The 72089-nt window shown below is 37.9% G+C and overlaps 1 pseudogene; it reads right to left on the reverse strand.

Annotated features, from left to right (window-relative positions):
- Positions 1-23938: 23938 nt before the first annotated feature.
- On the reverse strand, positions 23939-57933 carry LOC120303736 (annotated as a pseudogene).
- Positions 57934-72089: the final 14156 nt, after the last annotated feature.

Below are 72089 nucleotides of genomic sequence, written 5' to 3' on the forward strand. Positions count from 1 at the left end.
AAATGATGATGAAATTATTGGAAAGGGATGCTTTTGGATTAAACTCATTTCCCTTCTTTTTCATCATGAACATGACAATTTTCATGGAAATCTCACTCAAGTCCCATAAACTGGCCAGGTAGGATGCGATAATAGAGCAACCTCTATTTTTCCATCAGCTATTGTCTTTTCTCAGGTAGGCTCACTTCCATGGATATCATCCAATAAATTTATACTTATTTACAATGCACATCACTGGCATGGTTAAACACATGGACATGAGACTGAGGTGGAGAGAAGTGGCTTGCTTCATGCGCAAGCAAGGAGGGGCTGCTGCCAATGATGACAAAGAGGAGGCTATATAGAAGAAGGAGGTATGAAATCAGGTCAGTGCTAACAGCATGCTAACCACCTATTATGGCTAGTATGGTGCAGATACAGCAATGGAGATGGAGATAGATCCAGTGGTGATTCAGAGGCCACATGGCATAATTTGGGAGGGCTAGGGAAGGATAGACAGCAGTCATTGGAGATCATTGGATGGCAGTAATTTTGGTCCTTTGATTGGAGGTATTGGTGCTTTGGAAAGTGTTGAGTCCTTGGCGAAAAGCAGACGCGAGAAGCAGTTGTAGTTCTCAGGTTTTCTTTTATTCTGTGTTCAGCTTACAGGTGAAGGCTTCAGCAATGCCCAAAACCTCCCAGCCTCTTATATAGGCAATTCCCGGGTCAATGTGTTACTTTTCCCGCGCCATCACCCGCGCATGCGCACAGGCGCTGGCGACAGCCTGTCTGGTCCCGGGCAGCTTGCACCTGCCCGGGACTGCCTGCAAACGCCCCGAGCCTGTTTGCAAGGCTCGGGACATAACAGAAAGGATGAATTAGCAGACAAGTAGGAGGAAGGTTGGCAATGGTGTGGTTAGGCTAGCCTGGATCCTGTGCTTGGTTGATAACTATTTTGCCTCCTACATGCTTTCAGTCTTGGAAGAGACACAGTGATGGCTATTTCTGCTACATATATAGGAGTTCCCTGACACACAGACTCAGCTTCATATGTAGAGTTCATCATAATCTGGAGATGTTCATGTTCAATTCAGGTGCATTTTGGGTCTCTTATCACTGTAATATTTTGTTATGCAGGAACTTAGAGGAACTTTGTAGTATTGTTGCAACTAGTTCACAATTATAAATTTTGTAAAGAATTGCGAAGGACATGTACCAATATGAACTGACATTGACCTAGCAGAGCTCAACAACAGCAAAAGGCAATGTCTGGATATATTGTGAAATATTGACAGCCCCACTAAGTGGACCAAACTAGGAAATCAACTTGAGAATGGCTACAATAAATGCAAGTCTAATTGAGCAGGGTCTCCTACTTCTTATAGTTTAATGAACTAGAGGTAGTGTCTACTCAGGCCACTTCCTGTCAAGCTCCAGAGAAATCGGTAGATTCAGGCAGTTCAAATGAATATAAAGATTTATTGCAAGCCTAAGCCCTCTACAAGAATCTGACCAATTGGCAGTTAAGGGAAATAAATGGGAGATAAGAGAAGCATTCAAGGTGGGTTGGACTTGGATCTCTTGCAGGTGCACAGGGACTCATGACTTATGAAGCATTTGACCCCTCAAGCTTAGCTTGGTTATCTCCTACAGAAGTATCTCCTTAATGATACATAAATTTATGAAACCTTTTCAACCCTGAAAATATTTGAAAGGCACAAGAATTGATCCCAAGTAGCGTAGAAATGGACAGTATTGTAATTTCTGGAATGTATTAAGCAATAGCAATAACACTTATTGCTATTATATACTGCCATATAGTACTTTACAGCACTCTCTGATGTGTTTGCAAAGTCAGTTTATTGCCTCCAACAATCTGGGTCCTCATTTTGGAAGGATGGAAGATTGAGTCTCCCTCCAGCCTGTCAGGATCAAACTTCAGGCTGTGAGCAAAGTTATCCTGCAATACTGCATTCTAACCACTGTGCCACCAGAATTGTGATTTTGATGAATATCTGCCAAACTTATCCTTATATTTAAGAAACTTTCTGACTATTTATATGTGTGTTCCTAATGTGAAACAAACTTTTCAAAATTCAGATTCAAATTTAAAAACGTATTTTGATCAACTATGAACAAGGATAGATTAACACATCTGGCTATAAATTTTAATGAAGTCACTGACAAATATGCAGATGTTAAGTTTTAAACAGTAACTATGATATTTAATATTGCACCTTACCAAAATATAATTTTATGTCTTCCTTTTTGAAAATATATATATACATCAATGTAATTAAAAAGTGCTAATTACTTTTTACTTACTTTTCCCCCTTTTAATACTTTAATATTTATTTTATTAGTTATTTACTGCAATGATTATATAGTTCAACACAAAAGTTTCACTGTCTGCATTTATATTTCAGTTATTATTGTTATCTGTTTCATTTCATGGCTATTACTAAAATATTATTCAATATTTCAGTATACATTAAGTGTTACATGAATGGCATAGTGTAGAGATTGTTCCTCATATTGACAGGGCTAATAATTGTCATTTGTAGACTACTGTGCAGATACTATATGCTGAAAGTCTTTCAAAAAGGACATACGTGTATATGTCTGGGTAAATTATTATATTTTTTGATAATGTCACTAGAATAAAGTGACAACCAATACAGAGACAAAAGTGAAAGTAAGAGGAGAGAAAATAAAAAAAAAAAATATGTCTAACATTGCTGCAAGGGGAAGCACCTAGCTGCCTTGGAAATTAAATATGATCAGCCCTAGTTAGGATTAGGATGGGTGATCAACTGAAATTATTGTCTATGGAGATTCTCAGTCATCCAAATCATGTCCCAGAGGTGCTTTTTCAAAAGGCAACTGGACTTCTGAAGAACCTTCTTGGATGAGAAGTGAAATATCTTCAAGGAAAAAGAAAGAAAGTTATGTCACCTTTCGAAAAAGCACCTTTGGGACAATGGAGATTATTGAGATTGATGACTAAACTCAATAAACTCAGGGCTTTATTTTATTTTTTTTTTTGTCATAGAATGCCCAGAATGGAGTCCCTGCACCTTTTTTGGATGGAACCTTGTAGGATAGGCAAAGTGGGTTGTATGACATGTGTGAGTCTGGCAACTTTTTTTTTTTTTTACAAAAAAAGCACTGGCTAAACTGATTTTTTTTTTTAAAAAAAAAAACTTCAGAAGGCAGTGGCAAGCCATTCCTAATACCATTGAACAAATGCATGGATGTGTAAATCATAGCCAATCTTGACTCCCTGGGTTGGCTTTACCCTTAACTGTTACTGATACCAGTAATGATGATCTCTGCTTCTAAGGCAAAGTTGATTCTTTTCTTCCCTCTAGGGAATACCTGATAAATTAGTCCCCCATCCCCCGTCATTTCTCTATTCATCATAATGCAAAATGGAATGGGAGTGGGGTATCTCGGCTTTTTAGACTGAATTTCTATTCTGTGTAGAAGTGAAATTACCATGTACTGTAGATGTTGAAGTGAAAAATAGAATATAACCCTTGCTCAGTATTTATAATGCAAATGTGGAGAGAAATATTTTGCCATGTGTTCACTTCAGTAACAATTGAAGGAAACAGATTTGTGTTGCATAAGACCTGTAGTTGCATTTGTTTTGGATTATGTTACTTAGCTGCCAGATGATATTAGTTCAATGCATCAAGGGCCATTCATTAATAGAATATCTTGTTATTGGAGATAATGCCCTATTCATTCATCCTTTGATATGCTGTGTATTAAGTTTTATCATAGCATTATTTTCTGACTTGCCAGAAAGAAAACAACATCAGAAACAGTGGAGATCTTCCTCAGTCAAAAAGGAAATGTTGCTGGGCAGAAATCATTAACCGAAAAGCAGCCTCTACGATAGCCCTGACCCTTTAAAGAGTTTGCTAGATGGATTCCCAAGCAGCAGCAGCAGCAGAGGCGAAAAAGAAAATGCCTTTGCAGTTTAAAATCCATTCTGCTTCATTAATCCAGTTCAGGCTCTATAGATACCCAATCAGTTTTCTGTCTTAGAAAATGGAAGTAGTGAATAATGAAATAGGTGAGAGGGAGGAAGGAAAATCATTCAAGCCAAACCTCCTCAAGGTCTTGAATTAACATATCAAAATGGTATTCACAATTACCAGTAGAGGAAAAATAGTTATCATGCGTCTAATTTTTTGACATGTTCATGAAGAACAGAGACAAAATACACGGATGCAAGCAACTTATAATGAGCCAGAACAAACCTTTCTGAATGTAAGGGCCATTTGAATCCCTATTCTGTGTAGTTGCATTTGCCAGCACTATTCCCCTGAAGTAAGATTTTTTTTTAAACCTCAAAGGACGTGACTTTGATTATTTTGTCACATCACATTTATTAATTGAGCAAAGTAATCAAACACAGGCAATTTCTTGGTAACTTTCTTTACACTAAGTGACAACCGTACTAATTATGCTACATCCCAGCCTACAGTGCTTTTGCCTCAGAATTTGTTCAACGTAACATTTTTCTTGTGTCTTTGGTGTAGGTGGAATTATTGTTAATGCATGAAATAATCCACAAAAACATGCTTCTTGGATTATATCCATTCTGAGCTTTTTAAAGTGCTATTCAGACTCAGCTTTTTAAAGATGTATGTTTTACATGCTTATGATGTATTAAGTCTGCCTTCAGAAATCATGGGCACTCCATCCCTGGAGGTTTTTAAGAAGAGACTGGACAGTCACTTGTCTGAAATGGTATAGGTTCTCCTGCTTGAGCAGGGGGCTGGACTAGAAAACCTCCAAGGTCCCTTCCTAGTCTATTCTACTCTACTATCAGTCAACTGGGAATTCATGTTTAACACCTTTTAGTAAAGGCAAAGATGTAGCTACAACTTCTTTTTAATACATTTCTATGGGCTAGGTAACTCTACAAACCTTTGAATGAGTATTGAGGACTATAGGGGATTGCACATGTAATTAGCTGAAGATCCTCTTTGTAAGCAAAAATCCCAGTATTCAACCTTAATTGTTTGGCTACTGTCTTCCTTCATTGCTACAGAAGCAAATCATCACCATCATCAAAGAAATATTTCTTTTCATATGAAATGAATGAATCATGAAATGACAGATGATTATTTTTCTTTCACTATTGTAGATAACACTGAGCTGAATTCAATGAACACCACTTCAAAGTAATAAGCTGAAAACTATAGTTTTAGCTAATTTAATCATTGTGTGTCTTTTTTTTAGCTGAATCTAGTGCAAAAATGTTTTACACAATTATACAAGGAATACCTTTTTCATTCTAAATAGACCTTTAATATATATTCCATGTAGTAAGAATCTTTTATTTATTTGACTTAGCTCTCTTCCCCCCCTTAAAAATGTCTATATTTGTCTTGTCTCAATAGGCAATCTGAGTAGTTGGCCAAGAAAACTAGGTGACTTTGGCCTACCTTATAAAGTTTTTGTGGGAATACGATGGGAGGAGAGAGCACTACATATGCAGCTTTCTGCTCCAAGATGAAAAGTGTGATAGAATCAAACAAAAACTTTGTCTGGATTTGGATGGAAAATGAGCTGGGAATTACAGAGCAATATTACTGCCCAACAACACTGGCCAGTGGCATCTGAAGGGGTGATAGTAAAATGGCATTCTTTTCCATTGTATTTGAACACCAATACATGTATTGAACAAAAACGGATTTCATGTTACCATAGCTACCATTTTACCTATTTTGACATCTACCAACCATGCCAAAGATGTTTATTCTGGTGCTGCTGTCATGAATCCATAAAATCAACAGGATTGACCTCAGCTTGAAGGAAACTTTAGTTTTGGATAGTCGTACTGTAGGAATCCCCTGAGCAGATAAATATTTTTTATTTGTAAGATACATAGACCTCCCACAAAAAAGATATTTTTAGATATTGGCAGATGTCACAACAATAAAATTGTCCTATTTTTCTCTCCACTATTTCTCTCTCCACCTTCATATCCTACTCCTCTTTGCAAGGTTTTAATATGTTCTGACCTTGCAATCCAGGAGGAATGGATGTCACATATCTGTAGATGAGACTCAGAAAGAGCAGGACCTTTGGGAGGATAAGTGTGCAGATCTTGAACAGTCAGTAATCAGCCACCTGTTGCAGAAAGGCAGCAGCAAACTAAGTCACCTGACTAAAGACGGAGCAGGTAAAGATTCTCAGCCCTCTCACTGTATAAGGTGAAAGAATGAGCAGGACAGAGATATTTGATGAGGCTCCTCGAAAGAAAGAGGCATGTCCCAGGAAAGTAAGCATGCTTGAGTGGATGTTATGAAAGAACATATTGGGGATCAGATTTTATTGGTAAACAACTTTCCATAGACTTCACTTCTTGAAGGTATGCTACTTCTAATTCCCTCTAGACTGGTACAAGATTTTATTTATTTAATTTTAAATTAATTTACATTCATTTTTAATGCCACCCATCTCCCTTATATAGGGCTTATATGTGGCTGTGATTCTGAGTCTTGGTTTGTCTGTATGGAATCTTTGAGGCAAGCTTTGTTTGTTCTCCTGAGCTCTTGCATTTCTCTGTCTGGAGAGATTTATAGGTGCCATAAAGAATCCTGATCTAATTGCTGGCATAGAGAGGAAGTGTCTCAGATGACCTACTTTAAATCTTATTGGGATGAATCAGCTTATCATAAAGTGTGTTGTCTTTGTATCTTATCAAAGCCACAGGAAAAGCAATATAAACTTGGATCAAAAACTTATGTATAAGATGTGAAAAATAGGATTCACTACAGGAATGTTGATAATCCTTTAATGAATGCAGAATAATGATTCTAAGACAGGGATGTCAAACTGGCGCCCATGGATTGGATGTGTCACATGCAGGCCACACCCACTCTGGCTCCACAAAGGCAAAAAACATTGTGATGTCATGATACGCGATCGAGTTTGACACCTGTGTTCTAAGACAATTGAACTCTTAGGGAGAAGAAGAATAAAAATGATTGCTTTTGGTCCTTGTATTTCCTTTAAAATAAAGTTTTGAAATTAATACCTTTTATTTCATATCCACATTGTGTTCATTATTTCTTCAGATGCCTTCCTCATACTGATCCATTTGGATAGGAATGTTTCTCTGATTCTATGCCTGAAATGTTAGTAAAGATTTAGATGAGAAACAAAATGAAACACAAACTTAGAACAGAAACAAAATGTTTAATTTCCAAACTCTGTTGGTGAATTGCATGAAATAAGAAAGAATGCAAAGTATTCAAAAAGAAAATTAGTTGTCTCAGTTCAGGGGGCTGAATGAATGGAAGGCAGAAACTAAACATAAATCCTGACACAAACACAAGCCTCTAGAATGGCTTCCAGGTCTGAGAATTGCCTGTCTTGGGTATGATTAGATTTGCTCTGAAGGAATCTGTTCAAACTCTGGGGAATCCTAACTGTTATGGAGTCCCATTAATATTACCATTTAAATGATGCCTAGAGAGTAAGCACCATTTAAATTAGACTTCATAGTTCCAAATGTTAGATTATCCGATTAACTTTGATATATAACTTAAACACAGTTTACTGTATTAGTTTCACTCCCATCAGTCGATTGAGTGAAACCTTTGGCTTAGCCCATTTATTCCTATGTCCTACTGCAATTATTATGGTAGTCAATCTCAATTATGTAGGGCTACCATATGTGGTTGGACCATGAGATGGCAGGATGAACTATTTTCTGAATCATCTAGATTTTTGCAGATGTGATGGAATGTGTACCTGGAGAAGAAATGGGAGAAATCCCAGTATTAGTGTTACGGTTTCCCAGGGAGAGAGCAGTTAATTCCAGAGAGAAGCCCAATTTAAGAGACTGCACAGTCCTGAGCTGGATGGAGTATGGAGGAAGAGGTTCAGGATAGCCCCACCCTAGAATCTCTCAGAAGAAATCTTTTAGTTTCAGTCTAGCAAATTTATATTAGATTTAAGCAAATAAAGAATTAGACTTGATTGGATTTCATTGTGTTGTCTTGGGGCTTGGTCCTGACAGTGGGGCCAGATCATTTGTCCCAGATCAAATCATGCCTTGATTTTCTAACTTGAGTTAGAACTTGAGTTAGAAAATCAAGGAGTATACAAAATCCCATGCACCACTTGTCCCACCACATACATCAGACAAACCAACAGAAGAATAAGTGCACACATTGAAGAACATAAGAACTCAGTCAAAAAAGAGGAACCTACTTCCTCCCTGGTCCAGCACCTTAAAATCACAGGACATGAAATTGACTTTAAAAAGACCAGAACTATTGCTAAAACTGAACACTTTAATAACAGAATGAACAAACGAGATGATACCTCCTGCCTACCAGCCATTTGGAAACCCACCCTTATTGACAAACGAGTCCCTAACACAAAGAATGACACCAGACCCACACTCAGAAAAGCCACACAGGATGTCATCACTACACGTCCACTCAAAAAGCAAACCCAAACCCACACTGATGATGAGACACGACCACAAACCAGAAGCCAGACCACAGCTGCATCATTAGCCACTTTAAACCCCTCCAATCATACATGAAGCAAACTGACACCCACCATGAAGATGAGACGTGACCATGAACGCGAAGCCAAACAATAGCAATGCAGCTCACCATCTCACTTCCCCATGCAACTCAGACTAACCTGAGCACAACAAAGCCCCCACCCAAACAGAACACTCCCCATCCAATCAGAGCACAGCTAAGCTCCTAACCAATCAGAACACACCTCCATCCAATCAGAACACAGCCAATCTCTCATCCAATCAGTTCATACCCCCACTGGCAGTTAAAAGGAAGACACAGCTACAATCACACATTGCTCCTACATTGCTCCTAGAAGCACGAAGCCAAAAACACCAGCCTGAAGATGACGAATGAGACTTCGTCGAAACATTGCCAAGACACTTCCAATTTTACGCGGGAGAAAACCCGAACAACCAAAGACCTACATACAAACACCCGCGAAAACCTCAGAATATATATATATATATATATATATATATATATATATATATATATATATATATATATATATATATATGGCAAGAAATAAAATGATCACCAGGATAATAAAAACTATAAAATTTATTAAAAAGTGCCTAGCTTTTGCCGTCACCTGCCGGCATCCTCAGGGCTAATGCGCCAGGGAGTGAGAGAATCAATTTTAAAGGCATGTCAAAGTCTGCGCACGACTCCTCAGCCTTGTCATCGGGCCCGGTTGGTATGACTGCGCACAAATGGTCTGTTCTTTCCTGTTCATTTCAATTGCGTGTTCATCATCATCCATCCTTCTTTCCCTTGGTCTTAGGGTGGATGGGTAAATATCTCTCTTATTATGGTGGTCCCTATGTTTTAACCCTTCCCCCCTGGGTTCGGGTAGTAATACACATTTCATGTTTGTTTTGTAATCCTCCTTCGTCCCATTGTTCTTCCTACGGCGAGTTTTTCCTTTGATTTCAATACTTTCACTTCTTATGCAAACGTCATCTGGATGATCTTGCAAGTCCTTCCGAAGTGAATGCAAACCACCGGTGGTCTAGGGCTGGAGGGTAGGTTGTTCAGTCACGGGAGGAGGGGGTGGTTCCCTAGCTACCATTGCGTCCAGCTGCTTTGCGCATACTATACTGTGCTTAGTCAGTCCGGGGGGAGTGGCGGTGGAATTGTGTTTTTGCTCCCCCCCCCTGGGTTCAGATGGCAATACACATCCCGTCCCTGTCTTGCACTCCCCCTTCATCCCATGGTTCCTCCTACGGTGGGCCCCTCCCTTGGCTTCAACACTTCTGCAAACCCCGTCTGAGCAATCTTGTGAATCCCTCCGGGGTGGATGTAATTTGCTGACGATCTGAAGTTGGGGGCTAGATTGTTCAACCGTGGGCGGGGGGGTGGTGGTTCCTTAGCCACCACTGCGCACAGCTGTCTTATACGCCCCCTGCTACGGGTAATCGGCCCGGGGAGGGTAACGGTGGGATCATGTTCTATTTGATCGTCGCAGCGTCTCTCTTCGATTCGCCTCCTCCCTCTTACATCGTTGTTATCTATACGGGTCCTCCGGAGTTCTCCGGGATGCGCAAACGGGGGGCGTGATGGTCCGGTCTCCTGTATTTTCTCTCCCTCTCCAATGCCGTTCGTGGGTCCACCTCTGATCGCGCTCTGTAGTTCTCTCTCTCTCAATCTGGCCATCCTGGTCCGACAGGGGGGCCTTTCCTTTCTTTCCGAATCGGCCATCATATTTTTCTCCATGTGTGGGTGAGCTGTCACATCCAGAGCTCCCTCTCCTCTTCCATTGGTCATGTCCTCCTTTATACAGGTCGCACCACCTCGCGTATTCATGCTGTCCGAATTCTGGATTTTGGTTTCCACCACCTCCTTAACCCTTTGGGGCTGTAATAATGTTACAGATGTAGTAGAGGTGTTCTCCGATTGTCTTTCCTCATTCGGGCTGCCCCGGATCAATTGGGGGGTTGGTTGCTCCTCCTTGATGCCGTTGGGGTTATTACTGGGACGTCGGGGGTGTTGTCGCTGGTTGTTCGTACTCCACAACCTTAAAGCCATATATGCCGGGCACAGGTCCACATGCCGGTTGATAGAATTACTGTCCGAGAGCCATGCCTCCCTAAGCAGGCGGCCCCCCTTGGTGTTGTCACTAGCCAATACGCTAACCTCTCTGAAATTGAATTTGTGATCTAGCTCCGCCATGTGTGCCCATATTTGGGAATGTTGATCTCCCCTTTTCACTGCTAATCTATGTTCATGGACCCTTGTCTTAACCCGTTTGGCTGTCTCCCCAACATAATTAGATTGGCAGTCCATACAATTGATCTTATAGATGGCTGCCGATTTTTCAATGTTGGGGAGTGGGTCCTTAGGGCGCATTATAGCTGCCCGCAGTGTTTGATTCGGTCTATGGGCCACTTGTATCTTATGCGGTGCCAAAATTCTTGCTGTAGCCTCTGAGACGTTATGAATATAGGGGAGGGTAACACGTGTGGTTGTCTGAGGTGCAAGTTCTTGAGGTGTGGGGTCACTCTGGGGTCCAGGTGGTTTATTGACCCGATTAATGAACTTAGCCAGGTACCCATTACGTTTACACACCTGAAAGAGGTAATTTCTCTCCTCTCTCTTAGCTTTGGTAGTGCTGCAGTGTGACTCCACACGTTTAAACAGAGTCCTGACACAGCTGACTTTATGGGCAGTGGGATGATTACTCTCGAAATGGAGAATCCTGTCTGTGCATGTAGGTTTTCGGTATACCTTGGTAGTTAGACATCTGTCCACTTGGCGCTGCACCAATACGTCTAAAAACGCTAAACTGCCCTGATTTTCCTCTTCCATAGTGAACCAGATGTCTGGGTATACCGAATTCAGAATGCCCATGAAGTCAGTCTTGTGCCACTCCTTGATGACAACAAACGTGTCGTCCACATAGCGGGCCCAAAATTTTGGTTGATACTGGGCCATCGCTATGTGTTCCAACCGTTGGAGTACCACCTCCGCAATCACACTGGAGATCGGCGACCCCATTGGGGTTCCCTTAATCTGTTCGTATATCGTACCCTGAAAGGTGAAATAAGTATTAAGACAGACTCCCATTAATTTTATAAGGTCTTCTGTCTGAAGGGAGTCTTGATGTAACCCCTGGTCTCCCTGGCATATATGGCTTTAAGGTTGTGGAGTATGAACAACCAGCGACAACACCCCCAACATCCCAGTAATAACCCCAACGGCATCAAGGAGGAGCAACCAACCCCCCAATTGATCCGGGGCAGCCCGAATGAGGAAAGACAATCGGAGAACACCTCTACTACATCTGTAACATTATTACAGCCCCAAAGGGTTAAGGAGGTGGTGGAAACCAAAATCCAGAATTCGGACACCATGAATACCCGAGGTGGTGCGACCTGTATAAAGGAGGACATGACCAATGGAAGAGGAGAGGGAGCTCTGGATGTGACAGCTCACCCACACACGGAGAAAAATATGATGGCCGATTCGGAAAGAAAGGAAAGGCCCCCCTGTCAGATCAGGATGGCCAGATTGAGAGAGAGAGAACTACAGAGCGCGATCGGAGGTGGACCCATGAACGGCATTGGAGAGGGAGAGAAAATACAGGAGACCGGACCATCACGCCCCCCGTTTGCGCATCCCGGAGAACTCCGGAGGACCCGTATAGATAACAACGATGTAAGAGGGAGGAGGCGAATCGAAGAGAGACGCTGCGCCGATCAAATAGAACATGATCCCACCGTTACCCTCCCCGGACCGATTACCCGTAGCAGGGGGCGTATAAAACAGCTGTGCGCAGTGGTGGCTAAGGAACCACCCCCCCGCCCACGGTTGAACAATCTAGCCCCCAACTTCAGATCGTCAGCAAATTACATCCACCCCGGAGGGATTCACAAGATTGCTCAGACGGGGTTTGCAGAAGTGTTGAAGCCAAGGGAGGCGCCCACCGTAGGAGGAACCATGGGATGAAGGGGGAGTGCAAGACAGGGACGGGATGTGTATTGCCATCTGAACCCATGGGGGGGAGCAAAAACACAATTCCACCGCCACTCCCCCCGGACTGACTAAGCACAGTATAGTACGCGCAAAGCAGCTGGACGCAATGGTAGCTAGGGAACCACCCCCTCCTCCCGTGACTGAACAACCTACCCTCCAGCCCCAGACCACCGGTGGTTTGCATCCACTTCGGAAGGACTTGCAAGATCATCCAGATGACGTTTGCATAAGAAGTGAAAGTATTGAAATCAAAGGAAAAACTCGCCGTAGGAAGAACAATGGGACGAAGGAGGATTACAAAACAAACATGAAATGTGTATTACTACCCGAACCCGGGGGGAAGGGTTAAAACATAGGGACCACCATAATAAGAGAGATATTTACCCATCCACCCTAAGACCAAGGGAAAGAAGGATGGATGATGATGAACACGCAATTGAAATGAACAGGAAAGAACAGACCATTTGTGCGCATTCATACCAACCGGGCCCGATGACGAGGCTGAGGAGTCGTGCGCAGACTTTGACATGCCTTTAAAAGTGATTCTCTCACTCCCTGGCGCATTAGCCCTGAGGATGCCGGCAGGTGACGGCGAAAGCTAGGCGCTTTTTAATAAATTTTATAGTTTTTATTATCCTGGTGATCATTTTATTTCTTGCCATGAATATTCCCAGGATTCATGTTTTTAATCTTCTTAAACGTATGTATATATATATATATATATATATATATATATATATATATATATATATATATGTACACACACACACACTACTGATAAAAACGTGAACACCAGGAATATAATAAACTAAAAAAGTTTAATACCAGATTTAGTTTATTATATTCCTGGTGTTCACGTTTTTATTGGTTGTGGATTCATCCAGGAATCACATTTTTATTTTCACTACTATTATTAATATATATACATATATATACAGTAGAAATAACAAATGTAAAAATAACAAATAAATTCAAACACCAGGATAAGGTTATAAACACGACTGTTTAATATGCAAGAGTACTTAGCTTTCATCGACCAAACTGCCGACATCGTCAAGAGTATAAAAAACAGGATTTAAGAGTTCACTTATATCGCTGGCTGCCTCTGCGCCCTGCTCCTCGACCGGGTCATTGGTCTGCTCATTATCACTGATCGTGTTGTTCATATATATATATGAAGGATAAACTTCCTAACTTTTGCAACAAACCTGAAATCTGGGTTATATTTCTGAGAGCTGTTCTCACTTCTCATTCCACATTTATTTTGGATTTTTATAGCACCAACTGAAGACAATTCTGACTTTGCTCCTGGCAGAATGGAAAGGAGTTCTGACAGTTATCCAGCTTTGGGGTGTATGCCATATGAGATTTGCACACTGCAGAGAACCATTGAGACGACCTTGGAGGAATAAAGTGACAGTTAGCAAAACATGATTTAAGTCCAGGAAAAGAAGAGAATGTTAGAAAGAAACTTAATCTGATTTTGTCTTAACCCTCTTTGGTCTGAGAGGGAGGGAGGGAAAATACTGCCAAGCTTCCCTGGTTCTGTTACTGTATCTTATATCACTAGGATTCTAGTATTTTTGACTGAGTCCATTTCCTGATCTGACAGACCTGAAAGGTTGATGCACACCAAAGCTAATTCCCTGTCTGAATATACTCACTTTCCTCTTAATTTTACATATAGAAATCAGGAAAATAGAAAAAAATGGCCTCAAAAATCTCTATTGGAAAATTATATGATCCAAATAATTTAGATTAGGGAAAAAAATAATTGACAGAAATGATAACTCTAAGGAAAATATATAGAAAAATATGCACAAATTTTGATATACAGTCTTCTATCTGCAGTGTAGAAACTGGTGTAAAAATGAAAATCTAAGTAAAAATTAAATTAAGAAATTGAGGGCATTTGGCAACCTATCAAGAAACATCCATGACTGGGATTATATGTAACCGTCATTTCTTTTCAAAAAGCTAGATGCTGAACCAGGTTGTTTTTTTTTTTTTTTTTTTTTACTTCTCTGTTCTTTTATGATGGAAGGGAGTTATTTACTAGATGGTTAGTATTGTCAAGGTGCTCTTTATTGCTCATAAGAAATTTTTGAAGAGGGATCAATAAGAATCAAAATAAACTTAAATATAGTTTTATTATGCTGCATAATATACAAAGATCTATATGTAATATATACTATAGTATACAGTATGTAATATAATATATTAAAATATTCAAAAACTTATAGTGTCCAAATATCAAATTATATAATATCCAGAGAGCCAGTTTGGTGTAGTAGTTAAGACATCAGGCTAGAAACTGGGACAGTGTGAGTTCTAGTCTCACTTTAGGCATGGCCAGTTGGGTGACCTTGGTTTAGTGATTTTCTCTTAGCCCTAGGAAGGATGCAATGGCAAACTTTGCCAAGAAAGCTACAGGGACTGCAGGACTATCCAGGCAGTCTCTGAGAATTAGTCATGATTGAACAACAACAACAACAATAGAAACTTCCAAAACCCATAACTCGGTTTTGTAGAAAAGTGCATCTTTGGTTTAAGTGTCTTAGATTAGCGAGTAATTTTTTAAAAATCTCAGCATTACTTTTCTCACAATTGGCTGTATATTGGCAATTTTCCAGTGTATAATTTGGTAAAACTTTTAAAAAAGCTTTTTTTTCATACTAGGCTCCATCTTGAACTAGTATGTTAAAGAATGCCAATGGATAGATAGTAACTAATTCAGAGAAAATGGGAAAAATATACTGAAATCTTATGCAGCAGACTTATCAATATATACTCTAGTATTTGGAAATGAATTTAGATCAGGATTCCGATCATTGCAAATCAAAAGGTCTAGGAACTGATGGAATACTGATAAAAATATGACAAGCAATAGAAGAAGAATCATTCAAGATTCTATACAAACAAATATGGAGAACAATACAGTGGCCAATATACTGGAAAAAGTTAATCTACATTCAAACGCCAAAAAAAGACAGACTTAGAAAAGTGTGTAGACCGCTGTACAAGAACCTCAATTTTACATGCTAGTAAAATAACATTTAGAATCATCCAATACAAATTAGAGCCCTATATGGAAAAAAAAATACCAAATATTTAAGCTGACTTGAAAAAAGACTGAGGAACATGAGCTATTATTGTTGATGCATGCTGGATAAATGTCCTCATGTGAAACATATACAGGTCAGGAACCCAAAATACAGACAGAAAATGGTGAAATAGCTTGTTTCAGATTGGCAAAGGAGTGAATCAAAGCTGCATACTTTCCACTTATTTATTCCACCAATATATGGATTATTTATTATGGGAAGTTGAATTGGAAAAAGATGAGGATGGCTTTAAAAGCTGAAATGATCAAGCTCAGATTATCCTACTTTTGACACATTATGAGAAGACCTAAATCTGATGGTATGAAAGCTATTATTTCTTTGAAAATATATATACAGATGTACCACATATGTGTTTGCTATTGTAGGAAAGTAAAATATAATCTCCCTTTTGGCTCCTTTTTGCCAAGATATGGAAGGTAACAAGTCCCTGGATAGGAGGGAATTAATAAGAACCTGTATCCTCACCTTCTTTTCAAACTTGCTTTCTACAATGGAGGAATTTCCTAAGCTATATCTTTCTCACCTAAAGAATGTAGACTCATACAAACAACAGAGAGAGGCAAAACATATTTGACTTCTCATAATGTTCCCTGAATTTACTCTTTCCTTAAGTGTCATATAGCTGTTTCCAAACCTCTGAGGTTTCACCAGCTAAGACGGTAAGTAAATGGATTTCAGTGGATGGCAAGGTCATAATCTTTGGACAATATGTCTATGGAGATTTGAACAGTATGTTTGAGTGTGAATTTGTTTGTGTGTATCTTTCTAAGTGCAAGAAACTAGAATCACTGCTCTTGTTTCTGCCAATAAAAGATCCTCTTTTAAGAATAATACTTTTTGGATTCCTGCTATTACAGTGAATTTAGTGCATCTCATCAGCCAGGCCATTATTAGCATTAAGTTACCTTCCTGGTGTTTATTATCTTCAAATATTTATAGAGACATTTCTTAGCACTAATTGCCCAATGTTAGTTATGCTTCATGCTGTTCACTAACTATTTGCATAGTGTTTGTTTAATTCATGCCAGAATAATATTACGTGTATCCAGAGATTTCCATGAAATATCCACTTCAGTGTTATGTTCAGTCAGTTTCTTTTCTTGTAATTCTTTGTCTTCCTTTAAAAATACATAAGTTGTCATTGCTAATTCCTAGTGCTCTGATCCAGGAGATCCTTGTGTGCAAGGAACTTTCACTTAGAGAAAAAACATATATCAGTGTCTTCCCTTTAGCATGTAAAACTTTCCACATGGAGAGAGAAATCAATGAAAATCATTGCCAAATTCCATTTGTCAGCCTTTAAACTAAGATGTTGAGTACTGGCTGGCATGGGAATATTTTCAGAATGGACCCAAGACCAGCCACCTTGTAAGGTGAGCTTATATTTTGTAACTGTATATTGAAATCAATTTTTCCCACATTAGAACCACGAAGCAATTTTTCAGCAACTAGGAAAAAACAATTTATATACTCTCCCATATCATTACATGAGTAGCTCAAAACACTCTAAGATGGCTACCAGAAACCATGGAAACATTCACTGTATTATTTTGTGGGCCAGTTTATTCATATCTTTTTTTGATGGTATTATCTTCACTGTTTGGTACTTCAGTAAATATCTCTTCTTTTCTGCATTTTGGACAGATTCAGAGACTTTAAAAATCCCAATTGCTTTCACTCCTTGTAAAAGGAGATTGAGATTGAATAAAGAAGAACAAAAACATACTTTCTAGTGGTCTTACACTTCCATGCACATCGTTCAAACAGTACTGTAGTTCACAAAGTTCATTCTGAACTAATATATACTTTACATTAGCATGTTGGTTTTCTTGGATATTTTTTGATAATCAAAAATTGATATATTTTTTCTTTCACATTCTGTGTTTCTGGGTTTTTTTTCTCTGAAGAGGAATTGGACATGTGCTTCCATTTATACATATATTGTTTGCCGTATTTTTCAGATTTCTTGAATCCCTGCTTCTTAGGCATGTGTACATTATTTAAAACTTTGTAACATTTCCTCATGCCTACTGTGTCAATGACATTATCTTACCATCTCGTCCCCTACCTTCTCCTTTTGCCTTCAATCTTTCCAAACATCAGGGGCTTTTCCAATGAGTCCTATCTTCTCATTTGGTGGCCAAAGTGTTTGAGCTTCAGCTTCAGTATCTGTCCTTCCAAAGGGCAGTCAGGGTTGATTTCCTTTAGGATTGATTGATTTTATGTCCTTTCAGTCCAAGGGACTTTCAAGAATCTTCTCCACCACAATTCAAAAGTATCATTTTTTTTGGGGGGGGGGTGTTCAGTCTTCCTTATGGTTCAGCTCTCACAGCCATACTTTACCACTGGGAAAATCATTGCTCTGACTATTCAGAAAGCAAGCTGATGTTTCTGCTTTTCACGTGGTCTATCTCAAAGTGATGACAACTGAAGAATCAATGGAGCAATTGGATTGCTTGGCAATAGACTCAAAGCCTTTTGATAATTAATACCTAAAGGTATTAATTCTATGGCCAAGCAATTTAATTGCTCCATTGATTCTTTTGAGGTAGGCCAGATCAGAAAAAAGATACACAAAAGACTATTGGAACTCTATTGTTGTATATATAAAAAGAGAATCTGGAAAACCTAGAAGAATTGTCCCTTATAACAGAAAGAATCAAGGCAGGATAAACTTTGGTTTCCTTCTCACCCATTTTTCTTTCTAAGGATTGAATTGATGTTTACTTAACTGTCCCTGCATGTCTTCTTCTAAGTTATCCCTAAGTTCCTTCTGCAGACAACTCAGTTCCAAGCAATAATAAATAATAAAATCAGCAAAATCAAACTAGAATATGCAGCTTAGAATAATAGTCGTCTAAACAATTTTAGATAAAACCATTACCAGCAATCTGAAATCTGATTCCTCTTCCTCTTACTATATGGCCAAGCATGTCTAAGTGTTCAATTTATGTGATTCAAGGTAATAAGAGCCAATAAGTATTTGAATTTCTAACAATCAGCATTTCAGCAGAAGGATACCAAATGTTTCTGCTCTCCAAGCTTCTCCTTTCATAGTGGCTCTGCTCTTATGGGCTAAATGAAGCAGCCCATGGCAGTTACATTTACCCACATTGATATTGACAGTTACATCACAGTTTCAGAAGAATCTTGGTTTGATTATAAGGATCAAGGCAAAAGATTTTAGATCCAGAGTGAGTTTTCAGCCCAGAATTATTTGTACTGTTAGCTGAAAAAACAATGGGCATTGGTTGCTGTGGCAATACTAAAAAAAGTAGTTTTCCATGAAAGAGGGGAGCAAGCCAAAGGACGCAGGACCTTTGTTGTGGTTGTGCCAAGGAGTGATTTAACTGCCATGTGGAATGTCATTGTAGAAGTATGCATAAGCTCTTTTACTCGAAAGACAACACTACTGATGGCAAAAGAACAGAGCCAAAGAGAGCAGAAAGCAGAGTAGTTGGATCTTTGCCAGCTTTTTCTGAAATAAAAAAGGCATAGGAAGGAGATAATAACTCCATATCTGCAGTCATCAGCCTCCCCAACTCTCATGCCTTGCCTTAGTTAGGAAATATTTTACTGAATTTGATGAGAAACCTATACACTCATAAAATAATTCAAAATAACTGGAAAATTATTCTAGAACTGACACATTAAACAAGAATGACAAAGTGAAATGTAGGAGAAAAGAATCCATGGAATATTGTAAAGGAAGACATGGCATTCACCTTTCCTTTGTGTTCACAATAGCAGAGTTATATGCTTATAAAATTTAAAATACATCTGGCTTGGAGGTATTAAGGGTTTTAGGTGATACTCAGTAAAACATCTGGAAAAAGGCATTGAGATTACTTTTTCTATGAACACCTCCCCCTCTTTTTTTGACCCAGTCTGTAAATCTTACCATAAGATTATTTAATTAAACAAAAAACTGAGAGCTTTAATTTGAATTTTTCAGTAATTATCTTTAATCCTGTTTTACACAATATGAAATTATTGATTTATCATATTTATTATATGTTGATGCAAATGAGTTTCTGTGCATTTTTTAATAAGCTAAAACAGAAATCCCCAACCTTTTGGGCACCAGGGACTGGTTCCGTGGAGAGAGGGTTTTCCGCGGACAGGAGGGTGTATGGTTTTGTGTGCTGCCTGCATCGTGTGGATGGAGCTTTGCTTGTTTGTGCAGCCTGGTTGTTGGCATGCCACGGCCCGGTACTGGTCCACAGACTGGGGCCCCGTGAAGTAAAGTAATAAATGAGCTACATAAAAATATACTTCAAATTAAATTCTTTCTCTCTCCCCCTCTCCAAACTCCATATTTTTCCATATATATGTATATATATGTGTGAGAAGGAAGGACTCACTGGAGAAGAGCCTAATGCTGGGAAAGATTGAAGGGGGTCGACAGAGAATGAGGTGGCTGGATGGAGTCACTGAAGCAGTAGGCATGAGCTTAAATGGACTCCAGAAGATGGTAGAGGATAGGAAGGCCTGGAGGAACGTTGTCCATGGAGTCACGATGGGCCGGACATGACTTTGCAACTAACAACAACAACAAAAAAAAAACACAATATGTATATATTTAGTATATGTGTATGTATATGTATATCTGTGGGGGTGCATGTAGGTGGTGTATTAAGTTTGAGATGGTGAATTTGGGTTATTTTTTCTCAGCCAATTCTGCCTCACATGTTTGTTGTTCTGGGGACAAAATAAAGTGTAATGCACCTATATATTGTCTTGTCATTATGATAAATCAAATGTCAGGCAATAAAATTAATAAATAACATAACTGATTCTTTTGCAGCATGTATCCACACATGTGTGCACAAACATACATACACCATCATGTATGTGGTTCCTGAGATGCTACTTAAGTGACTTCAGATTTCCAGCCATCATGTTTGTACATACACAAGGGCTCAAGGAACAGATTTTTTTTCCAAATAACACTCATCAGCCACACTAAAATCAATTAAGGTGCAGCTCTATTTAATAGCTATATTGTTCCTATCAATCTTCTTGAGAATTAAGATAATGCTCAGAAGCCATTTTGTGGGACTTTTTTAATTTCTAGAAAGATAATGAGCTATACCTTCTGAGATTATGGTGTCAGACATTTTGCCTCGATATTAGAAAGCTCTCTCCAGAGGGGTTTGACCCTTGCCAAGATTTCATTATTTTTGGCTTTCAATATCTCTGTTTTTATGCCTGTCATTTTAATTCACTGTGAACATTGAACCATGCTAGTTTCGGTATTGTTTAATTTAGTGTATTGTTTTACCAAAGCATATTCTATGTTTGCTTTAATTTGTTTTTAATTCTATGTGCCATTGCTTTTCAATTTGGAAAGTGTTTCTTAGATTGTTTATTAGTCTTGCAGGTTGCTCTGGGTGTTTGCTCCAAGATCAGTTACATGTCATTCCCAGACAGGAAGTTGTGCTTGTCAGCTTCCCACCTCCTCCTCTGCAGGTGCTTGCCTCTCCCCCTGAATTTCTGACCTCTTCAAATTCAGCAAAAGGTTTCAAGAAGACTTTTACACATAAATATAAGTGGAATGTCTCCTCCCTGCCAACTCACCTAGATAGGTTTATCTGAGGTAGACCTTTCACCGAAGCAGCTTTATCATGATCATATTAGAAGTATTCTGTTGTGAGATACCAGCATTGGGGAAGGTTTCATCCGTACTTGATTTCATTCACACAGATGTGCTTGGCTTAAAAACTAGCAAAACAGGGAAAACTGAATAGAAACTGATTAAAAATCAAAGCCCAGGACAGAGGGAAATACATACATACATACATACATACATACATACATACATACATACATATTTTCATTTAAAGTATCAAGCAATGTTTTAAGTGAATTTATTTTAAAAACAATGATTTATTTGCTGTTCTGTAGGGATCCAAATCTCTCAGTATATGTCAAGTTGTATAACAGGAGGAAAATTTTATGAAGCTTTATATTTTCACATATCATGTTATATTCTCCAGAATTCTGAAACCCATTCAAATAAAGTAGCTTTGCAGTGCATTATCAAACCTAAACACATTGATTGAGGAAAAACTGTGTATATGCTCAAAAGCTCACTCCCTAAATTCTCTTCATTCGCCCCACACATACCATCAAAAATTGTTTTGAAGCTAGTAGAATTGTATAATCTCTTAATATGAAGAGAGAGAGAAAAAAAAACAACCTTTCACAGTTCATCTCTGAGGTTCTGCTTTGACATTCCTGTGGAATAATCAGCCTAGGAAGGGTAAATCCAAAGAACAGAAATGTAGTGATGAAAATCAGCCCTTTTCTTACCAAATTCCTTCTATGCCTATGAACATAGTTCTTAGGGCAGGATGACAGGTTCAACATCTGCATCTCACATTTATGTAGGTGTTTTCTAACTTTATCATTTCCGCAAGCTGTAGCATGCTGTGAAAGTTGCTTCACGAAGTGCAGCATTAGAAAAGAATTGGATTGAATACAGAGCATTATATTTTTCCATGGATTGCTTGAATCAAATTCAGCCCTGGAACAACAATTTCTTTCCAAATTGCACAGGAGTATTTAAACTCTCTATAAAGTCATTCCACTGTCTTTTACACAAAAGCCGCTCAAAGCACATTAAAAACATGTAGATATTAAGGAGAAGCTGTTTCAAACCATTACAACTTATTTATGGTATTTTTAATGAGTCAGTATGAATGTTGATGGTGTATAATGGTAATCTAAAGCAAATTACTGTCTCATGGTAGTCTACAGGAGAACAAAGGCATAGCAGTGATTAATAGCAATAGCATATTGACTTATGTAGAGCTCTGCACTGCTTTACAGCACTCTCTAAGTGATTTACAGAGTCAACATATTGCCCCAATAATCTGGGTCCTCATTTTACCAATCTTGGAAGGATAGAATGCTGAGTCAACTTTGAGCCGATGAGGACTGAATTCCTGGCAGTGGGTAGAGTTAGCCTGCAATATTGCATTCTAACCACTGTACCACTATGGCTCCTTAAGGCTACTCCTATTTTTTCCAAGATGCACACCTGTCGTTTACCAAATATTTGATTCAACATTTTGACAGATACAAGTCAGACAACTGTTTTATTTATCAATATTCTATTTATCCACAAGTATTCATCAAGTCTAATTTGTCACAAGCATATGTAATCTCTGCTAATGGTTTGCAGTTATTATCCTTACTTTTTTTTATTTCATATCATTATTTGTTACATATCATAAATCTATTATATCAGGCCAGTCACATGAATGCTTATACTCTGAATAAGGTGTAACAGTATTGTGCTGGTTCATGAATATACATGGGACAAAAGTTCATCCCGCAGGCCCTCATATATGTGCAATATATTGGACTTCTTGAAATTCAACACTGGCAATAAGCAGAATTGGTAAACTAGATTGAGATACTGCTTTTATTTCCTTTAATTCTTATGTATCAAGTCAGGGCACTGTCAGAAATTAAAATGCCACTTAGATTAAGCTATCCCAAAGTGTATGAACAAGAAATTGTCATATTTGGACTTTACAAGCCGTAACATCTGCCCAGGAATTTCCAATGTTAGTGCTGTCCAATTGCCAGAGGTTGTCAAATAAGACATTCTGGCACATGTTTTAGCACCTGTTTTGTGGAACAGTCTTGCCCTTGAGAAAGGGGCAGTCTCAATCTGCTGGCCTTCCAGGAAGCCATGAAAAAATGATCTTTCCCCCAGCACTGAGAATAGGATGTTAATGGAGTTCTGACATGAATGTATTTTGTCTGATATGCTCAGAATGTGACTTGATACAGTTTCTTTTAAAATTGACTCATATAGTTTGGCTATGGTTTGTTTGTTTGTTTGTCCCCTAAAGTTTCCTGGAAAGATGGTCAGATTTTTAATTGATTAAATGAACTTCCAGCCTCATTTAGGGGTTATACATGTTCTTTAAATATCTCAAGCTAACTGGCTTTATAATCCAACCATGACAAACTGCAAAAGTATACCACAAAAGGTGCAAGAAAAGATGAACTAAGTTGCCAATATTATTTATTTGTTTATTTGTTTCTTAAATTTATTTGCCACCCATCTTGCCACAATATAATAAGCAGGTGAGATAGGTGAAACATAGGAAATGGTAGTTTCTGTAATGAGAGTGGAGTAGAAGCTATAGCTCACCTACATCTGGGCCACAAAGTAACAGCCAGAAACCAAAATTGCTTCCTACAGCTAAGAGATTATATTGTTTGGTTTAACTTCTCTGCCAGGCAAGCTCATACAGCTGTTGTTAATGATCAGGTCTTGGAAGTATTTGTAGCCTTCTTATGAGTCACCACTTCAGTGTGGTGCTGCATGTTTTTGCCAAACCTGGCATTCATGTCTGCTGGCATGTGTGCATTTGTATTGATGGAAGATGGTCCTAGCAATACTTTCCTTGAATCTAGGGAAGCACAGAGCATCCTGTCACAATCTGATAGTGCCTTCTTTTCCTTGGAGATTGATTCTGTCACTTGGAGCATGACATCTACTGCTGTTATAGCTGTCCTTTCATATAACTATATTTATTTTACAGCATTATATACAGTACACTGAGGAACTTATAACAATGAAGTTAGTGTACAAGACATATCATCCATTTGGTTAAAAATTGACTTTGGGAAGATAGTGCTAGAAGATATAGATGAAAACTTCCTCAACACTACATCCCTCTCCCAATGAGAGCCTTTATGCCAGGGGTGTCAAACTGCCAGCCCATGAGCCAGACGCGTCATCCAGAAGTTGCACCCACTCCATTGCCAGCAATGGAAAAACCGTCCCAATATGTTGCGCGATGTCACGTGATGTCACAAGTTTGACATGTCTGCCTTATGCGATACTAGGCAGCTGGGGGATTCAATCTAAAAATGACCTGAACACTGAACAATAAGCCTCAAAAATCCCAATAAAAATGCTTCTGTCCCATTTCTTATCTGTCTTTCCCACCCATTTTTGCTTATTTATAAGAATGTCCAGTCAGCCTAAGAAGGCAGCTTTCCAGAGATTTCACTGACTTTCACTTTGTGTTATAGAGTGGAAATGAGTACTAGGTACACTAAGTGTTTTTGCATCACAACTCTCCTTTCCTTCTGCAGTCTTATTTCTAGATCAAGGTGATAGCCTGACATGATGGAATGCCTATTTGCCAAGGGATGGAATTCATAGAGATAACACTTTAATGAAGGGCATGACTAAAAGCAAAATAACATGGTGACAACCAAGTTGCTAAAGAATGTTGCAGTGTTACTATAATATAGGAGTGCCATTAATTTTTTAAGTGACAGAAGCATTCCTTTATCCATCAATATATCTCAAAAAGGAAACATGTGGCATAACAGTACTGAAGCCAGAACTACACTTGTGCTACAACAATATTAGGGCTATTGTTCTTCCTATTTCCATAAGAATAAGAAATATATAGTTGTTGCTCTTGTTGAATTACACAGAATTTCCATCTAAATAACCAGATAGGTAAGATCTAATCTGTCATATATATTTCTCTCATTTCATACTGTTTTAAGTTTTTAGACTGCTCTTGCAGTATCAATTGCTTGCCCTTCAAATCTTTAATTAAAGTATCTGCAGTCTATAGATCTTGCATCTTGTAATTCTGTGGCAGTCACCTTAAAGTCTGTTTCTTTTTATATTAGGGTTTCATGGTTCCCTTATGCTCTCTTAGTTGCCATTGCTATTGTATACTTTCTTTTTAAACGTGTTCAGAAACTCTGAAAACAAATTTTCAAATGTTGTCCTGAATGCTAAGGAGGGTTCTGCAGTATTCATAATTCCTCGACTTCTGCTACCATTAATGAGCTGATACGTAACATGCACTCAATCTTTCACAGACTTGAGCCATGCTTGAAAGCTTTCTCACCCATAGTTTGCTCTGAATCCTATTTGACTTTCAAATGTGCTTTTGACTTCACTTCTGTTTTTAAAAACTCTCTTTGGAAGTTTACTTAGTATCATCTGGAAAGGATTGCTAGAGAGGAAACAAGGGCCATGAATAATCCCCTTTTTTAAAAGTACAGTAATTTTTAATTATTCCTATTGTTATTCTCTGACAATTTTCTTAACCTCAATCATAAATTTAAAGAGAATATCCTAAGCGATTGTCAATGTCCTGACTGATTTTTCTCTGCACCCGGGAAAAATCCTTATATTTATTTTGTAGAATATTCTTCCTAAAAGAGAAGGAAAACAATGTATTATTCTCTTTTCAGATAATTAGATGATTTCATTATTCACATTTTCATTTCCTTGCTTTTATTTTTCTTTATAATTTTGTCAGTTCTTAATAGAAAGGGGCATGAAAATAAAGTTAAAGCAAATCAATAAATGAATGTTGCACCGTATCATTCTGGACCAGAAATACACAATCTGGGTCCCATGGGCATCTATGTACCTGGACATACTTCCTTTGCTCCCCATTACTCTTCGTGACTCTCTATCTTATTTTAAATAATACCAGATAATACTAAAATAGTTGTGGTGGTTTTTTTCTTCAGCAATGAAAAAGATACCCCGCTCCCCATTTTGTATATAGAAAGCACACATGTCCTATATACCATATTTTCCTGAAAATAACACCCAATCTTATATATTTTTGCCTCCAAAAGAGGCATTAGGTCTTATTTCCAGGGGATGCCTTACTTTTTTCTTGACACCTGCCTCACCTTGTGGCAGCAGTAGTGACAGCCCAATCCAGGAGCTGCATGACAGCTGCCCCAGTTCTTCTGTGTCACACCAGTTCCACTGCCACAAGGGGAGGTAGGTGGAGGAGGGGGTAAAGTTGCTCCACACAAATGCTTAATGTGCCAAAGGGACCCTACGGCCAGGACTACTACACCCTGACATCTATCACGCTTCACCTATTTGGTAGTGGCTTCTCCCACTTTCTCCTTCGTCCTCCTTTAAAAAGCTCTTCACTCACATTGCTGCTTTTTCAGTCCCAGATCTCAGTTTGTCTGGAGCCTATGCAGAGGGTCTTTGGAATCAAAGGCCTGCAGCGACTGGGTGGGGTGGGAACCATTCCCTTTGCTTTTTCACCAGCTTCAAAATGGGCTGGAAGGAGAGGCCTGAGGGCTCCAATCTGGCTTTGCAGCAAGCATGGGAATTGGAGCCAGATGAATGCATGCCAATGCATCTCGAAAAACTGGACTTTTTTCCCCTGCTGCCAGTTTTTCTCTGCCATACTTTTTAATTTTAATTTTTTAAAACATTACTTGATACAGATCCTTCTCATTCTGTATCAAGTAATCAGAGAATCAGGACAGGCCACTCTGCCTTTTTGGGCTAACCAAGCTAATATGGGAAGTGAAAGCAGCTCCTTGTGTCAAAACTGGAGTAGCACCTTCTCCAAAGGTGCAGCTCTCCTCCTCTGTCCCTGCTATTCCACTCAGAGGCTCCTGCCGAAATTAGGACAGGCCTTCATGCCCCTGGGCCTTTCCCACCCTCCAAGTGAAAAGCCCGGGGAGAGGGTGCTGGAGAAAAGGTAATGCCAATGGAGTTTTGTGTTGTGCCTTTCTATTCCATGAAGTGTGTTGTCTCAGTCTGGCAACTGAAATACAGTAGCAAGGAAAAAAACCTGGTCTGGTATGGAGAATCTGAACTGCCTGCCTCCACTTTGCTATGGTAAATCAATCACCTGGCTAGAAGTGCTTCTGCCTGCATGCTCAGCCTGCTACCGTAAACTTCACTTCTAGCTCGGTGACCAATTTACCATAGTAAAGTGAAGGCACTGGGGGAGGCAGGCAGTGTAGATTCCCCATATGTGAGACTGGGTTTTTTTCCCCCTGCTGCTGGATTTTCGTTGCCAGACTGTTTAAATTTCTTTAAAGTTAAAGGATCCACATTCTGCATCAAGTAAACTTTAAAGAAAGTTAAACAGTATGGCAACAAAAATCTGGCAGTTGGGGAAAAAACCCTAGCCTAGCAATCAGATGGTGTGATGGAAAGGATGGGCAGCTGGCTGCACAGGCTCTCAAGTAGGGCTTATTTTGGGGGTAGGTCTTATTTTCAGGGAAACACGGTAGAACAAGGTAAATCATGATAGGAGAGGACTCAGTAAAAAAGTAGAAAGCAACTTTCCATTTGCTTTGTAGTAAATAGGTATTCATTTTGTGAGAGCATTCACAAACTCTAAATTTGCCTGGAGAACATATACCATAATTTACATAGACCTCCATTCTATTCTATAGAAGGGATCCCTCTGCCTTGAACAATGCTCTGTACTCTTTGTTTTGGTTACCTTGGCCATGACTCAAGCTTCTTGCTTATTTGTATTTTGTATTTGTATTTAATTTTATTTATATGCCACCCAATCCCAAAGGACTCAGGGCGGCGTACAGAGATTAAAACAATCATAAAACGATAAAACAATACAGTCATACAAACGATAAAATAATACAGTTATTGAGTTAAAGAACTGATTATAAAATGTGCAGACATCCCTGTTCAGAGCTACCAGATAAAATATCAATACCTTTTAACCCATAAACATGGTAGATTTTCTCTGCTCCCCCTCTCATATGAAAAATAATACCAAAGCAAAGTCATGAAATAATTATGATTTCCTTATGCATGAGGATGGGATGATAAATGAAAGTTATGTTTTTAATTTATCGTGTCTGAAATGTTCCCCTCTCTCCCCTTTCCCATGCAAAAAAAGACAAAGAAAAAAGAAACCTACATCACTATCTACTTATTTATGGGAAGGGAGAAGGGATGGGAACTGAGATAGCAGGAAATAGTGGTACTTCCCTTCCAGTTAAAGCCATAGACTATTCATTTCAGTTCATAGATGATAAGCATGAAAGAAATTCATCTGCTTACCATGCAGAAGGGAGAGTCTGATAAATTACTAATGTGAAAAAGAAATGTTTTAATAAAGAGGACCACATGTAATTCTGCTGAGATGAGTAAATCAGTGACCTGCTGTGACTTGTTTTGTTTATTTTGAACCTACTCAATGCAACAAATGGGCAAAATCACAGAAAGATATCTTAATGGAAATATGAAAAATTGATATCAATGCCTGTTTTAAAACTTTGTGGCAGTATTATTATTTATATTGCAGGGATGATGTCAGATGATAGGCTTCAAATTGACTGCCTCTGCATTCTGATGAATATAGATACAGTAACTTCATATTGATCTCAAAACTGGGAAGCATTAACAGTCAACATATTCATTCCCCATCCTGACACTGTCCAAATGTGTTGAACTACAATTCCCATTGGTCTTGCCAACCTACTATATTACTGTTACATGAAAAAACAGAAATATGGAATTGTCTTGGATTATCATTATCCAGTATGTTATAGTGCTGGATTAGGGGCTGGTAAAGCCACCATCAATTATGGAAGCATATTGGTAACTATCAATTAATTATTCCCTCACATACCAACATACAACACTTCACAATGTTGTTATAGGTTGTTTTGCTCCTGCAGAAAAGGTGGAATATAACTTACATAATCCAGAAATGAATATCAACATTCTACCTTTGTCTTTAATGGAACTACATCTATGTGGAGAGAAGTAAGCAGTGGATTACCCTGAGGTTCTGTTTTAGGCCGAGTACTCTTCAATATCTTCATAAATGATTTAGATGAGGGAATAGAAGGGGAATTCATCAGATTTGCAGATGACACCATGCTGGCAAGAACAGCCAACACCCCAGAAGATAGGCTCAAGATCCAGATGAATCTTGAAAGACTTGAACATTGGGCCCTATCAAACAAAATGAAATTTATTGTAGGAAAAAGTAAGGTTTTACACTTAGGCAAGAAAAAACAAATGTGCAGATACAGATTAGATGAAATTTGGCTCAATACCAGTAAACGCGAAAGGGATCTTGGAGTCCTAGTGGACAATCATTCAAATAGGAGCCAGCATGTGTGGCAGTCACCAAAAAAAAAAAAAAAAAAACAAAAAAAACCCAATGCAATTCTAGTCTGCATTAACAGAAGGATAAAATCAAGATTACGGGAAATGTTAGTACCACTTTAAAAGGCTTGGAATACTGCATCCAGTGTTGGTCACCACAATATAAAAATATATTAAGACTATAGAGAAGAGCAACAAAGATGATTAGAGGGCTGGAAGTTAAAATATATGAAAAATGGTTTCAGGAATTGGGTATGTTTAATCTAGTGAAAAGGACTAGGGGTGACATGATAGCAGTGTTCCAATGTTTGAGGGGCTGCCACAAAGAGGAGAGAGAGTAATTCTATTTTCCAAAGTAGCAGAAGCTAAGATAAGAAGCAATGATTGGAAACTAACCAAGGAGAGAGGCGACCTAGAATTAAGGAGAAATTTGACAGTGAGAACAATAAACCGGTGGAATGGCTTGCCTCAAGAAGTTGTGGATGCTCCATCACTGGAAGCTATTAAGAAGAGACTGGACAGCCATTTGTCTGAAATGGTATAAGGTCTCCTGCTTGAGCAGGGGATTGGACTAGAAGGTCCCCAACTCTATTATTCTGTTATTTTTGTTACCATATGATTTTTTGAAATTGCCTGTAACTGCAGTAACAACTACTATATGAAATGAGACTGAGTTTAATGAAAATGTGATGTTAAGAAGCCAGTGTGTTTATTTGCTTTGATGTTGACAGGATATATTAGAGTCTGGGAACTATGACCTGAGATATTTTGAGGATGGGCTCCTGAAATAAGATGGAATGTACCTCAGAAAGATTGGTAAAATGTGTCTGGACAAAGCGTAACAAGACTGATTAGGAAGGCTTTAAAGTGAATTCTTTCAGAGGTAAAAATGGAAACCCTGAAATAAAGGCCTCAGAGAAAAATTCATAACAGAAAGCAGGATTGTTCCTGAAATGAGGTCCCTTAGATAAATCAAATAAAAATCATAAAGCATATTGGCTCATAATGTTCATGGTCTTAATTATCTATGCACTAATGCTTACAACATAGGAAATAAACAAGATGAGCTTGTACTCTTAACAGAGAATAACAAGTATGATTTAATAGGTATAATATAGATCTGGCAGGATGATTCCATGATGGGAATTTAGCAAGTGAAGGAGGCCATTTGTTCGAAAGGAAAAGAAGCACTTGTAAGTGGACCATAAGCTTTCTAACAGATAGGAAGCAGCAGACGAAGCTAGCAAAATCACATCAGATACCTGTACAATTAGCACAGCCCCCCTCCCCCTCAGGGCTGTGTGCTCTCTCCACTTCTGTTCTCTCTTTATATCAATGACTGCATCTCAAAGATCCCACTTTTAAAGTACTGAGGTTTGTAGATGACACAACAGTGATTGGTCTCATGTGAGAGAACGACAAATCTGCATACAGACGGGAGATTGAACAACTAGCCTTGTGGTGTGACTGGAACAGTCTTGAACTAAACACACTCAAAACTGTAGAAATGATAATAGATTTTAGGAGAAACCCTCCTATACTACCACCTCTTACTATACTAGACAACACAGTATCAACAGTAGAGACCTTCAAATTTCTAAGTTTCTAATATCTCAAGACTTAAAATGGACACCTAACATCAAAAACATCATCAAATAAGCACAACAAAAATGTTATTTCTGCACCAATTCAGAAAATTCAGACTGCCCAAGGAGCTGCTGATATACTGTAATTCTACAGAAGAATGATTGAGTCTGTCATCTGTATCTCTATAACTGTCTGGGTTAACTCTGCAACCAAACAAGACAGACATAGACTTCAATGGATAATTAGAACTGCAGAAAAAACAATTGCTACCAACCTGCCTTCCACTGAGGACCTCTATGCTGTACAAGTCAAAAAGAAGACTGTGGAAATATCTACAGACCACTCACATCCTGGACATATTTTTTTTTTCAGCTTCTACCCTCAAAACAATTAATGGGCATTGCACACCAGAACAACTAGACATAAGGACAGTTTTTTTCCCCATGCCATCACTCTGCTAAACAACTAATTCCTACAATATTGTCAAACTATTTAGTAAGGCTGTTGTCACATGTTCTGACTAATGAAGCACTTCAAAGAACTTTCAGGCATGTTTCCTAAAATCTTTATTGCAGAGCTACAGTTTTGCCGGTCGCCATGATGGACTAGTTGATGCCAGAATCTGAACTTCCTTTCGCTGGCATCAAGCTTTCCTTGCTAAACCCCTCCCTTCTCATGCAGTCACAGGTCACATTATCCAATTAGTGAGAAGGTCAAAAGTTTGCTTCCTCTTTCTTTCCCGGGCTTTTTCCCCCGCCCAGTCTAAGCTAAGTATTAACCCAATAAATGCCAGACAGTTTTGCATATTGTCAAAGCAAGAATATACAGTATTTGCAGCATTGACATCCGGCCCCCCTTACAAGAAGGACAGATCCTGTAAAGTAAACAAAAGCATATGTTAAGTGTTATCTTTCGGTTTGCTGGGGTGTTTCACATGAAACCTTTCGATCAATCTGTTGGCATTCACTTCACTAGATTTCACCCAGGTGGCTTCAGACTGGAACTCACCCTCTCTTCAGGGTTGGGGTCTCTGGCCGGCAAAGGCAGGGTCTGACAGGCTTCCTGCTGGGCTCCCCACTGCTCTTGTGGCCACCCCAGTTGCTGTAGGCCCCAACCTGGCTGCAGATTTATGCCCAGGGGTTGCACGTTTGGGGGCTGTGACCAACCTCCTTGCTGTGGCTGTTCTCCCCCCAGCTGCTGATTTCCTGGCTTCTGTACCACCCCAAGACATTGCAAGGCCTCTATTAGCTGTGGTAAGTTCAGAGGACATGGATCAGCCACTTGCTGGGAAACCCAATTTCCCCTTTGCTGCAGAAGATTCAGACTGGGATTCTCTCTCTCAGGGCTGGAGCCCATGGCAGAAACATTTGCAATAGGAGGGCTATAGGCTTCACTTTGTAGGAACTGTTTTCTGGTTTTCATTTCTAAGTTTTGAAATCTTTCCAACAACTCACCCATAACTGTGTTATCTGTCCATTCTGCTTTTGAAGTTTTCGCTCTCAGCTGGGAAATCTGCCAAATTTCTCCCCCGCCTTGCTGTTGCAAGGGGAAACTGTTGCAGCTATGGGGCTGGTCTCAAGCAATCTTTCTTTCTCCATAATGAGATCTCCCCCGAAACTTTGCCAGCTCCTCTCAGGCATAGAGGCAGCTGATGGAGTTCGGGACGCAGATCGTTTGAAAAGAGTGTTGGATTCTGGCATGATGTCACATGTTCCGACTAATGAAGCACTTCAAAGAACTTTCAGGCATGTTTCCTAAAATCTTTATTGCAGAGCTACAGTTTTGCCGGTTGCCATGATGGACTGGTTGATGCCAGAATCTGAACTTCCTTTCGCTGGCATCAAGCTTTCCTTGCTAAACCCCTCCCTTCTCATGCAGTCACAGGTCACATTATCCAATTAGTGAGAAGGTCAAAAGTTTGCTTCCTCTTTCTTTCCCGGGCTTTTTCCCCCACCCAGTCTAAGCTAAGTATTAACCCAATAAATGCCAGACAGTTTTGCATATTGTCAAAGCAAGAATATACAGTATTTGCAGCATTGACAGCTGTATTACTATTATTCTTCTCATCTTTCCTATTACCTATCTCCTTATCTACTTATGACTGTAACTTTCTTGTATCTTAAGATTTATATTGTTTATTTAGTTTCCTAGTATGATTTATGTTGGTTGCTTATTTAGTATCCTATGACTATCATTAAGTGTTGTATCTTATGATTTATGATGAATGTATTTTTACAATTACTATGATCATGATTTATCATTTATAGTTTTATGTACACTGAGAGCTTATGCACTGAAGACAAATTCCTTGTGTGTCCAATCACACTTGGCCAATAAAGAATAAAGAAGAAGAGAAAAAAATTGTACTGTTTATTAAAAATATCCATTCCTGCTCAGACATTCAAACAGGTGAACTTAGCAATGATTTAAGGCGCTGATATCTGGGTTAAAATAAGTGTATGACAAATAAAGTTATACAATAATTAATGTCTGTTATTTTTCTCCTACTCAAGGAGAAGATGCAAATGACACTTTCCAAAAGGAAAAAGCAGAGCAATTTGTTTTTCAAAGAAAGATGAAATTGTAGAGATGGGAGATTATTAATTATCTGGCCATCTGTTGGAAGACAAACTCTGCCAAACATGGCCTTTCTAGAATATATCAGATTTGATTTCTGGAAACTTTCTCCAAAAGATTTTGGTAGGCACAAGAAGATTAGGTTTCTTTAACTAGAAACAATGTAATAAAGAATGCTTAATTCTGGAAACAGAAATAGCAAAAACATTGGGGGGAAATTTTCAATTGTAATCAATTTACATTTCTCTTAAAATAAAATTTTAAGAGAAGTATAAATGGGTTATAATTGAAAACTTTAATCATAGATTTTAATAAATCAAAGAAAAGATAAATTGAATCTCATGGCAGAAATAACAGGAATCACGAAACATGCTCAAGCTGGATGGGAGTTCTTAAAAAGGAAATATTAAAAGCATAATTACCAACTATCGCAAATGAGGAAACAAACAGGAGTTCAATTACGGAAATCTCTGTGTTTGCATAAAAAGTTTAGTGAAGATCAGAAAACAAAAAGAAAATGATAAGTACAGGAAATGGAAGAAGGTCATAAAGGAATAGCACAAACAGGTGGTTTAGAACTATAAAGTTCTTGTCAGGAAAGCAAAACCTCTAGACGAGCAGAAGAGTATGAAAAATAACAGAAAGACTTCTTTAGACATTTTCAAAGAAAAGGGGAAAAATCAGTATATCAAATGCTCAATGATGAAGCAATATGCTAACAGGTTACAGAAAAAAGTAGACCTATTCAACTTTTTGGGGAGTGGAATGTTCAATCATCTTTAACAAAAAAGTATGTGTTTCACCAGGAATTTGTAAAAAGCAGGATGAAAGGATAAGACTTAAATCTTTAGACTGATAGATGTACAGTCAGATAACATACCTTTATTTTGAAAGAATTTAAATTTCCAGGACCAGATGATTTACTTTGGAGGATACTGACTGGTCTGGATGGATCATTATGTATTCTCTTTGAGAAATCTGGAGAATTGGTAAAGTGCCAAATGACTGGAGAAGAACAAAGGGCTCTCTGTCATCAAAGAAGTAAAAAAGGAAGCTGCAGGAAGTCTAATATTGATACAGAAAAGATTAATGCAACTCACAGAGACTTTCACCTTCAAATAAATTGAATATTACTTGAAATTAGTGGGTATTTCAAAAAGTCAGTTTGGATTTTTCAAAAACAAATCTTACCCCATTTCTCAATCAAACAAAGTTAATATATTATGGAAATGCCACAGACATGATATTCTTTGATTTTTTTTTACATTTGTCAAAGAAACCCATGACATGCTGATTAGCAAATTAAATAAAGAGTACTTATCAATGGCTCTTCATCAAACCACAGAAAAATATTATCTCAAGGATCTGTTCTTAGCCCTCTACTTGAATATTTTCATTAATGAATTGGATGAAGAAGAGGAAGGAATGCTTTTGTATAATACAGATGATTGGATATAATATCTACAGTAATTTTCTAGAAAGACAGAAAAAATATTAAATTGTGAAATGAGCTGAAATAACTGGGTTAAACTAAATAAGATAAGTATAAGATAAACACAAAGTCTTTGTAAAAAACAAGAAACAAATGCACAAATGCAGGCTAGAACATATCAGGATTGGCAATAGTATTTGCAAAAAAACCCAGCTTGATAATAGTGAATTAGAGACTGACCATGAGACTGTGTAGCCTCAAAAAAAAGAAAAAAAAAAGGCAAATGCAATTTTAGGCTGCACCAACAAAAGTTATCTATGAAGGGAAGTCATTATTCTATAGTATTCTGCTTTGGTCAGATCCCACCTCATGTACTAGAAGAACATTTTAAGAAGGATTTTGAGAAATTTGAAAAGAACGTAAGAAAAGTAGTGAAGATTATCAGGGGATTAGAAACTAAACCCAGGCAACCTCTATTCAAAATGTTTGGGATATTGCGAAAGCTTATTTTAGAGGTTTGGCTATAACCTACCTTGCTAAAAAGAACAAAGAAAAGAGACAAACACAGTTTAATTTGAAAGAACAATTTATGAATTTGGAATTTGAGTTACAAAATGATCCACAAAAGAAGAAGCTGAAGAAACAAATGGAATTAATAAAACATAAATTAAATTTATTGGAGATGGAGACAAGGGCACAACAGATAAAACATTCTAAACAGAATTTCTTTGAAAATGCCAATAAACCAGGAAGATGGCTTGCATATAGACTGAAAAAAGAAAGAGAAAAAAAAATTGATAAGTAAACTACAAGATTAAAAAGGCGAAATACACTGTCATAATGATGCACTGAAAAAAATTGCTAAAGCTTATTATGAGACACTTTACAAGGTGGAGGTGGTTTCTAAGGAGGCAATACAGGAGTATTTAAGAAAAGCGAACCTCCCAAAGATATCAGAAAACATGCAACATATGCTGAACGAGAAAATAACAATGATGGAAATTACAGAGGCAATAAAAAGACAAAAAAGGATAAAACTCCGGGACTTGAAGGTCTCCCAGCAGAATTCTATGTAGCCTTACGAGACATAATAAGCCCGATATTGAAAGATCTTTGTAATGAAACATTTTCAGTGATGAAAATACCAAATTCTTGGACAGAAGCTAACATTTCCTTTATACCCAAAGATGATACTGATCTTACACAAATTAAAAACTACAGGCCAATATCATTACTAAATGTGGACTATAAAATATTTACAGAAATAATAGCGGAAAGAATGAAGAAATTTTTGAATGAATTTATTCATTCAAATCAAAATGGTTTTTTTCCTAAAAGACAGATAAAGAATAATCTAAGGATTATTTTAAATGTGCTGGAATATTATGAAAAGCATCTGGGGAAACAAATGACACTTATATTTTTGGACGCACAAAAAGTTGTTGATAATCTTAATTGGCAATTTATGTTTCAACAGTTGCGATTCAAGCAATTTACAATAAACAATCAACAAAGATACTTCTAAATGGAGATTATACAGATAGCTTCGATATTAAAAAAGGCACAAGACAGGGATGTCCATTGACCCCCTTGCTATTTATTCTTACATTGGAAGTGCTGGCCAGGAATATTAGACAAGATCTGGAGATTAAAGGGCTGGAGATAAAAGATCAGAAATATAAATTACAGGCCTTTGCAGATGACCTGGTTTTTATTTTGGAGGAGCCTTTGGAAACAGCCACTAAACTGTTGCAGAAAATAGAGAAATTTGGAGAAGTGGCCGGGCTGAAAATAAATAGGGAAAAGACTAAAGTACTTACAAGAAATCTAACAGAAAAACAGAAAGTTCAACTTGTTAAAAAAACAAATCTTCAGATAGCTAAAAAAGTCAAATATTTAGGTATTTATTTAACATCAAAATACACAACAGCAAAAGAATACAATTATGATAGACTATTGAAACAAATAAAAATAGATTTGGAAAAGTGGAAAAATTTCCAATTATCACTGTTAGTAAGGATAGCAACTGTTAAGATGAATATTTTACCTAAACTACTATTTTTATTTCAGACGGTTCCTGTTAAATTAAGCCAGAAATTCTTTGATGATTTAAATGCAACAATAACGAGATTTATATGGCAAGGAAAAAAAAGCAAGAATTAAAATTTTAACTATTACAAGAATCAAAAGATAGAGGGGGCTTTGGGCTCCCGGACTGGAGACTTTACTATCAAGCTGCTATTTTGCTTTGGCTTAAAGAATGGATTACACTGAGAAACATGACTAGAGGGACATGATTTGCAACTGGGTTGGCATGCTTTCTTATGGTACGAGAAAAATAAAGTACATAAATACTTTCAAATTCATGCTATAAGGGATGTATTACTCTTAGAGTGGGAGAGAATTAAAAATAAAATTTATATGAAAATATCTGAGTGGCTTTCAACAATGGAAGCATTTGCATATCCGAATTTAATTAACTATGATAAATTTGTGGCATATAAAGACATTTTAGATAAAGAAGGAAAACTTAAAGATAGGCAAGAGCTTCAACAACATGGTATCGATTTAACATGGTGGTCATATCTGCAAATTCAAACAAGATATGAAAAAGATGTAAAATTAATGGGATTCTACAAAGAATAGACACCATTAGATAAAATACTTTTGAAAACAGATGAAAATTTAATTAAGAAACTTTATAATTTTTTGTTAAATTGGAAGATGGAAGAAGAACAAGTGAAAGGAACAATGATAGTGTGGGCAAAGAACTTTGGTCACTCTATAGACTTAGAAGAATGGCAAAAACTATGGGACCAAAATATTAAATTTAGTAAAGCAGCTACATATGAGGAAAACTTATATAAAATATTTTATAGATGGCATATGACACCAGTTAGTTTAGAGAAAATGTTTAAAAATGTTTCAAATATGTGTTGGAAATGTAAACAACAACCAGGCACTTATTACCACCTCTGGTGGATTTGCCCTAATGCTAAGAAATTTTGGATTAAGATTCATATGTGGCTAGAAAAGATGATTAAAATACACATAGAATTTAAACCGAACTGTGTTTGTTAGGAATATTAGGTTTGAATTATGCAAAAGAGAATGAGTATCTAATAGTACATGTGTTAACAGCTGCGAGAATAGTATTTGTTCAATTCTGGAAAAATGAAAATTTACCATCTGACCAAATTGTAATAATAAAAATACCTGAATGTGCAGAAATGGATAGATTAACTTTAGAAATGAAAGAGAAAGAAGACACAATTTACTTTAAAACATGGGACAAATTTTACCAATGGTTAGCAATACGATAGAACAAGAAAAGGTATGAAACTTAAAGGGGTAATTGATAATTTGTACTTATATTTCCGACAGAGAATGAAATGGCTGGATGGAGTCACTGAAGCAGTAGGTCTGAACTTAAATGGACTCCAGAAGATGGTAGAGGACAGGAAGACCTGGAGGAACATTGTCCATGGGGTCGCAATGGGTCGGACACGACTTCGCAATTAACAACAACAACAACTTATATTTCATGTTTATTTTGATGATCTTTGTTTTTTTCTTTTTCCTAGTTGTGATTTTAATAATAAGTAAATTATAGCTAATAAGTAATATATCAATATTTTAAAGTTATTACAACTAATTAGTAATATATTAGCAATATTATATTAAGCATTGTTATTTAGTAAAATGAATGAGATATATTGACCAACTTGTTATTTACATGATTATAGATAAAATTAATTATTGTAAACTGTTTAATATTAGACTAATGATTAAGATTTAATATGTTCACCCACACAGGTCTACTTGCTGAAATGATGTTATTTTGTGGGAATAATCCCACTATAGTGTTTACCCTTTTCCTTTGGTCAAACCTTTTTGTATGTTTCCCTTTGTTATACCTTTGTTGACCTTATTTCCCTTTTACCCTTATACAACTTAATAAAATAGTTGTAAAAAAAGAAAGAAAGAAAGAAAGAAAGAAAGAAAGAAAGAAACTAAACCCAGGCAGAGATATGGAAGAGCTGAGTATGTTTGACTTTGAAAAAGACAAGTGCAGGGGAATACGTTAGCACTGCTCAAATGTGAAAGGGGGTCTCAGAAAAATGTTGACCTCTTCTTTCTTATTGCAGAGTGCAAGACATGGAATAATGGATTTAATTTACAGAAAAGCAGATTCTTATTAAATTCAAGAATGGAAGGGTCCATTTCGGCTACTGAGTCTAGCCTCCTGCTCAGTGAAGGAATCCAAATAGAAGTTTACAGATATATGACCATCTAATTTCTGCTTGGATACCAACCCCCTGGGTAATTGGTTCCACTGTCAAACTGCTCTTACCATTAAGAATTTTTTTTCTAACATTCAGTCAGAAGTTATGACAAATATCCTGCCTTCTACAAAAAGAGAGTTTGTATTTAATTATTCATTCTGCTCAGCAACTTGGTTCATTAGATTCTTATGCTCAGGAAAGTTGTCCCTGGCATCCCCACACTGTTTCACATCTTGATTTTAGTGAGTGATGGAAGCAGGCAAAGACAGTTTTGTATCTGAAAACCTAGAAGACTGTATTTAGTTATCAAGGAAGATCCTGTCAAGGAATAATTCCATAGAAGGGACAACTGAGCAATGGTGGCACAGTGGTTAGAATGCAGTACTGTAGGCTACTTCTGCTGCCAGCAGTTTGGTAGTTCAGTTCTCACCAGTTCAAGGTTGACTCAGCCTTCCATCCTTCTGAGGTCAGTAAAATGAGGACCCAATTGTTGGGGGCAATATGCTGACTCTGTAAACTTCTTAGAGAGGGCTGTAAAGCACTGTGAAGTGGTATATAAGTCTAAGTGCTATTGCTATAGAAGGGCATTCGCTCATGAGGGAATAAGATTTATTGCTAATTATTTTGCAAGTCCAGATTTCAGATGAATCTGTCAGGATTCACTAATACAAGCAGAAAATATTTTATAACAGGCACTGAAATATTGAAGCAATTCAACAATAAATATGGATTCTATTATATTAGGCTTCCTTTAGTGCGATATTCTCTTCATAATCTGCATTTATTAAGAGAACAGACAGCACCGTATTTGTTGTGTAATAAACTACAGTGTTTTGGTGATATGTTTCCATTCCTTGCCAGAAACAAAATAAAACAGATGTGCAACTGGCCTCAGCTTTTTAGATAAACCCTCTTTATCCAGAATTCTACCTGACAAAAATTCCAATTTAGATAAACAGAGTTTCAGAAATAAACCAGAAAGCCTGTGATGCTTTGGATCATCATTTCAGAGATAGTTCCTTAACTAAATAGAGAAACCAAATGACCACAGGTGGACAAAAAAACAATGGGAATAGGAGCAACTTCCAATTTCCTATTGGGTGGGAGAAAGAGAATGAGGGATTGCAAGAGTGACTGGAAAAGTGTCATTGTATATTGTAAATGAAAATCATGTGAAAGCAGCAGCAATTCCTTCCCAAAATTTCATTCCCTTGGGAGTTATGAGTCTCATATGTTGGACATGTTCTGTAAGTTAACCCATTTGAGGTAACTTGGTTCAAAAATAGTTGCCCTATGATGCATTGTTCACTCAATTAAAGGCCATGACAGTGAGAGGTTTGGTAATAATAGACTGCAGAATGAAGCATGCATAGTTTGATACAGCTTTCAGTTTATTCCTTGTTGGTATGAAAGGGTTGAAGTAGATTGCCTCATGGTCTGTCTTTCTACAATTTCCCAAGAGCTCTCTATGTTCTACCTGATTTAACATCTTGTTTTATAATTAAACAGCCCCTCTCTTATGGAAAAGAATCTGCTTTGATTCTGAAGACTTTGAATACCAGATTGATAAAGAAACAGGAGGCAAAAAGAAAAATCTCTGTCAAAGAACCAGAGGGAAGAAAATAAATATTAAGGTTACATTAGTTTGGCCTTCTAACCAGTCTTCCGAGGTCAAATGCCAAAAGGATGCAGATTTGTTAAGAAAAAAACAATCATATTTTGATGCACTCAAACTGTGAAAAAGTGGATAGATATAAAGAAATTTGAAACAGGTACCACAGACAATCTGTCTTCAACTCCCATTTAACATAGAATGGAATGTCAAAGAGTCAGTGATGAGGTAATTAATTATATATTGGATTATTAGTTTCAGCAACATTAAGTGAACTATTCAACTGAAAAAAATATCAAGTCACAAAGGAGATGTTTCATGTCACAAAGATATATTCATACTGTACATGTTTTTATAACTTTGGCCCATTTTAGGATGTTGCAATCCTATGAAATGGAAATAAAGGAATAACTGAATGCCTAACATAACTTGCAAGATAATCGAGAAAATTCTTAAACCCCTGCTCAAGACCATTTGAACCTGGGAAAGAGCATTTCATTTGGTTCATTTGCCCTATGGAAGATCTGGGCTGCAATTAATCTCATCTCATCAGAAAGCAATCTGACAATACTCTATAGTTCAAGTTTTGCTGCATAGAGAACTGCATAGAGTTAAGCTGAAGCCACCACCCACCCACCCCATCTCTGAACTTGTACAACCAATGATCTCAGTTTAGGATGTAGGGCTTAATTCTAAGACCTTAATTATAACTATCAAGTTGTAGACAGAAAAAATAGAAATGGGCAGAGAGAAAGTAGCAGTAATTGATGCTACATCTTCCTTCAGTAACAAATCTCAGTGCCTTCAGAACTGAATACATCTTAGAAGTTGTGGCCCCTAATAATATTTTATAAGTAGTGTAGAATACAAGGTATTATCATTAGGATACTAGAATTCATTTACTGTTTAATCTAGATCTGACAAGTAATATTCTAATATTTTGAAGCACTTCATTTGTAAATTTGTTTTTAATTTTTGTTTTTAATTTTCTTTTTAGTTTTATTATATTAGGGTATGTACGGGTGTGAGTGATGGAGCTGGGAATGAGAACTGGTGCCCCCTCTGCTGAGTGTGTAAACAGAAGTGGAGGGGTGGATGTACTTCCCAGCTCGATATGAATGTGAGATGTGGCCTGCCGGGAGGGGGGGATGGTGGGAGGGAGACCTGCGGGGTGGGTGGGGAGTTTTCGGGGGTGAAGGTGGGCCGGAACATCCTGGTTATTGTAGGGAGAGGTAGATATGGCGGGAGCCAAGGGACGGGCCATCTTCGGGGAACAAGGACTCGCTGCATTAAAGCGATTACTTGTTCCGGCCCCTTGGACTCTTCTCCAATACCTGAAGAGGGGGGTGTTCAGGACCCTGGCCTCAGGTTGCTGCTTCTTAATGCCAGGTCAGTTATTAATAAAGCTCCCCTCATCCGGGACTTGATACTAGATGAGGAGGCTGACCTGGCATGTATTACTGAGACCTGGCTGGGCCAAGAGGGAGGTGTTCCTCTCTCAGAGATGTGCCCAGACGGGTTTCAGATAATGCACCAACCGTGACTCCAGGGAAGGGGTGGGGGAGTGGCGATTATTGTCCGAGAATCCTTGAGACCTCGCAGGATCCCTGCCCCAGAGATTGTTAGGTGTGAGCCTCTTCTCTTGAGGTTGGATTCAAGGGTTCATTTGGGCTTGTTGTTGACATACCTGCCTCCCAGCTATGTGACAACAGCCCTGCCCGAGCTGCTGGAGGGGGTAGCCGGTTGGCGGTGGAATTCCCCAGGCTTATGGTGCTGGGGGATTTCAATCTGCCATCACTCGGCAAATCCTCCGGTGTGGCTCAGGAGTTCATGGCTTCCATGACAACCATGGATCTGACCCAGATAATTCAGGGTCCGACCTATAGGGGAGGACACACGCTCAACTTGGTATTTCTCTCGGGGCAGTGGAGACGTGATTTCGATTTAAGGGGTATAGTTACTTCTCCCTTGTCATGGTCGGATCACTTTCTGTTGAAGTTAGATTTCTCGGTCCTACTCCCCCATCGCAGGGAGGCGGAACCGATTAGGTGGTTCCGCCCCAGGTGTTTAATGGACCCGGAGGGGTTCCAAATAGTGTTTGGGGGTTTTCCTGATTCCCTCCTCCGCGAACTGGCTGAGTCCTTGGTCACTGCTTGGAATAAGGCGGCATCAGGGGCGTTATGCTGGATTGCACCTTTGCGACCTCTCAGTGATTGTGGATCCCGGAGGGCACCTTGGTTTACTGAGGAGCTACGGGAGATGAAGTGTCAGAAGAGATGTCTAGAGTGACGCTGGAGGGCTAGTAACTCCGAATCCGACCGGACACTTTTAAGAGCCTATATTAGGACTTATTTAGTGGCGATACACACTTATTACATCTGCAGAATCTTGCCCCGCCACCCTGTTTAGGGTGATCCATTCCCTACTTAACGTTCGGGAAGCCGGGGAGCCCTTACAGGATAGGGCAGAAGAATTTGTGCAGTTCCTATCAGACAAAATCGCTCAGATTCGGACGGACCTAGACTCCAATTGGGCAGGACCTTTTGAGATGACCGGGGCAGGTCTTAGCCCAGTTTTATGGGATGAATTTGAGTCTGTGACTGCTGAGGATGTGGACAGAGCAGTGGGAGCGATGAGCGCCTCCACTTGTTTATTGGACCCGTGTCCTTCCTGGCTGGTCTCGGCCGCCAAGGAGGTGACACGAGGCTGGCTCCAGGTGTTCATCAACGCTTCATTGAGGGAGGGATCTTTCCTGCAATCCTTGAAGGAAGCGGTTGTGAGGCCCCTTCTCAAGAAGCCTACCCTGGACCTGGCTGACTTAAATAACTTCTGTCCAGTCTCCAATCTCCCCTTTTGGGGGAAGGTTGTAGAGAGAGTGGTGGCGCTCCATCTCCGACGGTCTCTGGATGAAGCGGATTACCTAGACCCTTTTCAATCTGGCTTCAGGCCTGGCTTCAGCACAGAAACTGCTTTGGTCACGCTGATGGATGATCTCTGGTGGGCCCAAGACAGGGGTTATTCCTCTGTCTTGGTGCTACTTGACCTCTCGGTGGCTTTTGATACCATCGATCATGGTATCCTTTTGCGATGACTTGAAGGGGTGGGAGTGGGAGGCACCATTTTATGGTGGTTCTCCTCCTACCTGTCTGGCCGGTTGCAATCGGTATTGGTGGGAGGGCAGAGGTCAACCCCGAGGCCCCTTGAGCAGGGGTTGGTCCTCTCCCCCCTCCTATTTAACATTTATATGAAGCCGCTGGGTGAGATCATCAGACAGCACGGGGTGAGGTTTCATCAGTATGCTGATGATACCCAGTTATATGTCTCCTCCCTGAGCTCCCATGAGTGTCTGGATGGGGGTTAACAGACTCAGGCTCAATCCTGACAAGACCGAGTGGCTTTGGATGTTGCCTCCCAAGGATCATGTTAACTGTCCAGTGTTGACTCTATTAGGGGAAAATATACCCCCCCTCGGAACGGGCTCGCAACTTGGGTGTCCTCCTTGATCCACAGCTGAAATTGGAACATCATTTGACAGCTGTGGCTAGGAGGACCTTTGCACAAGTTCGTCTGTTGCACCAGTTGTGACCCTACCTGGACCAGGAGGCTCTCCTTACAGTCACTCATGCCCTTGTCACCTCACGTCTGGACTACTGCAACACGCTCTACATGGGGCTATCCTTGAAAAGTATTCGGGACTACAGTTAGTCCAGAATGCAGCCGCGCGAGTGATAGCGGGTGTTCCTCGATACACCCACATTACACCTATCCTCTGTGAGCTGCACTGGTTGTCTATTGGTCTCCGGGTCCAATTCAAGGTGTTGGTCATTACCTTTAAAGCCCTATATGGCTCAGGGCCAGGCTATTTGCGAGACCGCCTTCTACCTCATAGTTCCCTTCGTCCAGTTAGATCCCACAGGCTGGGCCTCCTTCAGGTCCCGTCAGCCAACAGTGCCATTTGGTGGGGCTGTGGAGGAGGGCTTTCTCTGTGATGGTGCCCACATCTTGGAACCAGCTCCCACCGGAGATTAGGACCCCTCCCACCCTGTTGGTTTTTTGTAAGTTGCTTAAGACCTGGCTTTTCTGGCAGGCCTGGGGTTTATAAAATCTGACCCCTGGATGACTGTTATTGTATTGTCTGTTTTGTCATGTTACATGGTGCTTTTATTGTTAGCCGCCCAGAGTCCTGCAGGAGTGGGGCGGCTTATAAATTTTAAAAATAAAATAAAATAAAATAAAATTATTGTTTGGAGATACTGTGAGTATCTTCTTTTTCAATTTTTCTCTGAGACTTGCAAATTATGCTTGTGGATTCTTAAAAATAAGTCTGAAAGGTGAGAGATATACCTTAGCCTCTAAGAACTGTATCTGGATCTTTGCTGGATCAATTTCAGCTTGTCATAGAAGGGCATTTCGTCACTTATTTTTATTTATTTTGTATTGCTTTTAAAATAGTGAGAAAAAGGAAATGGAAAAAATAAAACAAAGATACAAATGCATATGTTGTCAAAGAAAAGACAAATCACATATAAAGTGCTTTTAAAAGAAACAAAGGGAAAAGAAAAAAATGTATATCATTTTAACAGTAAATAATTCCAATTCTATATAGACTTGTCTAAAGCAATAATTATGTTATAAATAATATATATAGATTATTATATATATATGTAGGTCTTTGGTTATTTGGGTTTTCTCCCGCATCAAATTGGAAGTGTCTTGGTGACATTTTGACGAAGTCTCATTCGTCATCTTCAGGCTGGTGTTTCCAGCTTCGTGCTTCGGCTTCAGCTTCGTCCTCCTAGAAGCACAAAGCCAAAAAAACCAGCCTGAAGATGACGAATGAGACTTCATTGAAACGTCGCGAAGACACTTCCAATTTGACGCGGGAGAAAACCTGAATAACCAAAAACCTACATACAAACACCCGCAAAAACCTCAGAAAACATATATATATATTTCAAGTACATTAATATAATTACTATGTTTTAAGTGTGTCCCAGATTTCATGATATTTGTTCATAGAAAATATACATTTTATAAGCAATCCGCTCATAGATCGCAAGTACAATTGGGTCTTCAAGCCACTGAGTGAAAGAGGTCTTAAATTTATCTTTCCAACTATGCAAAATCAGTCTTCAGTCATAATAAGGGTATGGAGAATCTATTTATATTGTCCAATTGTCAAATTCCAAGCATTATGTATTAGTTCAAAAGATTATTATTATCTGAAAATTTTAGCTTTTGTCACACAGTTATGTTTATATTATCCAGTACTTTCCTCCAAAACTTAGTACATGTAAGACATTATAAAAAAATTATTTGGACAAGCAGCGTTTCAGCTTTAAAACAAAAAAGCCTATTATTTCTCTATATATTTGTTATCAATAAATCAATTTGATATGAAGATCCTAAGCAATGAGTGAAAAAAGCATGAGAAGTTGTTACATTGCCTAGACTGGGAAAGTGTTTTAATTTCTATAGCAAGAGTGTCAATGGACCTCAAATTATGACAATACAATACAATACAAATATTTAGAATTTATAGGATTCCATTAAGTTTGTACAGAAAAGGACAGTGAAAACTGCATAATCTTTTTTCTAAATACACTTTTTTACCATGTCTTACACAATATTTTTACCCTTCTGCTTTGATGAGCAAATACTTGTGTCTCTGCAAGACTGGTCAGGCAGATGATTGTACAGCCTACCCAAATTCTTTTATGGACTAGGGGAAGTCTAATTGAGACATTTGTCAAGATAGCTGCAAGGCTTTTCATTAAGTGACTTTGCTTGGGTGGATTCCCGTAGAATAAGAAAGCCGAGGCTACTGAAAAGTAATTTATCTTTGGGCTTTTGCAATTTATATTGCTAATAGAAAAGACAAAGGCAGCTTGCTTATTGGATTCCTTTCTCCTGGTCTATGGATATGCATCCAGTTGAAGATTTCAAATGCTATAGCACGTCTTCTATTGGCAGCTGCCAGGCACCTTCTGGAGAGAGTTCTAATAGGCAGTAAGTTTTAGCAGATGTTTGACACCTCTGTGCCCTTGCCTGACTGTTTTCCCATGCAGATATTGTCAGCTTTTTCCCAATAGAAAAGGAGACACTGTTTGATTTCCCTGTGTGAGGGAGAGATAAATCCATTAGTGTTTGTAGCTTGTCATTGGAGAATGTGTCATCCACCAGTATAAACTACAAATTTGTCAGATGGTTCAGCAGTCCTAGAGACAACTAAGAGACAGGAGGTAGATAGGGACTGTGTTGTCATTTCAAAGATCTCATCATTCTCAGGTCAAATGTTTCTATTTCTCAGGAAAAACAAAATTGATAGTACCAAGGTAATTATCATAAACTTTGCATTAAGAAGCAACAGTGTACTGCAGCTTTGAGATTCAGAAGTTCAGGATCTACTGCTGTGTAACCTCTGGATCAGGAATGACATTTCAGCCATTGTCCCTTTAACCACAATCATATTCGCACTGTCCTGTTGCTTCACTTTGTGTATTTATTGCATTTATATCCTGATGCTATCCAAAGACTCTTGATTGCTTACATAATATGAAAATGTTAATTAAACATCCATGGTATATCTAACATGACAATTGAATATGTACATTGTAAAATCATACCCTAATAAACCATACCAGCAACTATAAAAAAATATAGAAATAAAGACAAGAATGGTCTAAGTCATGAACTTAGTGGAAATTCTCTTTGAAACAGCTGAGTTGTCATCTCCCTTCTGAAAATCTTCAGGTAATATGGACCATTAACCAGTTCTGAAGGGCAGAAATGGACAATTTCACTTGTATTCTCTCCTGCTCGCAGCAAATATCCTTCACTCATATTTCCATGCTCTGAATTGAAAGTAGGGTGCTATGGCTTTTACTGATCCAAGTGTTGCTGTCCAATTTTCTTGCTATGTTGTACATTCTTCTAATCTAGACCAACCATTATCAAATGGGGTTCCATGGAGTCCAAGAGGTTTGTAATAAGATTGCTAGGATTCTGTGAGAGATTGTGATTTTAAAAGATCATTAAAAAAAACATTTGCAATAGTAGCACTAGTAGTGATGGGAATTTTATACACTGTGACTCAGCTTGCTAATAAACTTAACATTCCATGAGCTGTAAATATAATAAATTTTATGCAGAGTTTTCCTGTGATCTGAAAAATATTTCAAGAATTTATCCTGAGGTTAAAAAAAATGTTGGGAATGTCTATTCTAAACAACTCCTTCACTTTGATTGATAACTGCAGAGAAACAGAAATGTTTCACGTCCTGGGTCAAAGGACACTCGTCTATAGTTCTCTAATTTCTGCTGTAGCTATTATTACCAGAATCTTTCAGTGGTTTAATGGTTATAACTCTTACCTGGCATGTAGAATGCTGTTGTTTCAATGTAACAGTAGATTTTAATTACTATTTTTTCCCAAGCTATCTACTGTTCCACAATGGTTTTTTTATGTTGTTGCTATTATTGCAACAACAGTGGGAAAGTAATTGAATCAGATAAAGAAAAATTGTAATAACAACAACCTAGCTCTGCTGAGTTTTAAATAGGTGGCAAGCAAGACTTATAGCCACTAGAATACCAAAGATTCTAGTAATAATACTAATAACATTTAGATAATTTTGGAAAAATGAAACAATGGAGTTTTTAAAGTTGGTTGCAATGTCTTCATTTTTGTAGATTTTGTTGCCTTCACTTTCCATATGTACATTTAACTATATATTCATGTGTATGTCTGTGTATATCTCTCTGTGTGGTGTGTACCCAAGAAAAGCTTCAATGTCCAGAAAATGTCTATGAAGATTCTGAATCAATCCAGGTCATGGTTGTCCCGAAGGTGGTTTTTTTTTTTTTTTTTTGTCAAAAGGCAACTAGACATTTTTTTCTTTGAAAATGTTTCACTTCTCATCCAAGAAGCTTTTTCAGTTCTAAATGATTGAAGGGGAATGGGATGATTTATATTCCTTGCAGTCATCTGGTTGTTACATCTCTGAGGGCTGGTTACTAGGTCTCTGAGAGTTATTAAGGCAACTTGGGGGTTTATCTGTGTTTTCAGAGTCACCTGAATCAGAGTGCAAATGGGTGTGGAACCTTCTTGGGACTGCTGAAAGGATTGTGTTGTAAAGTGGAGATAGGTGGTGTCACATCCCTCCACCTCTGTCGAGGGAGGGTTGCTCAATTTTAATTAACATGGCAAATGCACAGAAAGAAAAATGCATAGAAGAATTACATGGAGTTTGCAAGACCATAAACTATTTGCAATTTTTAACTCAAGTTGTGAGTTCAGTTACACTTCATGAAAATGAGCCTAGCAGCCTCATTTTGGTGATAAGCAAACATTTCTGTACAATGTGACAAGAAAGAGGAAACCACCACCACCACCACTACTCGGATAAATTGAGGATAAATTGATTGATGTCTTGCAATTTAATAATTTCATGGGTGAGATTTTCCCTTAATTTTAAAGTGATTTTTTTTATCTCCTAAGGCTTTTTAAGTCTTCCAGGTTTTTGTTTGTTTGTTTGTTTGTTTGTTTTCTTCTTTTTTTCATCATTGGCAATGCCCATAAGACCACTCAGGGGACACTGCTCACAGCTTTTCCAAGAAGTAACCCATATAAAGAGAGACTGGTCCCATTTACCCTTGGAGATAGAAACTTCAAAAATGAAGTTTCACTTTTGGACTTAACAGGAGAGAAGAAAAATAATCTTACAATACACATAAACTATGTTTGTGGCTAAAGTCTCTCTTTTTTAAAATTAAAAAAAAATGCCAGCTTCATGAACTTGGTGGAGGGAACTGCAGAGGCCACAGACCACTGTGGGTGAATGAAATACAGCCTGAATGCTTTTGGCAGTTTATCCCTATTTCAAAAACAACAACAGCAACAAAAAAAAACCTAGCAATATTTCCACTGAGGTCTAAATATGCCTGCAGATAGAGTTTTCTTGACAGTAAATCTGCTCATTACCAAGCACAGGCGTTGTTTCATTGGTGAAGATGAAATTACTTAGTGGTTTAAATGGAATTTATTCTAGTCATTGGATTGCTGAAGTATTTCATCAGATGTAGGTTGGTTGAGAAGTCTTTCATTTCAAACAGGAGTGTATTCCTCTATTTCTATTCAGTTCAGGTTCTAACCTGCAGTTGGTTTGATTCTGCAATCTGGTCTACCTGTGCATAGATACATACCCATGACTGTATTTCTTGCATACCTGTTCAGTCACTAAAATGTTTTAAATAACTTATTTTTTCTCAAATATTGCATTTTAAAAACTATTTCCTTGTCTGTTCTTTTATAGGAAATGATCTTTTCAAACAACATTTAATTAAAAAGCAAACTAAAGAAAGGACAAAGCTTGATGTCTAGAATAGATAGACACACATACAGAGAGAAAGAGAGAGAGAGAGAGAGAGAGACTCCTATTGTAGTTTTTAACTACCATAACAAAATAGAAAAGGAAATCTTAATTCATAGGAATTGCTGTGACTCATAGTAAGCAATCACCCAGACAGAGAATAACTGTCAACCCATTTTCTTGCCAACCTAAATTCACACATGCTAGTTGCACAGATTCCTCTTATGTAAAAATGGGGCATTTGTCTTTATAACAGTAGGATAGTTTATAATGAAAGTGTAATCAAAATGAATTTTGCCAGGTATCCATCATCACTCTCATTAGTGACATAATGAACAATTCAGGCCTCTGATTATTGTGGGGGAAGAAGGAAAAATGAAATAATTATATCGATTATGATTGTTTGCATTCTGTTTCTAGTATTTAGTGGCATTTTATATCATTTTGTAATAATTTAATAAATAGATATCTTTTCTGATTTGTGAAAAATCCATACCCGCTGGAACTAATTCTTATGAGATACTATTCTTATACATTTGCAACATTTTTGTTCAGAAATCCTACCTCTTTTCTCTTGCCTATTTTGGCCCCACCAGCCTTGCCTCCACATTTGATGCCTGGGCAGTGTAATAGGAAAAAAAAGCTTTTATTTTAATTGTAAGTCATTTTCTTTTTTCACTTTAAGTTTCTCAGTTCCTCTCCAAACAATTACAGGGATGTAACTATCAGAAGACCATTCAGCCCATGAGTTGTCACTATGTGTTAAAGCAGGATTCTTTATTCTTTGAGTGACTGATAGGGAAGAATAAGAAGGAACATCAGAAATGTAATCATGTCACCTAGTGAGTTGGATGAAAAACTAAAAGGGAAAAGAGGAGAGAACAGAATCAATCCATCTATCTCAGATTCATTTTTTTCCTGTTCGCTCATATATATATCAATCACAGGAAAGCGATACATTGGAACTACAGTCCTTTGAATCTTTCTTTGAAAAGATTTGGCCAGTAGTGGGATGAAGGAAAATAAGCTAAGACTGAATCAAGAGAATAAAGAGATTCCTTGATCCTTGTGTGAAGGTGGGTTCAATCTGTGCACCCCTCCCCATGATCCCAAGTGACTTCCTCTAGAATATTTCCTTTAGACTAGCATATGCTGTCTCCAAATACTATTAGTGGCAATTAGCACATTTGCAATCTATCTATCTTGATCATTTTAGAGACAAACCACAGTCTTGGTTATATCATACTTAAAATATGGTAGCCCTGCTTTCTGTAGGAATACTTTTGAATAGTGGCCAGAAACTTCAGTTGGCTAGGATATGTTATGGTGACCATTTAAGTCTGGATTCTGGAAAATTTGCTCCAACTGCCATTTAATTTCTAGACTCAGTGTGCAAGTTCTAACTGTCAAAGCTTAAATAGCTAAAATCATGAGTAGCTGAGTAATATCACTGTGAACTAGCCCAGATATTAAGATCTCAAAGGGGATCTGTCTGGAGGACACCCACTGCTCCTCACTGAAGGAGATCCACTGGTCAGAAACAAGAAAGATGTCTTCTTCTAAATGAAAGTAGTCTTGCTTCAGAGCTAGGATTCATTCCCACCTTCTCAGTATTTTGGAATGGACATCCAACAATTTGGCCTTTTAAAATAACACTTTGTGAAGTAATATATTCTACAACACTGTTATAATATTGTTTTAATATGTTGTTAATGCTTTATTTTCCCCTCCTTACAGTTTTGTGTAAACTATTGTGACATTTGTTAAATTGAAGTATATATCTAAATTCCACAAAACCAAATATGGGTATAAATGATAGATTAAACCATTAAACCAATAAACAAGTATTTATGTCCAATGCTCATAGAAGGAATATGGTGGTAATGATCATTGGTGCATGCCTATGTTTGTTTTATTTTTCAGTTACTTTCCTACCCTTAAATTTTAGTTTCTGCTCTTATCCCTACTATTAAAACATACAGAATAAAAAAAAGTATAAAAATATCCATATTCATCCCATGGGTATCCACAGCTTCCTGCCACTCTGCAAAGGGTGGGGAGGCTGATTTGTAATTCCTGTAATTCGTTCAAACATCGTCCTGAAGGGAATTCAAACATGGATCTGGTAGATTCATTAAGAGCTCCTCTTTCTGCTCCAAGACAAAACACTGTTTTAGGTTCTTGTTGCTCAAAGTGCTCAATTTCTTTTCCCATTCAAGCATGCTGATAATTGGCTGCATTTTTCCTAGGTCCCTAACAACAAGCATATTTTATTTAACTATGAAGCTGTTGGTATTTCAATGTTCTAACTATCTGCTTATACAAAGAAAGAAATGTGAGCGGCAAAAGATATTTAATTTACTCTTGAGTAATGAATACATCTGGGCAAAGCATGATACAGAACTGTGGACTCGCATACATGACATGACCTGCTACTAACTCAGCAAGGGACTCCCTATCTTCTACAAGCAAACATCAGTTTCACATTATACATGTACACACACATATTTTATATAACTATATGAATAGTAATACAAATAGAGGCAGTTGAGAAGAAAGGCAATGTCTATAGTAGTTTATATAAAAATGAAATATGCAGATGGCATACACAATAGGAGCAGAAATGTGATTTGAGTAATTCTCCGGAATTCTTCATTCCCATGTTCTCTAAATCTGTTCTTATGAGCTCACTGAAATTCTCATGAAAGGAGTAGAACATTCTTCTACATATTTAGTTAGGGGGTGACTAATAGGTACCCTGTTTTCCATTGCATAGTGATCTCTCAGCTGTCTGTAAAAACCTTACTTTCTCTACTTTCATTAAACAACGAAAGGTCTCATGAAGAGTATACTAATTAGGTTTTGATACCAGGTTACTTAATTTGATTTGATCCATTTTATCTCAGCTGATTTTGCTCTATTTATGTTCTACATATTCATTCTTGTTATACGCTTTTAATCTGTTTTAATGTACTGTGAAATCTTGTATGCCTAGCCTGTCATTAAAGACAGGGTGTAAATCAAAACTCAGTAGAACTTGTGTAAGAATAGATTTAAATAGAAAAAACCCTCTTGAGTAGATTAAGGGTGCACAGGCATATCTACAAAACATTGTTTTAGGAAATATGGTGTTTATTTTATCATAAAACATTAAGTGCTGAGAACATAATTAATTTTGAATTTCATTAAATCAGACAGTTATTGTCTTAAAATGTAGGATATATAGTGCATTAGTATTGGTGAATTTATGATTTAATTGTTTATGTACTTCATACTTACTCTTTAATGTAAAATTTTACTTTGATCCCAGATTTTTTTGTTTCCTTCACAAAAATCCCACAAGTAAAACATTTAATCTTCCTGCATATTTAGCAGTGGAAATTAATGTTTCTATGACTAAAAATTCAGAGAAATAAAAGGAAATGGAAAGAAGTTAATTCTATTACTAAATGAACAATAAATATCAGAGGAAACATATAATAGGAGAGGGTTGTTGGAATAGCTTGGTAATGGCTTTCTCTTTTTTTTTAACCACCTAAATTTCTGGTTGGGCAAGATTCTAAAGCTCTAGGAAAAAACCCTGGCTCTCATAAACCCCGATTAGTAAAAACAATAAGGGACTGTGAAGAGCTCAAAAATGATCTCTAGCATTAAAGGAAAAGGCATCAAAGTGACAGATGCCATTTAATGTGAGTTGATTGACATAGGTGGCAAAAATCCTATCTGCTCATTCAAATTAATGAGATCAGAACTAGCACTGACTGATGAAAAAAAAAGAGATATCTTGAAATAGCAGTAAACAGCTCAATGAAGCTGTCAACATCCCTTGTAAAATGGCCAACAGGAATAATATGCTATTGAAAATAGAGATGCCAATATCAAAATGCCTTTAAGAAAATCAATGCTGCAACTGAATCTGGAATACAGTGTGCAGTTTTGGTATAAAAGAAAGGGTATAATGGAACTAGAGAAGATTCAGAGGAGAATATTAAGAGGAACAAGAGACTGGAACAGCTTCCTTATGAGGAAAGGCAGTGTCTTTTTGGGCTTATTAGTCCAGAAAGGGGACATGATTGAGTATGCAAAACTATGCATGTTGTGGATTAAGTAGAGAATATTCTCCAAAACACCTGAAGGCAGCACAAGAAACAATGGGTGGAAACTAATCAAGAAGAGATCCAACCTAGAAATAAGGAAACATTTTCTGACAGTAGAACAATTAATCATTAGAAAAGCTTGCTTTCAGAAGTTGTGAATATACCATCACTGGACATTTTTAAGAAGAGATTGGACAACAATGGTACAGGTTCTCCTGCTTGAGATGGGGATTGGACTAGAAAACCTCCAAGTTCTCTTCCAACTCTGTTATTCTGTTCCCCTCCCCAAAGATACCCTAACCAAAGTTCACACAATGAAACTGAATCCTGGAAGAATCAGGACAGACTGAAATATTTTAAATGCAATGCATACTTAAACTTTGCAGTTCAATACCATGAGGTATGATGCCGTCTACCAACTTGGTTGCATTCAAAGTGGCTTGGACCAATTCATAGAAGTCAGAGAGATCAATGGCTATTAACTTTGATGAAAGTCTGATTGCTTCTGAAGGCCATCTGCTGGGAAACTGTTTAACTACCGTAAATGGGTCAAAAAACCAATCCATTATGGTACCCCTTGTACTCTTTTGTCTGGTGAATCTCAGAAATTACGTTATTTTATATTATATTGTACAACTATATCTGAATCTTCTTTTCATACATACTTGTCAGAGGTGTCTCTTTTCCTGTATAGGTAATCCTTACAATTATAATTGGGACTGGAATCTTGATCATTAAGCAAAACACTCATTAAGTAAGACACACTTGTGATTGCTTCTCTCAACATCTACAATCCTGGCACTTCCTGTCATGGTCATTAAGCAATCTCCAGGATTGTTTAGCAGAGTACCAGGAAAGGAGCGCAGGTATCTCTCGAGATGGAGGCGCCACTCAAGAGCTTAAAATCCAGGCAGGATTTTCAGCTCCTGAACAATTTAAAGAGCTTTTTATGGTATGCATCAAATCTCTTTTCATACATGTTTTCTCCCTAAAAAAAAAAAAAAAAAAACCCTCCTCTGAAAATGTATTTTTTCAAATAAAATATGCTGTCTACTCATTGGCTTGAAAATCCATTTCTCTGTGTTGTACTGCTTAGACATGCAACACAAAATCTGGATAAATGAGAAACCAAAAGATAATTACATTCTAATCAGCATGTTAGTCCAGGAAGTGTAAATCAGGATAATTCATTTAAAAAGTTAGACCAAACAAAATTCTCAACTTCCTTATTGCAGACTAGGAAAACCTCAGACAAATCTAACTGTAAACCTCAGCTAATTCTTTTAACATGTTAAAAAGCAAACAAAGGGAAAGAACACTCTTCCTACTGTACTTAGTCCATGTGAACTCAGCAAGGCATCAGAAAGTGAGCACAAGCAAGATTAGGAAAGAACCCGCTGAACATTCCTCTGGCTTGAATTGTGTTGCTTGCTTTGCCTTCACAAAACTGGGAATAATAGCCATTCTGAGAGTTAAACTAATAGTCTGGGATATCAGTTTTGTTAATAGTTAAAGTATTTAAATATCATGGATCAAGAACAGGCAGGTTTGCATATCAGTCAGAGGTTGCAATAAAGTGGATTTACATAAATCAACAACATTGATTTTTTTTTTCTTTTTAATGTATGGTATAATAGCCAGGGAAGTCTACAATGCCTTTTACCTCAAAGTAGTTCTGGAAGCCTAAGATTGCTAGTTCATTTTGTTCATGCATGTGCGCTATCCACATCGCAGAGGGCAAACTAACTTTACATCAGTTGGCTAGCAGCATTTGGAGGATGTTGGGTCATCTGGGCTTTCTTTTGCTGACCTTGCCTCGCATCCAGGCAGGTCTGGTGATGGCTCTCACTTCTGCATGGAACCTTGGTAGCTTTTCCCACCAGAGTGGTACCTATTTATCTACTTGCATTTTACATGCTTCCAAACTACTAGTTGGGCAGGAGCTAGGGGCAAATGGTAGGTGTTCATTCTGCCATGCGATGCTGTGGGCTCTAACCTCCAGAATGCTGACCATCTCTGGCAGACAAATCCAGCGTCTTTAAGCTGCTGTGCCACTGTGTCCCCTCCAGTTATAACAACACTGATTATAGTTTTCAGTATTAACAATTCTTTTTCTTTTACATAAAACCTATCTTTTTTTTCCCTTTACATTCAACCATAGGAGAATTTTGCAATAGTTTTTTCAAAAGAACTTTTAAAAAAAATAGCTTTCAAGATGATCAGCATGCTTATGTTGCTTTCGATGAAAAGACATCACATTTTTTCTTTCAAAATATCTTTGCATTTTTCTTAAGTAGATTCTACTTTTGTGATAGTTTGGGCTTTCTGGCTGTAACCTAACCAATTGCATTAAATAAATCTTTGTATTTAATTTTGTAATAACCCTTAGTTAATTTAAATAACTCCATCACATCATTGCTTAATCATCTAGGACTTTACTCCTGGCAATAGTATATGGCTAATAGTCAAAAAGGTATTGCCAGGCAACAAAATAACTGTCAGAGTCAAAAAGCTATGGTTTGTAAAAGTCTATATATTATTTTGTATGAAGTCAGAATTTTGCTTGTAAAACCTCAACCATAAAAAGCTGATATATAACTTCGATTGTGAAAGCATTTGCCTTTTATTCAGGAATAGACTTACAAGGCACAAATACTTCTGATTCTGTTCTGAAAGTTCAGATGAATAATCGCTTTTGTGATATCCCATTTTTTTACAGAGATTTTAAAGAGATTATTTATTTTATTTTATTTATTAAATTTATTCACTGCCCATCTCACTTTTGTGACTCTGAAGTCTGGTTTGTTGATCAAGATGTTGGATGGCTTCACATCTCTGTGAATCACTGGCAATTTACCGTGGAGATGCTCCAGTGCTCACACAATAGACATGGCTATTTTTCCCAGGATATCTTCAGAATGGTCTTCTTTTTCTCCAGAACCTTCTTATAAATTTTATCCAGAGATGTGTCCATCAATTCCATGCAGATCCATACATCATCTTTCTGAAAAGAGCTCCATAAAAAGTGACAATGTAGAAGCAGTCAACTGTTCTCATGGGGACATCAAGATCCATCACCAGTCTCTTCTGCTCCTGAGTATTCACAATGGCTCAGATCGTCTTCACAGCCATGATAGTGTTGCTCTTCATGTGATGTCCTTTCTCCACAACCCTGTAAGCACCTCTCCCCAGTTCGGAGATGCTCACCAAGTCATAAGCCTCAGCTTCAAAGTTCTTTTTTCCAGTGGTGATAAAAGTCCTGGAATCCAAATTCCTTGGAGGTGTTCGAGGGACAGATGATTGTTTATTAACCAATGGCATTCTTAAAAAGGTGGCCTTTTCTTCTTTGTTTCAACTTTGCACTTTTCCAAGGATCCTTTGAGATCTTGTTTTTTGTCCATGCTGATTTCCCAGAAGCAACAGAACAAGCCTCATCAATGACTTAGATGAGGGAATTGAAGGGGAACTCATCAAATTTGCAGATGACACTACACTGACAAGAATAGCCAAGATCCTAGAAGACAAACTCAGGATCCAAAAAAATCTTAACAAACGTGAACAATGGGCCCTATCCAACAAAATGAGTTTCAATGTGGAGAAAAGCAAAGTTTTACATTTAAGCAAGAAAAATCAAAGGTACAAGTAGATTGTCTGAGGCCTGGCTCAAAAACAGTAACTGTGAGAGGCACCTTGGAGTCCTAGTGGATGATCACTTGACTATGAGGCAGCAGTGTGCAGCAGCAACCAAAAAAGTTAATATAATCCTGGGTTGTATAAGAGAGGCATAGAATCAAGATCATATGAAGTATTAGTATCACTTTATAAAACCCTGGTAAGACCACACCTGCAATACTGCAGCCAATACTGCAGCCATATCACAAAAAAGATGTTGAGAGTTTGGAAAAAAATCAGAGATGATCTAAGACCTGGAGACTAAAACATGCAAAGAACAGTTGTGGGACTTGGGTTTGGCTAGCCTAAAGAAAAGAAGAAACAGGGGAGACATGATAGCAATATTCCAGTACTTGAGGGGCTGCCTCAAAGAAGGGGGGGGTCACATTATTCACCAAAGCACCAGAGGGAAGGACCAAAAACAATAGATGGAAACTGATCAAAGGAGAAACTTTCCTGATAGTGAAGACAATTAACCAGTGGAACAGCTTGCCTCCAGAAATTATTGGCACTCCATTACTGGAGATTTTTAAGAAGAGAGTAGACAGTCACTTGTCTGAGATGGTGTATATTTTCCTGCTTGAGCAGGGGGGCTGGACTAGAAGACCTCCAAGGTCCCATCCAGTTCTATTCTATTCTATTCTATTCTATTCTATTCTATTCTATTCTATTCTATTCTATCAAACTTCACACAATGCCTTGCAGGAGTGACTCTCCTTTTTGTAGTTGTTATGTATAGATTATAATAGTTATATGTTTAAATTCCTACAGTTATAACTGTCGTGTATAGATTCAAGAATTAAAAAAAATAAATTCAGTGGTCAGTCTCTCTGGTACTAAAACCTTGAAGTAGAAATTGAGTTCTGTACCTTAATGTTTTTTTAGCAGTGGGATGTGATACCTTAATGATTACAAGCAGCTTGGGATCTATATTAAGAAATTATAAAGCTGATGAGCAAAGAAGAAGCAAGATTGCACAAGTGAAGCAAGGAAACAAGGATGGTGTGAGTTTTGAAAAATAGCTAAAACCATGTGCTGAGCCTTCTGTCAAAAGCATTCATCAATCACAGAGAGTTTCCCACTATTTTATAAGTGACTTCTAACATGGCAGGTATTTTCTAAAGTATCTGCAATAGTGTAGTATTTGCAATATTCCATATTCTTACTTTTGTTTTCAATTTTTAAACTTTCAAAATGGAAAAAGGTTTTATATGGTGAAATATAGAAGAGGTAGAGATGATCAATCTAGTAGTTGTTTATTGATTTTATTTGTTTGGTTTTTTTAACTTATAAGCAGCCCCTCTCACCAATAAGGCAACTCTAGATAACACCAAGCCTGAGTTGAGGATGAAGATTCTCTATCTTTCAATGTGTGGAGTGTTTATTCGTAGCTTTACTTTAATCTCACTGAATACAATACTTTTGATATTAATGGGAAACATTAATAACATTACCCGCGAAAACCTCAGAAAACATATATATATATATATATATATATATATATATATATATATATATATATATATATATATATATATATATATATTGTTTGCTATATATATATATATGTTTGCTGTATATATATATTGCATAGGTGGCACCATGCTCAATAGTAGTAACTGTGAGAGGGACCTCGGACTCCTAGTAGACAATCACCTAAATATGAGCCAGCAGTGTGCTGCAGCTGCCAAAAAGGCCAACACAGTGCTAGGCTGCATTAACAGAGGGATAGAATCAAGATCACGTGAAGTATTAATGCCACTCTACAATGCCTTGGTAAGGCCACACTTGGAATACTGCATCCAGTTTTGGTCACCATGATGTAAAAAAGATGTTGAGACTCTAGAAAGAGTACAGAGAAGAGCAACAAAGATGATTAGGGGACTGGAGGCTAAAACATATAAGGAACAGTTGCTAGAATTGGGTATGTCTAGTTTAACGAAGAGAAGGACAAGGGGGGACATGATAGCATATTCCAATATCTCAGGGGCTGCCATAAAGAAGAGGGAATCAAGCTATTTTCCAAAGCACCTGAAGGCAGGACAAGAAGCAATGGGTGGAAACTAATCAAGGAGAGAAGCAACCTAGAACTAAGGAGAAACTTCCTGACAGTGAGAACAATTAATCAGTGGAACAACCTGCCTCCAGAAGCAGTAAATGCTCCAACACTGGAAGTTTTTAAGAAGAGACTGGACAGCCTTTGTCTGAAATGGTGTAGGGTTTCTTGCCTGAGCAGGGGGTTGAACTAGATGACCTCCAAGGTCCCTTCCAACTTTACTATTATATATATATATATATAATTTATTGTTCTGTGCCACTTAGGGTCTCCTTTGGTAAGATTGGTAGCTATAAAAATGTGATAGATAAATAAATAAATACCAAATATGAAAAAAAGAAAAAAAATGACATTGAAATTACAAGAGGTACGTACTGCATTGATGAATAATGTGGTCATATTAAAAACAAATCATTGATTTCTATAAAGGAAGTGACACCTCTCTAGACAAAATAAATGAATTTCTAAAGAAACAAAATTTATTGAGGTCCACAGAAGAACAGAGGCAGATTATGAATGGACCCATAACAATTAGGGAATTTTCCGAAGCTATTAAAAAGTTTAAACTAGAAAAGGTGCCTGATCCAGATGGATTATAAGATTCTTATTATAAGTGTCTTGAAAATGAACTTTACAACCTTAACAAAACATGATGAACTCTATTGTACAGGGAAGAAAGATGCCAGAGATTTGAAAAGAGGCCAGTGTAGTATTCATACCTAAAGGAAAACATTTGGCTTTAACAAGAAAAAAGTGATCATTATCATCATTGAATAATGACTCCAAGTTGTTTGCAACAATTCTGCCTTGATAGATTGAAAATAATTTTGTAAGAGTTTTTTTAATGAGGATCAATGTGGGTACAGTATTTACCTAAAAGACAGTTAAAGGGCAATGTTAACATTTTATTGGACATTTTGGAATTGCTGGAGCAACATACTGAAAAACAAGCCACATTGATTTTTTTTTGTTTTCTTTTTTTGTAGATGCAGAGAAGGCCTTTGAAAATTTTACTTTCTTGTTCAAGGTTTTGAAAGACATGAATTTTGGAGATAACTTTATCAAATGGATAAAATTGATTTACACTTCACAACAAGCACAAGTAATTCTTAATGGAGATCTAACAAAATCTGTGCTACACAAAAAGTAACAAAACCATGATGCCTTGTCTCCTCTATTGTTTATATTGGTTTTTGAAATACTGAATAGAGAGAAAATGAGAGGATTGTGGGAATAATGATTTAAAAAGAAATTTATGTTAAGGATTTAAGCAGACTTTTGGTGTTTGTACTGGAATATTCTTTTAAGGGAGTTCAAATATTACTGGCCAAATTTTTTTTAAAAAAGAGCATTAATAGGTTTCAGCAGGGCTTTTTTTCTCATAGAATGCCCAGAACGGAGTTCTGGCACCTTTTTTGGATGGAACCTTATAGGGTAGGCAAGGCGGGTGTATGACGTGAGTGAGTTCCGGCACCTGTTTTTTTCTTTTTTTTTTTTTTAGAAAAAAAGCACTGAGTTTCAGGATTAATGAACAGAAGATAAAGATATTAACAGAGTATGAAAATGGAAGATCAAACAGAACTGATGAAAAAATGAGTTTTAAGACTGAGAAGAAAGTAAAATGTCTGAGTATCACTATAAAAATATGAATTGTATGTTATTTCAAAATAACTATGTTAAGACATGGCATATTTTTTTAAAAAGACGTGTTAAAAAGGGAGAAATTACAATCTTAAAAATAAACATCTTGCCTAGAAGGATGTTTTTGTTTCAGACAACACCTGTTTTAACTAACGGTGCACCATTTAAACAAAAGCAGAATGATTTATCTAAATTTGTGTGGCAAGGGAAAACTTCCATTTAAATATAAGGTATTACAAGATGCAAAGTAAAGACAATTGGGTTTATCTGATTTGAAATTGTGTTTTTCAGCTTGCTGGTTAGTTTGGATGAAGGAGTGGATGCTGCTAAGAAATAAAAGACTTTTTATATTAGAAGGACACTGAGATTTGGGTAGCTTGGTTATTTGTGATATGATAAAGTTAAGGTTAATACAGATTTTAAAAACCATTGTTATACATGCGATATAGAGAATATGGAATAGATGCAAACCTAGATTGTGTCTGTAAACTTCTTTATGGATCTCAATAGTTGAAAGGACTGAAATTTTCACTGTGTTACAATCTTAAAGAGAATTTTTGTAAAATGATGTACAGTTGGTATATATCACAAAAGGAATTTTCTAGAATATATAAAGGCACTTCATGTTTATGTTGGAAATATGAACAAGAAGGCACTTTTTATTATGCTTGGTGGACATGTATAAAAGCTAAAAAAATCTAATTTGACTAAAATACACACACTGATTCAGAAGATTTTAAACATTAATATTCAATGGAGAGCAGAGGTTTTAGTTCTGAGATTAAATGGAACTTTGTTTTTTTACCTAATAATTGCAGCAAGAATATTGTATGCACAATGATTAAAAGATTAAATGGAATAGTTGGTGAATTGACTTTTTTGATCAGAGAAAAATTAATATCTATGTTTATTGAGACCTGGTAGTTCCTTATAGACCTTTTGCATAAAATAGAAAGAAATGCTTTATGGTTCTGATGATTAGACAGGACAGATTTTAGAAAAAAGAAAGTTATGTTCTGATCCTAGAGTAAGAAGTAAATTTATAATTTACTGTTGTAAAGAAGATTAAAAGTTCCTTTTTGTATCTTTTTTCTTTCTTTTACTTTTTCCCTTTTTGCACATTTAGTTTTCTCTTTTTCTTTCTATTCCTTTTTTATCAGTTTGTATTTTTATCTTCCTTTTTAGAATCTTTAATAACAATATCTATCTATCTATCTATCTATCTATCTATCTATCTATCTATCTATCTATCTATCTATCATCTATCTAACCAATTATTGGCAAAGACATATCACAGCATTTTGCTTCTTTACTCATTTAGACTTTTATCAAGAAGCAGCAGGAATAAAAGTTGCATATCCAGGAACTGCAGAAGAAAGAAATCATAGTTTTGTTTGAAATAACCAGGTAAATCTTTGACTATTTTTTTAACTTTTATCTATTTGTCAATACTGCATCCTTATTTATGCATTTAATCTACATTTAAAATTTGATACACAAAAATGGCCAAACGCTGGGGTAACAAGGAACATTCTTTTCTGGTTGGTATACCAGCATTTCAAATTCCTAGTTGCCATTGATTACTAAAATGCTGTATTACTTGAAGTAGACTGGAATAATTTGGGGGAGTTTCAGAAATTGTCCTGACAACAAAGAGATATTGTAGTTCCTTCGAATAGTTGGACAGTGAGTGCCTGGCCTGCAGTCTTCCTCATTTCTGCCCTTGGAAAGCTCCAGGAGACACAAAATAAGTACAAAATTATCCTGCTGCTGTCTTTCAGCCAATAGACAACATCCATCAACAAATGATTTCAAGAAGTTTCAAAAAGTGTCCCTATGGAAAATGTCATATTAGAACATTTAAGTAGTCCTATGTTGTGTTTTTCAAAGGCTTGTCAACAATAATCTTGTATGTTATTCTCAGATGGAAAGCCTCTGGGCATGTATTTGTAAAGTTCTAAGAGCTTTATTTATCCCATAAGTGGCTAAGAAAACATTGCTGTCTCTCACTTGCACATGCTTCATCTTTCACACCTGCACAGACTGCAAGAAAAAACTTGGAAATGCCATCACGTTCCCTGATTGTTAAGCTATTTGTCACAACTGTTGTCTTCATCATGCATATATATGTGACTGAAATTACCGTTCTATAAATCTGCATCATTATGCTCTAGAATGATTGAAACATGAAATCGAAAATCAATTGTAAACTTATACATCATTCAGCTCTCTACAGATTTAAGCACTAATTTGTTTTATCTTGTGCCTGCCTCACATTTTCTCATTAGATGAAAACCAGTGAGAGTTCTATCCTCTTACTCTCTCCCATTCCTCAATCTCACAATTCTCCTTGTTAGACTACTGTTCCCTTCAAATTGTTTTCAAAGAAAAACAAGAAAGTGAAGTTGCCTCTTGAAAAAGCACCTTTTGGTTTCTGTCAAATCATTTACACTTAAAAGGAAAGATTTCCAGTAGCAAATGAATGTAATTAATACTGCACAGCAATTAACTAGTAAAGCAGAATTATGTGTCACTAGGTTTAATGGAACTTATTTGCACATGCCATTTTCAAAAGAAAGAACAAGGCCCGATGAATATCTACTTAGGTTCCAAAAGAGTAAAGGCCAACATTGCCATAGAGTCAAACATCTGGTGACTTACATGGGCATTGCTTGTAGATTTTGTTGATGTGACACAGAAATGGTTTGCCTTCTTTGTTTTGTTTTGTTTTTGTCTTGTTTTGTTATCTTTATCTAACCTGCAGTCTTTGACATTTCTAGATGGAATCTCATTCAGGTATTAATCAAATCTAATGCTGCTTAGCTTTCATATTTAGATAAACTTAGCTAGTTGATGGCACCTCTTGAGGCTACTTATAATTCATATATTAAACATGCAGTAAAGCATCACTTGAAAAACATCTGATCAGGTCATGCAAAGTAACTACTGTTCAGTGTGGTTTCTTGGAAATTACTTCCATTAATACCTTAGGGGGTCATCTTGCTTTTTCTTCAATCATTGGGTAAAAAAAATGAAGGCCTTACCCTGCCTCCCCAAGATGTTTTTCTCAAAGAATTATTATAGTTCTGTTAAGCTTATTCCACTTAATCATTTTACCTTACTTTATCAAAATGGCCATTTCAGACTCTTATAAGTTTGATTTTTTAACAAATATGCCAAAATGGAAACTGGGGTTGATTCAGTCCTTTCCTAAAGAACTTTACTAATTTATCAGCCTGCTATTTCTGGTTTCTAAGAAAATTAAAGGAAAGGTTTTTTAAAAAGTGGCTGTTCTTCTCTCAATGTGCAGTACTAAGGTGTGGATTTTCATACATTCAGGCTGAAGATTAAGTAGTGTTATACATACAAAGAAGGCAGATTATTTACTAGATGATACAGATTTTCAAAAGGGGATTTCACCATATCCAACATGAAGTGTTACTTCTAAGACACTTTTCTATTCATCAGAGTGGAAAGTCCCTTTGTTATGTCCAATAAGCAAAATAATTTATAAAGGTAAATCATCCATGGCTTGTCATTCTGCATTAGTAGAATGAGTTACTTATGCAAAACAATTTGATGCATTGTGGCAAAGTAACATGCTTCCATACAATGAAGCACCTCATCTAGCTGGATTCATTGGAATCTACACAGACTTAATATGCATTATGGGCAACAGTAATCCATTCTGATAAGCACATTCACATTCATGTTCAAACTTATTTGTTTGCTCATCTAACCTTAAAATTAGTATAACCCAGGCTTTCATTATTTGCTCTGTTTCTACCTGGTGGAAGTTATCTTGATGGAACAAATGTTTCCTAAAATGGAGAAGGACACCAGACTGCATGACAATTCATCTATTCTTTTACACTTTATTACCTTGATATTCTTTTTCCTTTCACCTGCTTATTGAGCTCAATGATTGGGACCCCAATACTTTTATCCACTTTACCCCATATTCAACTATGACCTCTATGCTTGTAAAATATCATTTGAAGTAGCACTTTCCACATGTAGTTCTGCTGGTGGAATTGTTCTATCTGTTTCTTGTTTGGCCCCATTGTAAATAAAAGTCATCCCAAAAGAGAAGTCTGACAAATGTGACTATGTATAGTGCTTACACATCTTAACATGCCTATCAATCCAGGCAACTCAACAAAGAAACCTACAGTGGAGATAGCCCTTAGCCATTGTCCATTTTCTCTATTTTATTCATTCTAATTGCAAGAGGAAAGAAAATGAAGTGTTCTCTTCATTTGTTTCCTCCTCATCTGTTTTTCAGATTGGACTCTGAGAAAGAAACAAACAGCAAATAGGAGATCAGTTGTCATTATACCAATGAAAACCTTTTGCCAGATTCTTTGAGATAATAAAGATGGCCTGATTCAGACATTCTCCAGAATAGAGATAACCACAAGGAAGAACATAATCAGACAAATTATTTCAACCCAGCAAATGATGGAAGTTACAACTGAGTCATAAAGATCTGGCATTTTCCCAGGGGTTTAAAGGGACAACTTTATTCAGCCTAGTAGTATAAATTAAAACAGCTTTGAAAATTAAAGCTGTTTCTGGATTGCTCATATTATTTAGACATCTTATAAACTTATTATTAAATAGCTAGGGATTAAAAAAACATTATAATCACTGAATATGAAGGTCTTTTTAGGCTGGGAAAGTTTTTCAAACACAACTTTCTCTCCCCCCCACCCACCCACAATTGAGTATGGAAGAGATAAGCCTGATCTAGACTACTCTGATTCACTCACTTGCATTCATTTCAAAGCTAGCAAAGTCTCTACCTTTTTGAAAGACTTGGATAATTTCTCAGTGCTTTTTTAGCCATATGTTTTAGAGATATAAATTTGAGAGGCTGTCACTGTCAAATCTGTTTTTCCTCAATTATCCCAAATAATATTTTAGTCATCATTTATGGTGTGCTCTTATTAGCTTTGCTTTCAAATTTACATTCAAAAGCTTTTGTGACAGACAGTAAGTGTGTTGACAAGATATTAGAACACCAAAAGACTCTGCTTTTCATAATTCTGCACTAATATGAGCACTTACATCTGAGATTTGGCTGATCATCATAACTGTGTCAAAAGCTATACATTATTTTTGCTTCATAACTTGGTCACAATTCTCAGTTACAGTGTTTCTTGCACACAACATAATCAGTGCAAAGGAGAGGGAAATGTATTATCATGAAATAGGGCTCCCACCCTCAAAAAAAGCAGATTGATCTTTGTACCTTTAAATACATAGACAATTATAATTGAACAGATGTGATTGAGGAAACATGCCTTCTCTATCATGGTGCCATCTCTGTAAAACAACCTGCCCCTTATGGCTCTGACCATGTTGCAAGCACTGAAATTGGCTTGTTCCCCCAGGACTGAAACAGTTTATTTAGCATCTGGCATCCTGATCCTTTAGCCATTAATATGAGCACTTACTCCATTAATAGTTTTATATTTTTAGCCAGGCTGGAAATACTTAAAAGTAATACAATTTGTATAACAAAGTATGGTTAATCATGTAACTCATTATACAAATCCAATACAGCTGTACAAAACCTAACACACTATCATATAAAACCTCAAGCTCCCTTCCCTTCCTCTGCTGGCTCAAAATCTAACAACCAAGAAAAATAATCATATCTTTATGAACTGCAGTTAGTTCAGATAGTGTGGATAGCAAGTGGCAATGAGGAAGTTCATACAACTGCTGACACAATGGCAACTTTTGCATTGCTTCAATATTTGTGTAACTTTTCAATTATTTTAAAGTTGGGGTGCAGCTGTTACACAACAATGAATATATTTTTTTTAGTCACCGTAAGTATGGAACAAAATAGAATAGAATAGAATTCTTTATTGGACACACAAGGAATTTGTCTCCAGTGCATAAGCTTTCAGTGTACATACAAGCAACAAGTGATAAATCATGATCATAATCATAAAATACATTCATCATAAATCATAAATTCTGCATTAAAACAGAGTGTGTTTCAAATGTTTTCACATGCCTTCTCTAAGAAAGGTACTATGACCATTGAGGGATTTGGAAGTTTTTATCCACTGATTTACCATACACACTGTTTCTCAGTGGCAAACTATTACCACTGACTAACTTTACACCTGGGCAGAAATGGACTGTGCTCTTAAGTTGAATTTTAGATCCAGACATTAGAAATATTTTATGTAGAGATGGACAGTTCACAATAACATAAAGGCGTAGATCACAGCGTTACATGATATACTTCTGCAAAGTGTGTGATCATAAAAGTATGCTCTGATTCTGTGCAGGCTTAATAGTATCCATTTCATGCACATAAAAATTCAGCATCCAGAATTTTTTTTTAAACCAAAGCTTTTGAAGTCCTTCTGCTGATCATTGCCACATTGATTCCTGCTCTGCAGAAGGTAAAAACTGAAATAAATGTTCTGAAACATGCTCTCTCACACACACTTTGCCCCTGTTCTTCTTAAACAGTCACCTATCACTCTCTTTCAGCGGTTCTTTCTAATGTATTCTGCATAGTTTTTCTGAAAAACATTCCCATTGTCTCTCTGTTGAACACCTTTAACTTTTTTTTTGTTATGTAAAACACTATGTTCATTATGGATCTTTTTACTAAGATTTTGCTTGTCTCTGTTGAGCTGCCTCAATGTGGATCAAATGCAGATGCTTGAATAATATCAAATTTAACCAAGTTAAAAAAAATAGACACTTGTTTATTGCTGAGTTCTTTGCTCAAATAAGTTCAATTTTTTGTACTTAAACATTGTTGTTGTTGTTTTAAAAAATGAGGTTCATTGTTTTGTACCTCTAAGCCAAGAATAATATGCTTGAGATGGGATATCTGGTCCATTGAACCACCTTGGGACAATGAATATCTGAAATCTAGAGAGTCTTCTTTCTGTAAATGATGTATCATACAAATGCAAATTACAACTTTGACTTCCAAATGAGAATCATATGACAAACATAATCTCTTATAGTCTGAGGTGTGCCAAAGCTGTTTTTCTTTTTCTAGCCAAATTATATGGCATGACAGGATTTGTAAATGGACATTTTCAAAGTATGCATTTCTGAATCACTGACTAATGTTTTACACCAACTGTTTCACAGCAGACTTTCCTGATTAAAAGAAGGCCATATTGGCTTACGCATGTATACCTCGAAACCAAAGGTGGGGAATCATGTCCCCTTTATGACTTATGGACTTCAATTCCCAGAATCCTTAGCCAGCAGCCCTTAACCCCAAATTTCCATGTTTTGACATGGTGGTGAATTTAAGACTTTGGGTAGGTTTACTAACAATGGAAAGTTGTTCAGAATGGTATACCCAAACAAACAAACAAAAAACAATAAAGTATTAAAATTACAAAGTTTAAATTCAATAAAAATATAGCAACAGGTAAAAATTTAGGAAAGTCTAGTAAAATAAGGTAATTAAGATAATGGCATCAAACAAAGGGGAAATAGAGATAGATGTTAATATACCTTAGGAGAGAATTCTGTAAATGGGTTACTACTGCTGAGAAGGCCTTTCCCAATTGTTGAGTCCTTGGCGAAAAGCAGACGCGAGAAGCAGTTGTAGTTCTCAGGTTTCCTTTTATTCTGTGTTCAGCTTACAAGTGAAGGCTTCAGCAACGCCCAAAAGCTCCTAGCCTCTTATATAGGCAGTTCCCGGGTCAATGTGTTACTTTTCCCACGCCAGCACCCGCGCATGCGCACAGGCACTGGCGACAGCCTGTCTGGTCCCGGGCAGCTTGCACCTACCCGGGACTGCCTGCAAACGCCCCGAGCCCGTTTGCAAGGCTCGGGACATAACACCCCTTTCCCCCGGGCTAAGACTACTACCAACATACAATTATTTCTTGATGCAGTGTTCTACTCCCCAGTACTCCTACTGTTTACTGGCTTTTGTTTGGCCAGCAATCTTATGTAATCCTCTAAGTATTTAAGAGATTTCCTTGCTCTCTGTGACCTCCTCAGCTCTGGGTTTCTGACAGGTGTTCCCTGACTGAGGGGAGACGTGAGCCTGTTCTCCTTATCATGCCTTGGTGCCTTCCAAGGACTGTGCCCCGATGCCTGGCCTGCTTGCTCGCCCACCGGGCTCGTCAGGCCAGGGCTTCTGTCACTTTGTGACCTGGTTGACCTGCCTAGCTGTAGGCCCTCGGGCCCCTTGAAGTGATAGCCACTGCTGGGCGTCTCTATAGAACCTCCTAGGTCTGTCCAAGACCTGTCAGGAGGCTGTCCAATCCCTAAGCCCCGTTCTGTGTCCGGGCTCGTGTGGGTCTCTGTACCTTCCCAAAACTCAGTTACTTCCTGATTTGGGCTAGAGGTGTTGCGGTCGGGACTTGGTTCCTCGACCACCTCCCTGTAAGTTTGACCCCCTGTAGGACTTGGGGTAAGGTCAGGCCAACTCTGGGGATTATGTGCCAGCTCTCTTGCGGGGTATGATTTATTGGGATGCTCCCGGGTATCCTCCCTGACTGGAGTACTGTGCTGTGCAGGTGAATAGTGATTGTACCCCCGGGGTGACTCCCTGGCTGGAGTAGGCGTGAATGCCTGGTAGTTGGATAGGCTCTTAGAATTCCTGTTTGGGGCACTCGCGGAATCTTGGAATGGGCCATTTGTGGCTCCATGATTGGAGGTGGGCAGCAGCTCGTGCCCCTCCCTTTGCTCTAAAGGGTCCCCCTCCCCCCTGGAAAAGACCCAGGAGTCTCATCTGAAAGGTCCCGCCTAGGGCGGAGTTGGTCGATGTGCCGACGCAGGACACGACCGTTGTCCAGGGCTACCTCGTAGGAGAGAGGACCTGTGACCCTGGAAATAGAAGCGGGGACCCATGTATGACCAGGCCCGTAATTGCGAGTCCAAACCGGGGCACCCACAAGTAGTTGTCTAGGTGCCCTAGGATGTGAGGTAGATGAAGGCAGTCTGTCCGGATGCAACCGGTCAAGCTTCGTAGTAAGTTTGCGCCCCCAGCAAAGTTCAGCTGGGCTTCTCCCTGTAGAAGTGGAAGGTGTGGTGCGGTAAGAAAGGAGAAAGTCAGCCAACCTGTGATGCCAGTCCCCATAGGTGAGTCTTTTCAAGGCGTCCTTTGTGATGCGGACCATGTGTTCAGCCATACCGTTGGTGGACGGGTGGAAGGGTGCAGACGTGGCATGACGAATCATGTTAGCCTGTAAGAAAGCTTGGAATTCGGAGGAAGTAAATTGAGGGCCTTTGTCAGAGACAATGATATCTGGGAGCCCGTGTGCAGCAAAAATCCCCCTCAGTACCTGAATAGTCTTTGCAGTGGTGGTGGATGAGACAGGTACAACCTCAAGCCATTTTGAATGACTGTCAACGAGGACCAAGAAGAACTGGCCCTGAAAGGGCCCAGCGTAGTCAATGTGCACCCTAGACCATGGGGACTGTGTATCCTCCCATCTATGCACAGTTGCTTGGGGCATCTCTGGGCGAGAGCGCTGGCACAGGTGGCATGAATGCACCTTAGCCTCAATGTCCTTATCTAAACCAGGCCACCACAAGTGGCTGCGCGCAAGGGCCTTCATGCGAACAATGCCAGGATGACCCTCGTGGAGGGACTCTAAGATCCTAGTCCTCATTGAGGTGGGAATGACAACTCTGTTTCCCCAAAGCAGACAACCCTGAGAAGTGGACAACTCGTTCCTTTTGGACCAGAAACTCTGAAACTCAGGACTAGGGCAGTGCTCAGGCCATCCAGACAAAACCCAAGAAAGGACACGTGAAAGTGTGTGATCTGTGCCTGTTTCAGCGGCGACATCCCTGGCATTCAGAGGGGACTCGGGTAAGGCTTGGATGGATAGAATGTTGACAGCTGGCTCAGGGTCAGCTTCTACTACTGGCAGGGGCAATCTACTGAGGCCATCAGCATGGCCCATTTCTTTCCCAGGCTTGTGGAGTAAGGAAAAATCATATGCAGACAGAAAAATAGACCACCTAAGCATTCTAGGGGAAATGATTTGGGGAGTTTGTTTACGTGTGGTAAACAGTCCCAGCAGAGGTCAGTGGCAGGCATTTCATGGTCAGTGAAGACCATGAAATGCCTGCCATACAAGAAATCATGGAATTTTTTAATTCCAGCAACAACAGCCAGAGCCTCCCTGTCTATCTGAGCGTAGTTGCGCTCAGCAGAAGACAGTGTTC

The sequence above is a fragment of the Crotalus tigris genome, unplaced genomic scaffold (assembly GCF_016545835.1).
Source record: "Crotalus tigris isolate CLP2741 ecotype Arizona unplaced genomic scaffold, ASM1654583v1 scf7180000024506.1728113, whole genome shotgun sequence".
Classification (NCBI taxonomy): domain Eukaryota; kingdom Metazoa; phylum Chordata; class Lepidosauria; order Squamata; family Viperidae; genus Crotalus; species Crotalus tigris.